The sequence below is a fragment of the Trachemys scripta genome, chromosome 8, assembly GCF_013100865.1.
Source record: "Trachemys scripta elegans isolate TJP31775 chromosome 8, CAS_Tse_1.0, whole genome shotgun sequence".
Classification (NCBI taxonomy): Eukaryota; Metazoa; Chordata; order Testudines; family Emydidae; genus Trachemys; species Trachemys scripta.
In genome coordinates this window covers 6,634,576-6,704,712 of record NC_048305.1, presented here as the reverse complement: position 1 = coordinate 6,704,712, position 70,137 = coordinate 6,634,576, and the positions used below count along the sequence as shown (strand labels likewise).

At 52.4% G+C, this 70,137-nt stretch overlaps 3 protein-coding genes across 6 annotated transcripts in view; 2 read left to right on the top strand and 1 right to left on the bottom strand.

Moving 5' to 3' along the window:
• Nucleotides 1-11,593, top strand: part of CDX1 (caudal type homeobox 1) — a 29,438-nt gene extending 17,845 nt beyond the window's left edge. Inside the window, exons 2-3 of the mRNA XM_034780483.1 lie at nt 6,401-6,546; nt 7,588-11,593. Of these exons, the coding sequence (XP_034636374.1) occupies nt 6,401-6,546; nt 7,588-7,791 (350 nt within the window). The 3' untranslated portion in view covers nt 7,792-11,593. The remainder of the gene's footprint in view (nt 1-6,400; nt 6,547-7,587) is intronic.
• Nucleotides 11,594-22,128: 10,535 nt separating this feature from the next.
• SLC6A7 (solute carrier family 6 member 7) lies at nt 22,129-55,205 on the top strand. 3 transcript variants are annotated; one of them, XM_034780020.1, is made up of 15 exons: nt 22,129-22,812; nt 24,535-24,735; nt 33,506-33,689; nt 35,398-35,529; nt 37,372-37,606; nt 39,310-39,448; nt 39,991-40,125; nt 41,061-41,164; nt 41,924-42,048; nt 44,113-44,225; nt 44,317-44,448; nt 45,019-45,118; nt 45,656-45,756; nt 48,026-48,193; nt 52,112-55,205. In XM_034780020.1, exons 2-15 carry the CDS (start codon nt 24,703-24,705, stop codon nt 52,319-52,321), a joined length of 1,911 nt encoding a protein of 636 aa, XP_034635911.1. In that variant the 5' UTR covers nt 22,129-22,812; nt 24,535-24,702; the 3' UTR covers nt 52,322-55,205. The 3 variants fall into 3 exon arrangements, with proteins under 3 accessions (XP_034635911.1, XP_034635910.1, XP_034635912.1); XM_034780019.1 differs by having other exon boundaries at nt 22,129-24,735; XM_034780021.1 differs by lacking the exon at nt 33,506-33,689 and having other exon boundaries at nt 22,129-24,735.
• A 14,640-nt stretch (nt 55,206-69,845) lies between these two features.
• CAMK2A (calcium/calmodulin dependent protein kinase II alpha) overlaps nt 69,846-70,137 on the bottom strand; it is a 73,038-nt gene continuing 72,746 nt past the window's right edge. For both annotated transcript variants that reach the window (XM_034778366.1, XM_034778367.1), the window contains one exon: nt 69,846-70,137. This exon is cut by the window's right edge and continues 2,078 nt beyond it. The gene's annotated coding sequence lies outside the window, so the exon portion shown is untranslated.

Here is a 70,137-nt window from a genome sequence, read left to right as displayed (position 1 = left end):
ATGCTCCCACATGCCCACATGTGTACCTCTGAACACACACTGACACAGGGATGAGCAACCATTGCTGAGTGCACAAACACACGCTCGGCCTGTTAGTCGAGGACACGCACTTCAATGGCCTTCTCAGCAGAGGCCTAGAGAGAGGACACAAAAGCCTCGGTGAGGGGTACAGTGATGGAAATCCTGCTTCCACTTGAAAAGGAGAGCGACCGCTTTTGTAGTTGGGGGTCCTCAGGTCACGTCCCAGCAGGATCAGCTGTCTCCCAGCACATGCGCCCATACGCAGGCACATCCCCGGGTTCACACATGCGCTCACACAGATGCACGTATTGACACACGCTTACACTCATGCCTTTGGCTTGGTGGCGAACTGGAAGCAGGAAGTAAACTGGCCTGGGCTTGGTTACTCATTAGAAAAGCAGCTGCTTTTTGCCTGGACGCTCATACGCCACCTGTTGTGGTGGCTGCCGTTTCCCCCTCTTATCGCCAGTGGGCTGATCCCTCGTAAATCACTCGGCGGGGTGGCCCTGCCCTCAACATCTCTCCTGAGGACTCTTCCCTCTGGGGTCATGTGCCATAGGGCAAGGCAAGCCCCAGGGCCGCCGCCCTCCGATGACGCTCACCCTTGTTTCCTCCTCTTTCCATGAAAGAACCCGTTTAAAAAAATCCCCGTCTAATTGAGATGGGGAAGGTATGGAAGAGACACACCTGAGGCCTCCCGGAATGAGAGGACAAACCAGCTGGGTAGGGCTGAAGGGGGGCATCGCGGCTTCCACTCCAGCGGTTCCTTCTCTGGTGTACTCTGCAGAGACCTCGGGCCCTCCCCTCCCAAACCCTCCATGGGGCGGCAAAGGAAGCAGGAGAGGCTGAAAGGGGCAACTCGGTGGCTGGAACCTGCTGAGCAAAGCATTCCAAGTGCACAGGGAGACTCGACTGGGGCGAGGGGCTTAGCTTCATGCTCCCACTGTCAAACACGGGTACAAACAACACCAAGCCTCGGGAAGGTGAGGTGGTGTAATAACACCCAGCCCCACCCTTACTAGGAAGAGCCTTTCCATTGCCATTTGGTGCCTTCCACCTGAGGGTGAGGCCTACAGCACACAATGCCCAGGCTTCTGTTAACAAATTAAAAAAGGACAGAATCACCCGCACTCCTATTTTTTTATCCTCAGAAATGGGCTTGCTTATCCTTTAGGGGAAAGTTTTGAGGGAGGGACCAGTTAATATTTTATCTGCCTGGGTTTGCTGGCCAGGCATCGGCTGCAAGGCACTCAGATACACAGTGATGGGCATAAGGTCCCACTTTCTTCCTTTGTAGTGTGTACGTCCTCCTCTGGGCCCTGCTCCCCCTCTGCTTTCTTCTTTAGGTGGGTTACCCTCCTGCGCGCAAGGAGCTGACCGATGGCCAGAAAAGGCCAAGTGCCAGTCCTGAAGCATTTATGACATGGAGACATTTGAAATTCCCAAACTGATGCAAAATGAGCACCTCACAGTGGAACCTTTTCAGTCCCTTGCCACTGGCTTTGCATTTTGCTCACTGAGTCCGTGGGATTGTCCCTGCCCTCTGCGTGCAAATCTGGCACCTTTTTCACGACTGCTTCCATTGCTGCTGCTGCTAATTCGCCAGCTTCGGGCCAGGTTAAATTCCCTTTGGCCAAAAGGAATTTGGCCAATTCTTCTTTGGTTGCTGGTATTAATAATAAGAGAAATCAGTCTGTCCCACAGCAGATCTCTAGGACATTTCCACGTGAGCAATGGATGTTGACCTTTTTGACCGGCGTTCAGATACCACGGTGTTGGGCATAGTAAATAGACTTGCAGCCAAGCAGGCTGTATGTTTGTATTTCTAGCTCTCCGAAGATGGTGTTGCAGACTGGGCAAATACCAGGCCCCCAAAGGGTCAGGGGACAGTGGGCACAGGGACGTGAGGAGCAGGGCCTGAGTAGTGCCGTGGAAAGGCTCCAGAAGCAATTCAAGCTTCTCCTCCACTATCCGCCAATGGGGCCCAGTCTTCTCCTGGAGGAACCCCTCCTGGGTGAGTGGACAGGCCCGTCTCCATGCCCGTGAGAATACCACGCTGCCCATGCTTCGTGGTGGCGTTGATACCTGTCCACCAGGCACCATTTATTTCACCTAGGGCAGCTCTGCAACATTTGGGACACCTAGAATTGTCTGACAATATAACAATATGTTATCGTCAGGCTGAGGATCCCGAGCTGCAAGTGGCTCTTTAATGTGTCTCCTGCAGCTGTTTGCAGCACATGATATGAAAACACCAGGTCATTTATTAGCCAATCTCAGTTATTAACCAATCAGGATGCTTCTACTGTGTTATACTAAACATTTCCCCTGGCATACTGCTTACATGTGAATCGATAGGACTCTAGGAAACGGAACAGTGAATTCACACGACTGTGGCTCTTTGGGGTAACGTTGAGCGCTAATTTAGCTCCTGAATCACTCTGAGGATCCCTGCTCTAGAGCAAGGCAACGTTAGTGTCTTGGGCTAGATGTGAGCCAGAGAACTTGAAGTGAAAGGCTTTGTATCCCGTTACCTGCTCTGTAGGAATGGATGTTGGTATCCAGGCCTGGACTTTCCACAGCAGTGGTATACACAGCATCGTACGTAGCTCCCAGATTCCTTTTCACTATGCCAGTCTTACCAAGCGTAACCGATGGCCATCACCATAGAGGGATGGAGTCAACAAGCCATACAAGAATCTTCCAGTATCAGAAGAAAGGGACATTTGTTTTATTAAAGAAGGATAAAGACAAACAAAACTAAAGCAAATAACTCCCCTCTTTAGAGATTCCAGTGAGCTTCTCACATCCCTTATCATGCCCTTTTCCCCCTGGCCAGGTCCCCTGTCCCAGGACGGGATGCTAGAAAGCACTACATTTTCTTTATGCCACTCACAGATGTGCAGAGGGAATCTTCAGAAGGGCAGTATCTGCTTTGTGCCATGCAAGGGTGTCCTCCTGATTAAACTGATCCAAGGAAAGTATCTGGTAGCTGTTTGTGGGGAACTGGTTGTGCTGATTTATGTAATCTATTGCTGACACTTTTCTTAGTTTGGAATGGCTTCATGTTTCCTTTCACTGCTACAGTGTTACACTGACACTCCAACAACATATTTAATACACTCACATGCTTTTCCAAATTAAAAAAGAGGGAGGTGACAATATACTGTCCTCTGAATGGAAAAGGCTTTCCATGCTTTGGCCCCACCAGTCACCATGCAGCATGAGCTGTCTCGAACATAGACCTGCCCTCTCTTACTCCAGATTTATACCAGTGCAACTAAGCAGATTTTGGCCCATCGCCTTCTTGAATTTTGGAAATCTCTTTGTTATTGCTGTGTCAAGCTCTGGAGAACCTCTGTAGGTCAAAAATTACATGGCCAAACCCTGTTTTCAGTGACACTGATGTAAATCCGGAGCAATTCAATTGAATTTCATTGAGCTGCTCTGCATTTGCACCCACTGTTCCCTGGTACAGCTCCAGTCTCTTTGGCAAAAGTTTAGGAAAAGACAGGCATCTGCATCTGTTGTCCTGTGTTTTCCAAGCAGACAAATGGACTGATTCCCAGGCAGGAGGATGTTGAATATGCAGCTGAAAACACCATCATGGCCCGCCTGCCATTTTGGAACAGAATTTATTGATTTCTGGATATGAAACAAATTTTCATGGCTGTGTTTGTTGCCTTCCCTCTTGGGTATTTGGTAGTGAAAATCACGACATTCTTACTAGTAAACTTGATGATGTGGGTATATCCAGTTCTTCCTTAAAACGTCTTGAAAGAAAGGACCTCTGGCCACTAATCCAGGGATGTAAGAAGTGAGATGGTGGGACCATCAAAGGCCTATGTTGTATCTGTTTGCTGTATTTCTGACTCACTGCTTGTCTGTACACAAGGACGCAGTTGTGCGTGACTCATTTGTCTTCAGGCAGCCCCGTGGTATTGCGGAGCTGAATGTTCGGCTGCAGTTAGACTTCTGTTTGGTAGCAATGTGGATTGCTCAGCAGACATTTGTATTTAATGCTAACCAAGCCAATAGGCTACATTTTGGACCCTTAGAATTGTCGGACAAAACCTTTGTGGATCAGCAAAATGGATGACCGACCTCTGGTCTTTGACACATACATCCCATTATCCTGTTGTGTGGTTACAGTTAGGTCTTACTTTGCAAAATCCCACAGGATCTCCTAGACAGAGCCCTCTCTCTTACTGTATATTTTCGTTAACCCTTTATCTTTTGGTTTGCATATTATCCCTAAATATTTGTCCCACACTGAATGAGCTAATGCAGGAGACCCGTGTATCATCTTTTACTTTTATTTTTCCATTTAGGAGAAAATAGTTATACAGAGGGATTAAATTACTTATGGCTGGGGCTGAAAAGCAATGTGTGGGGTCCAGTTGTGGAGTTTGGGGTCTGGGGGCTCCATCCCTGCTTTGTCTTTTATTATTAATCATCATCATCATCATTTCTAGTATATAGACTCTAGATATTTTAGACATCATTCTATTACTGCCTAGCAGCCATCTCTAAAGAAAATCAATTTTCACGTAACATGCTTACCATGTGATGGATCCGAAGAACAGATCAGTTTCCTTTCCAGTGTTATATGTGAAATGTATCGACACATTCACATCAAATCCGCTGCTTACAAAGAGCCCTATTGAACTCCTGATTGAAACCAAGGGGCCCAACGGAGTAACAGAAAAAAATGTTTGTGAACAAATGCAGAGATTCACAACAAATATCCCCAAAGAACAGATTTAACTCACTCAACGAACAAACAAGTATCTTGCCCTACGCTTTGTCTAACTAAACACTGGTCAAAGGTAGACAGCTAAGCTGCACCTGCAAAATATGCCCTTGCATCTGCTTTGTGCACAAAACCCACATCTGCAGCCACAACTTAGGGGCTGACCTTTGAAAAAGCGGCACTGCCCTGTCCCAACGGCAGTGACACGCGTGTGTTCATAGCATATTTCACTATTCCTTCGGGGCCATGGTGAGCAATTCAGGGCTTCCTTCCATACTTAGGTACACTGCCTGCTGGGGTCACTCGCTAGAAGTCCCGGGTAGGTATCCAGGAACAGAGCTTGAACCTTAGGTTTCTTTGCCTGCAGATGCAGGAGTGGCCCTAGCCCTTTTGCCAGCCAGGATGGAAAACGTTTTCGCCCCCGCCTCAGCAGTGGAGGGGGAAAAATCAAACAAACCCACTCCGACTGGCCAAGCAATGGGGCAAAACCAGGTCGGCCAATGCAGCAGAGAAAGGGGGGAAAGTCAAGGGGCACAGGAACATGTTGCCCCTGGAAGTTGTCACCCAGAAACCACCCTGCTCGCCCACCCCTCGAACTGGCCCTGAACCGCTGGCCGTACACTCATTGGGGCTACTGCTGTGACATAGCTGCTGTTCCCATCTGCAACGCTGCTGCTATTCCCTGGGGAAAATCTTTAGCTCTGCTGGTATCTTTTCTTTTCTTTCCCTGTTATTAGTTCTTGAGCGGGTTGCAGAAGTGCCCGGAGGCCCAACCAAATGCAGGGCCCCATTGTGCAGGGCGCTGTACAGACACATAGCGAGAAACAGCCCTGGCCCTGAAGCTCTTACCATCTCTGTAGACAAGACTGACAAAGGGTGGGAGGGGAAACCCAGGCCTGGAGCGGGGAAAGATGACTTGCCCAAGGGCACACAGCAGGTCAGTGGAAGAGAGAACAGAGTGCGGGTCTCCTGATTCCCAGTCTACTGCCCCTTCCCCTAGACTCCTCTACGCTTTCCCTCCCCGGCTTCTAGCGTATGCATCTTAAAACGATCAAACCTGACATTCTTCCAATAGCTTGGGTTTGGAGTTTTATGGCCAAGGGACTTTGGTTTCCTCTGCATTCTCAGGCTTCATTTAAAGCCAGTTCATTCTACATTTCCTAGCCAGTGTCCATCGTTGCCTTCCAACACCTGCCTCTGGCGCTCTGTCTCTCTCTGGTGCCATAACGTTTGTCTCGTCTCTTCCTCGGGTGCAATTAGATACAGCACAGCTTCCTCCTCAGTCTACGGTGTCATTTCTCTCTTGGCCGCCCCAGCCAGCTCTCTTCTTCCAGCGACGGCTTGCCAGCGGGTAGGAGTCTGTGGGGCTCTCTGGTGGAATGACTTGGGCAATTGCTGGGCAGAGTATTTCAGCATCCCTTCCGAAAGGGCTTGATGTCTCCCCTACCCTCTGGTTATCAGGGTATTGCAGTGGTACCAAACGATCCAGGCCATGGCATTGTGGCTAGCCGGCAGGTCATTGGGAACTACGCCGGGGGTAATGCCCTCACACGCATCCCTTGCCATCTGGAACTCCGAGTCCCCACAACAGTCACTGGACATGGTCCTCTCTGCTGTCTCCACTAGGCAAGACCAGAACAAAAGACAAGTACCGGGTGGTGTATACGGACCACCAGCGCCTGGAGCTGGAGAAGGAGTTCCACTACAGCCGCTACATCACCATCCGGCGGAAAGCGGAGCTGGCGGCAACGCTCGGGCTCACCGAACGGCAGGTCAGTGCTGAACTAGTCACGACTCAGTGGGCTGGGCTGGACCCCGAGCGGGGGTATTCTCCCTCTTGCCCCATCAGCAACAGTCAATGGGAGGAGGATGGGTAACAATCCAACCACTGCCAGTGGCAAAGGGCTCCTCCAGCCAGCCCCATCCCTGGCAGCTGAGACGGGGCGGAAGCGGACAGGCGGGGAGACGTGGTGCCTGCGTTGTCCCGGGGTATGTCCCGTGAGGCAGGCAGCCTTGGATATTCGGCTAACTGCACCCATTGAAGTCAGCAGTAAAACTCCCGAGTGCACAGTTCGGCCAATGCGGAGAGCTTTTGAAACCCCCCCACACACTCCTAGGGTGACCCTATAAAACAGCAGAGGGAGCTGGGAAAGCTGTAGGGGAAATGAGAAAGCTACGGAGGAGACGGGAAACGAGGTTAGGAATCTGGGGCGCTCTGAGGGGGTGGGCGGCTCGTGTTCGGGCACAGGCCCAAAGCGGCAAGGTGGCTCATAAAACGAAGACTTCCCCGCCAACCCCCACACCACGGCTCCTTGTTCCTTCCGACCTAGGGTGACCATACGTCCCACTTTGGCTGGGACAATCCCTTTGTTAAGCCCTGTCCTGGCCGTCCCAACTTTTTGTCAAAAAAGCGGGGTGTGGAGGAGCGTGCCGGGGGGAGGTGGGGTGGAGAGTGGCGATGCCAGCCCCACATGGGGTGGGAGGGAGGGGCTCAGGCTAGCCCTGCGCAGTGTCCCATATGGTCACCCCTGGCGCCCCCTGTAGCAAAGTCGCTCCATCCTGTGTGTGCCCGAGGGACAATAGTGAAGACAGAAAAACTAACCCGGCCCAGGACTGACTCCTTTCACTGACTCCCTCCAACCCTCCCGTCCCCATTACCTCACGCTCTTTCCCTCCCAAATGCTCACTCCTCCTCTGTCCCTGGCCTCACTCACTGCCATATTTCATACTGCCTGCTTCTCTCCTGCTGCTCCTTTCCCTGTTTCTCTCCCCCCTCCCCATGCCTGTCCGTCTCTCTCATCTCGTCTCCACAGGTGAAAATCTGGTTCCAGAACCGGAGAGCCAAGGAGAGGAAGGTGAACAAGAAGAAGATGCAGCAGCAGACGCAACCCACAAGCACCACCACTCCCACCCCGCCGGCCGTTGGCACCCCGGGTCCCATCGGCGGCATCTGCAGCAGCACCACCAACCTGGTCTCCTCTTCCCCAATGACTATCAAAGAAGAATTCATGCCTTAAGACCAGCAGATAGCAAGACACAGCTAGATGTGCCGTGCAGCGGAGTGGAAGCAGGTGGGGAGCTCTGGAGGCTTCACAAAGACATGATGCTGTAAGGGCTGAGCCTACGAAGCCACTTCCTCTCTATCTGGAGGATATTTTTGATGGCAGATGACCCCTCTGTGGCGGTGTCATGGACTCAGTTCTATGTATAAAAACAATAGGTTAGTTACTGTTACTCTGTGGTAGGAAAGAAACACTGATCGGGCCTCAAATATTTATAATCAAATGCAAGAGGGGGCATTTGGGGGATGGGAGGAGACAATGGGGCCTAGGAAATGTCAGTGGCAGGAGGGGAATAGGTTGGGCTCCTGGCTGCAGGTTCAGGAGACTGGTCAGGAATGACTTCCCCTCGGCACATCAGGCGGAATGGGGCTATTCAAACAAGACTGGACTAAACACTAGATCAATGAACTGCCTGAAACAAGCTTCTGAATCAGTCTCCGGCATCCCCCACATCCATCCAGGGGCAGAAGGGAGAGAAGCAGTTGAAGCCGTTCTGTAGGGGTGAGGAGCACACAGGAGACAGGACTGAAGAGATTAACCAGGAGAAGACACTCAGCTGGTGCCTGGTGGGGGAACAGAAGTGGGGAGGCAACATGGGGACAAGCTAGGAAGTTTCTCTGGAGCAAGTGCGTTTTTGTAAGCCTGAGGCATCAAAGTGGGAGGTGGAGTAAGCACCGTTCCAGGAAAGGTGGTTGTTTTAAACTGGGTGAATTTGGTCCTCCTTTAAACAACAGGCTCTTAGTACTGGGCTAGGAGCGGGAACTCCACTAACATACCTTTGTCCTCATCTGTAGCACCCACTGTTGTAGTCCCAGGCTCCCTACACACAGCTCTGCCAATGCTATTCCAGTCCTGCATGTCTTCTGAACAGCTGACAACTGGGTTCAGGTGCATAGGGATTGATTGGTAAAGTGGCCAAACGTCCAGCAGGAGCTAGGCCGAGACCACCCGCCCACCTTCGGCCACATTTATTTTATTGGGCTCCAAGCCAAAGGCTGAAGCGGGTTCCAGAGATGACAGTTCAGCTCCTAAACCCACTAGGCAACAGAGTCATCCCGCCCTTCCACGGCGCCTCAAGAATAATTCTCCATATGGAATGCGAATGGCAAGAAATAACCTGGGTTTGGGGTAAGCCAGAGAGGAAGGGTGACTGCAGGTACTGCCAGAGCTAGCTCATTCTTGACTTAAGAGGTCTTTAAATGCTGAGAGATTTCCGCATCTGGTCTGCAGATGTGTCCTTCCGTAGGAGCAGTCTGAACGGTAAGGAGAACAAGCTGCGCATAAGAGTATTTGTAGCGGTGTTGGGGTTTAATATCTGCATAACCTATTGAGGCTGGCGGGGAGGAGGGGATCTGAGATTCGTGTGACCAAGCAAATTCAGAATGGGGTTATTACAAAGGTGGTGCAAGGCTGGGATTGACCATCCTGGCCAGGTGTGGTGCAATGACACTCTCCACAATACTCTGTGAGTTTCCTGCTGGTCATGCTGGTTCCATTGGGCTCCTCTTATTGCCCATATTGGTCCTAGTCGCAGAGCATGTCCTACTGGAGGCTTCAGGAGCTACCGGTAGTTCTTCTACTGCAGCGTGTGACACGAGCCAATAAGTGGAGGAGGATAAAAGTGCAAGGGAAGGAGTGTTTGAAGTTAGAGCATCTCCCTTGGTACAGCGCGCAGAACTGAGAATTGAACTGGTCAGTGACAATGAAATCAGCTATTGCAGCATCGAGTTTGTACGTGACCAGCCTGGTGACCAAGGTGGGATTTCACCCCATGGATGTGCGGGGAGAGCACACACAGTGGCATCTGCAGGTGTGGAGAAATGCAGGCTCCATGAAGATGCTGTAAAGGTTGTGGTTTTCCAAAGAGAGTGAGCATGGTTGTTTCCCATTTCTCCGCCTCAGGGGAGTCCTGCACACCTCAGAGCCCTCTGGGTTTTCCTCCATTGTTCTCCTCACCACCACCACCCTCGTCCTCTTCTTGCTACAAAGCCCCTTGCACCTGTCACTCATCTACACTGTGTTCCAGATGCCTGGGAGCCTGTGGTTAATAAACATGGCAAAGGTCCAGACCCCAGTGCCCTGGCAGAGCAATCTGGGCGTACAGCTGGCATAACCAGCCTCAGGAAGCTCACCCAGCGCAGGGAGAATTCTCAGGTGTGTACAGCTGGCATCGTGAGTTCTACACCACCTCCGCGCCCAGGTGCCCTCATAGGTGCATGGCTAGGATGGCCCTTCTTTCCCCTGAGCCACTATTGTCACGCTGGCCCCTGGAGGCCATTGGCAGTCACCGTAACTTACATTAGCCCTTAGGACGCGCGAAGGGCTTATCTACATGATGCCAGAGTCCGCACACGGGGGTGGGTGGGTGTGAATTGTAGAGCGCTCTTAACGCGCTGAGCTCTAACTGCTCCATGGAGACCCCGCTGGCGTGAACGCAAAGGTCCCTTGGTCACATGAACGTAGTCCTGTTTGAAACGGGACTACATCAGTGTGAACTAGGTCCCATTTTCATGCCACAGGGTCTGCGTGGGACAGCTGGAGGGCAACACGTTTGAGCGCTCTACGGTTCACGCCCCTGTAGTCTGGACTGTGGCACCGTGTAGAGAAACCCTGCTACGTCAGGGGACAGTTACTGCACCCAGCTGCCATATGTAGGGGAGCACTGTGTCCCCCACCCTGAGCTTTGCTGGGCACTCCTTAATTATAGCCCGGGCTCTGGCCTCAGTACCAAGATAAGAACTAGCAGCTTGCTTGAGCATCTCCAGCTCTGCCGCCACAGCAGTGAATAGGAACCCTCTGCAGATGTCCTGTCCTGCCACACATCGGGCCTTGTATAAAACCTGGGATGGCCTTTTCTGGGTCTGTCTCTTGGGTTGGTGCAGAGTTCCGGCCTGGAGTTCAGTGGGGATCATAACAAGCCGTTGCAATCTCTGTCTGAGGACTGGATGAGGTCCACTTTGTATCTCCCCCAGCATCACTCAGCCCATCGGTTGCTGGGGATTGCAGGTGAATACCCCAATGGTACTGCCAGAACCTTCCAGCCCAGAGAGCAAGAGATCCAATGGGGGAAGGAAACTGAGGTCTCAGTGATGACACAGAGGGTCGTGGATTGTTCTCTGGGCCAGCCCTGCTCCTGCGGCCAACCTCTGGTGCAGTTTTAGCTCCCTCCCATCCCACGCCACGTGAGCACTGCCCCCTGGATACCCCTGCCTGCTGCTGTCAGGGGTCAAGATGTTGATGTTAATATTGGTTCAGGGCTTCGGCTCAGGTTTTTGTATATAAGGTGGAATCCTTTTTTAAAAAACAGCTTTAAAAATAAAAATGCGCAAGAACCCGGCCCACCGTGAATTTGTTGCTAGCCAGTTCCCGCCCCTATGGTCTCAGTTAGTATCCAGCACAGGCTTGGAGGAAGCTCCGTACCAGATTCATGTGACGTGAGCTAAACTAATGACAGTTTTCCAGGTAGCAAAGCAAGATGCTGCCATCCCCGCTTTCCTCCCGGCTGCCGGCAGGAAGCAGACCATCTCAGCACAGCTCCTGGCCAGCCGGCTGTCAGATTTGGGCAGGCACCTCATCACGCTGGGTTTGGTGGAGGCTGGGAAAAAGGCAACGCTCCCAGCCAAGTTAATCCCCCCAATCACCTGGCTGCCGACGCCGAGATCGATGGCTGGGGGGCCGCTCTTGTGTCTGGTGCTGTCTGCGCAGGGCCCTTTGTCCCCCTGGTTGACTCATTTTGAAGTGTCTGTGTCACATTAATAAAGGGTTCTATGGTGTTTAGTGTGATCGTTTTCCGGGCCTTAACACCAGGGGTACATGTGAAGTGTGCCACGCCCGCAGCCCATGTGGGCAAATTGCCTGTGCCTGGTGCCTCTGGCCCATACAGGCACTTCCCTGGTGCCCAGTGCCCCTGGCCCATATGGACACATCAGTGCCTGTTGCCCCTAGCACATCCGGGCACAAGTTGGGTGCAGTGCACAGGGATTTCGTTCCTCTCAGCCCTAGCAAGAATGAGATGGCTCCATCAGTGGGCTGGGACTGTCATGCAGCTAGTGTTCTGGCTCCCAGTTCCCAGGCCAGTTTGCTGTGCCTGGGGGAACCTCCCTGAAGGCTGTAATCTTGTAACAGCGGGGGCAGCGGGGGCGAGGGGAAAGAACAAAGAACAAGGCCACCAGCCACCCCTAAACGTGGCAGCCTCTGATAGGTGTCGCCTCACTTCTAATCTCCGTTTATGGTGGTTAACAGGCCGAATACCCTCCCCAGTCAGGAACAACAAACAAAGAGAGAAGATGCAAGATAGCGCATGGAGCAGCTGGCACCGGTGCCCTGCAGCGTGGAGAAGGGATGGCGAAGGGGAACAGGGACGGATGGGCAGGGTCTGGCTCTGGGAGCACATCCTGGTCCTGCTTCCATTCCCTGTCTCGCCCTTCCTCTGTGGTCACACTGCCCCCTCCTCCCACCCACCCAGCTTGCTAGCACCAGAGAGCTTCTGGGGTAACCTGAGCGGGGAGGGGAGAGGTGCTAGTGTGAGGAGGAGTGGATGGTTACAAGTCATTTTGGATCCATATTAACCCAGGGCCTTGCAGCCAGGTGGCCCTGGAGAGGGCGATCCTGACTGAGGCATGCTGGGATGGAGCTGTCTGTAGGATTCAGCAAAGTTAGGGCAAGGCCGAGCGCCTTTGAAAACCCCTTTCTAGCCATTGCCCGCGCCTGGACTCCTCTCCAGTATTAATCAGCAGTGTGTTTGATTGTTCGTTCAGCCCACGTGCTGAGCAGGGCCCACACGAAACACAGCGCCCTCCCCCGGAGGCATGGAGAGAGATGGGAACACCTACATGGTGTGGGGAAGCCGCTTTGCAGTGAAGGTGGGTCTGGCAGCTGGGGTCGGGGGAAGCATGGGGGATGTTAGAGGGAGCTTACTACTGGCCTAGTGCCTGGATGGGGCTGGAGGTGCAGAGATGTGGTAGTGAGGTGACAAGGCAGAATGCAGGGAGCAGGAGAGGTGAAGGGGGAGAGGTGGGCAGAGCTCCGGAGGGGCATGATGAAGTTAGTATAGAACAGAGGGAGTCAATGCAGTATAGGGAGGGGGACATGACCAGAGTGGTGGAAGCAGAATAGCATCACAGCTATTCATAGACTCAGATTCCATGGCCAGATGGGACCCCTGTGACCATCTAGTCTGACCTCCGGCTTCACACGGGCCCGAATAAATCCCTGGTTGGACGAGCGCAGATCTTTCAGAAAACCAGCCCATCTTGATGTAAAATGTTCAGCGATGGAGAATCCACTGCCCCCCTCGGTAAATCGTTCCAATGGTTCATTACCCCCTGCTAAAAATGTGCACCATATTTCTAGCCTGAATTTGTCTAGCTTCAATTTCCAGCCAGAAAATATTTGTCTCCCTCATTTAACAGCAAGAGAAGTGAGACGCGGAGACTAAGGGCTGTCTACATGGGGAATGCACAAGGAAGTTGGTGTGAAAGAGCTAGGGGGTAAATTTAAAGTGCAATAGCTATTCTGCACTCCGGCCTCGTGTGGACACTCTTATTCTGTGCTAAAGCAGATTAACCTAATCCCCACAAAGGGGCACTAGCGTGGAATAGCTATTCCGCACTAGCTGCGTGGGGCTTTCAACCCATGTCGCTGAGCCCTCAGTGACGTACCCAAGATCCCACAGGGGGTCTGTGACAGAGCCGGGAAATGAACCCTCGCTCACAAGCTCCAGTCTAGCACCTTAACCACTGGACCATCCTTGCACACCTGAGGAGGGACTGGGTGAGCTGGGTAAAGGAGATGGGAGCTTCTGAGCACCTGAGCTAAGATCTGCTCTAGAGGGTATCTGCCAGTAACGAGATTCTGGGTTAGCTCTGAAGGTCTCATAGGAAGGGAGGGCTTGGGAAGGGACAGTCGTGCAGGGACATATTCCCCAGAGCTCCCTGTACCTGGAGCATCTCAAGGAGCTGTCTCTCCTCTCAACCAGCAGGACAAGAGCAGGGAAAAGTTAAGAGAAGGGGGAATCACACCGAGGTTTGGGTGGGGGTGGGAGGGTGAGTTACACAAATAGAGAATTCAGCAAAGCAGCAAAGTTCCTTCCAGGCAGCCCAGGCTTGCCGCTGAATGTTGGTGCTGTGCATTGCCTGGGTTATTAACGTACCAGGTTAGCTGTGAGAGCTGGTGGGGAGAGCAAGGCCTCTGCCTCTCCCTCACTGGCACACACCAGTCAGTGGCTGGAACAGGGCTTTCCATCACTCCCCGTTGGCACCTCTGCCCTCATCCTACCATGGGCATGGAGATAGCAGGCTAATCACGCTGTGTGTGTGTGACAGACAGGTGTGAAGGCTGTGTGTGCGAGCGTTGGTGTGTGTGTGGGGGGAGGAAGGGCATTGGGCTGGAAGGGGAGTGGGCGCTGTCTGTGTGGGCAAAGGGAACAGTGATGCAGCTATTGGGGAGGAGCCGTGGTACTGCAGGAAGGAGAGGTGACACATCTCGGACAGCTAGGGGTGGAGGAACGGGTCTGGGAAGGGATGGCCCTGGGGGAGGGAGAGAAGACGCGTTTGCAGTTGTTCCTGCACTATGTTGTCGGGATGAAATTCCACCTGATACTCGTATCAGGTGCCTGACTGTTTGCATAGCAGGGTAAAAGTCCATGGAGCTGCAGGCTGTGCCCTCGGGTTCCTGCTGGCCGTGTGTGTGTGCAGGGAACAGGCAGCTTCGGGAAGTGGCAATAAATGTGCCCCCTCCCCCAGAACACACCTCGCCCTGGGTGATGAAATGCATCCGTCCAGGTCCCTGTTCATCCCAGCACTGGAGCAGGACAGGACAGAGACTGGGCTGCTGGCACTTACAGGGTGGCTCTGAGGAAGGCCGAGGAGCATGACCACACTATGTGTGTGTTGTGTGTTCGTGTGTGTTGCATGTGTGTGTATATAGCTCAGCACCTTACATGTCAGGATTTTCGATGCTCCTAGAGGCATTCAGCACCATTTCCTTGATCTCATGCTATCCCGGTAAATCATTATGTGGAGACACCTTCTTTACAAAGTAAAACCATACAATATAATTAGCCCAACACGCAGCAAACCTGCCAACATGCTCCAAACAGGTACATTACCAAACAGTGACTAACTGGTGCCCTGAGACATCTGCCTCCTTTCTTACATCTTGCAAAGCGGAGACTGAATTGGGACATCCCTGTCCCGAGATCAGGGACTCTCTCTGCTAGCTTGCAGGACGGCTGGGGCATGGTAGCAGAGCAGCTAGACCAGTTTGCTCAGGACGGTGCAGTTTATAAGTTTTCTGGGACAGAGACGCTGAAAGGCCAAATTCTCTGCTGGTACAAATGACCCCAGCGTCTGTCACATCAATGGAATTTTGCCTGTTCACACCAGCAGAGAACTGATATTTGCTCTTCAGACCTGGCTGCAAAGCACCAATCACGTAAATAATAATAGCCCCCGCTTGCCCGGGGTCCGAGTCAGCTGGGATCAGTAGACTGGGCCCAGAACAGAGGCTGGGATGTTTTCCCTACTCCCCTCCCAATCCACAGCCCCGTTACTGACCCGAAGGGCCAGGTCCCCAGTTATGATGATTTACATCCTGAAGTTAATTCCTCCAGAGCAAGGCTTAATTTGTAAGGAAAGAGGTGCCGGGGCTCAAGCAATTTTTTTACTCTCATAACTGACACAGCAAGCCCACAGGTGCTGGGGCTCTGAACTGCCAAGCCTAGAAGTTAAGCACTGCCCCAAAGGAAGAAAGTGGAGGAAGAAGAGGAGCATTCTCCTTCACCCACTCACAGCACTCAGCTGGTCACCGGAGAGACAGACGTGTTTTCTTGGCCATAAATGGCCTGGTCTGTGCACCCAGGCCAGTTCAGTTCCCACATAAAGCTACGGTGAGTCTGACCAAAGGCAAAGCTTGTCAGGAAAATCTGTGGCAAAACTGTGAAATGTTTCTCTATGGTTGCTGGGATTGCCACCCCCAGCTGGGCCAATGTTTTCAACAGCTCAGCCCAGCCTTGCTCTCAAAGCTACGGCCTTTGGCACCAGCTCAGCAGGAAACACACGAGGAAGCAGCTCTCTCCATGCGCCGTCACAACGGCCAAAATCGGCAGCCGTGCTCTCGCTTACACTCCCGAGCGGTGAACATTTGGAAACTGGGGCATACAGCTAAGAAACTGAAACCTTAGGTTTTATGTGACTGGGTGACCTTGGGCAAGTAGCCCTGCTTTGTACCTCAGTTTCTCCATCTGTAAAATGGGGGTACTGATGCTTCCCTCCTTTGTACGGCACTTTGAGGTCTATGGATGAACAGAGGTTGGTATTATTATTACTATTATTAGGTGTGCTGCACCTTCCAGAGCCTAAGATCTCTCCCTGTGGGCAGTGTTTAGCAGCCATTTTGTTCTCAGAGTGGCTGCGGCCTGTTATAGAGACCCCTACACCGTGCTCTCTCAGAGATTCTACTTTGGTTCCTTCTTTATTCTTTACTCTCATTTCTGAATGAAAGTATTTGTTTTTCTCTTTGCAGGAAGACACATCAGGGCAATACTTTTACAGAAGAGGGCCCCCAATGCTCAAACTGAGCCCAGGTCTGTTGACCTTCAACAAAGTTCATTTGGCTACTCGGGCCTTTGCCCACGTGGGTGGTTCGGCCAGGGCATACTTCTGCTGATGGTGGAGTCCAATCTCTTTACATTTAGGGCTTGTCTACATGGGGAAATTGACCAGAAACTATACCGGTGTGATTATATTGCTTTCAAAATAACAAACTAAACCAGAATAAAGATCCTCTTATTCCAGAATAAGCTTGTTCCCATGTGGCGCTATACCAGTATAACTGTAGTGTATAATTATATTGGTGTAGTTCTGCTGGTGAAATTCCTCCCTGAAAACAAGCCCTTAGTTTGATGTCAGTTCAGTTAAATGTTGCATTGTTTTTAATCAGTTAGGCATATGCCCTGGCGACATTGTGCTGGGGCAGTTTTAATAACCAGACACCCACCTCTTCTCTTTAATGCTGTTGTGTGTTTTAGGTGGATCCCTGGGGAAAAAGTCAAAAGGTTGATTGAGCTCAAACAGAGGCAAAATGTAAACAAAGCATCAGTGCACGGAACGGAAAGGGTGGAGCGGTGCCAATGCCCGATATGAAACGTCCGACTCCTTCTGGAGTCCCAGGTGGGCACAGTGACAAACTGCCTTGCAGCTGGGGTGCAGGGCGTTACTGCACCGATGTTCCCCACGGGCCTTGGCTCCAATTCCTGGGTAAAACGTGCTTGCAGCCCTCATCCCTGTCAACTACAGACTCGTCCCCATTGCAAGATGCCCGTGTGCCATAGCCTCTGCTCGAGTGAGCCTGTGAGTGGGACTAGCGGGGGATGCTGCAGGACAGATGGGCAGGGGAAGCTGCACAGCGGCTGGCTACACTAGCCAGCTCATTCGGCCCCTCACTTTCACCAGCGATATGTGCCACCCCCGACGCTGTCCAGGCTTGTCTTAACAGCATTCAAATTGCGATCCCCGATCTGCTCAGATTCTCCTCTTGAATGAGCCCAAACCGGCAGGAGTGGCAGATTCCCTCCCACTGTCAGGGCGGGGCTGGTTCTGCAGAACATGTACACGGGTCTGCACCAAAGTGAATTTGCATCGGTCTCACCCATACCCATTTTGGACCACATTCTCTGCTGGAGCAAACGGCCCCAACTCCATTGACATCACTAGTTCCATCCACTGCCCATGGTAGGTACTTTGTTTTCACTGTCCATGAACATTCGTGCAATTGGCTTTCACTGGCACAAATGTTCCAGGGCAGCTCAAAGTTGCACACGCAAACGACGAGGCACAGGGTAAGCCAGGAGTGAGACCTCTGAAAATGGGCGCTTCGGGCTAAAAGACAAAAGGTCTGACAAAAATCCAAAGGCTGGGAGTTGAAGCTAGAGAAATTCAGACTGGAAATAAGGTGCAAAATTGAAAGACTGAGGGTAATTGATCACTGGAACAACGTACCAATGGCTGGGGTGGAGTCTCCAGCACTGGAAATTTTCAATCACGATTGGATGTATTTTCTAAAAGATCTGCTGGGGTTCAAACAGCAATTAATTCAGGGACGTTCTGTGTATGAGGTCAGACTAGATGATCAGAGTGGTCCCTTTTGGATTTATAATCTATGTGGTTGCACACTCAGCCAATCAGGGAACAGAAACAATACCATGTGACTTCCCTGACCACTTATAACCTACCAATGTAGCTCAAAAAGTGAATATCTGCAAAGAGCTGGAGTTCATGAGCCATCCACAGAGTTAACAAAATTTGTGTATGTGGGGGGCGGCGGGGGGAATCACTGAATATTTCCAAATAGGGAATACATCTGACACACATGGGATCTGGCATTCTGTTTGTTCTAGTGGTAGGGTAAGAGGAGAACTTCACCGGATACACTTTTCACTCAGCTCCACCCACTCGCACTGGGAAATTCAGATCATAAAACTTAGATTCCAAGTGGCAAGTTGTGCAAACTTTGAGGCACTGCACCATCCTTTTGCTCTTGCAGCTATTTCTCTTTATGTGTAGGCTCCTTTTCCTTTTAGGGGTAGATTTTCAGAATGGCTTAAAGGGATTTAGGAGCACAAATCCCACTGGAAATCCATGGGATTTGCTCCTAAATCCCCGGGCACTTTGAAAATCTAGCTCTCTATTTTTTAATCTAATACCTTCCCAACATACACAAATTCTACACTCCTTGTTCATCCTCAGACCTAAGCACGCGATTCCCTCTTGTTGGAGGGTTCAGGAGAAGGCTCGCACGCTCGCACACTCGCAAGCCTGAGCTGGATAGAGTAATTCAAATACCGCCCCCCCCCCCCATGTCACCAGGGGCCTACCCAGCTGTTATCCGCTGTAAAGCACAAAACAAGTCCACCCTGTGAAAAGTTTTATCCAAATGTCAGACCGCAGAGAGAGGCAAAGGGGCTGGAACAGTTTGTACAGTGGGGGGGCTGAAAGCCATTGAACCAAACTGTAAACCCTGCATATGATGGAAACCACTTCAAGTCAGGGGGTGCTGCTGCCCCCTAGTTCCAGCCCCTATGGAGAGAGGCTGATGTCCTGAGTATAGTTCACTGGCTTCATGCACTTCCATGAGAGAGCAGGAATGCCAACCCAGGCACCCCGTACTGCGCATCAGAGGGCTGGCTGCCAAGCTGTAGACGGCAGGGGGTTGCACTGAACAAATATTTTGTCACATACACTTACTGCTACAGGCATGGGTGATCTACGGGAGCCTCGTTAGCATCGGGGACGATGCAGCCTCCAGAGAAACAGTCAAGAAAGGGAACACCTCCGTTTGGCCTCTTTGCGCTCATCAGCTCAGAAACCAACTGTGGCACTGTAGCCGGGTGGCATCGAGCTGTCCTTGTCCACTGGCGGTGGCTTCCATGTCTTTAACCTGCTCACTAGGCCAACATCCCTCTACACTGTCCCTGTAGCCACAGATCCCTGCTGTCTTGGGTTGCGAGTGCCAAGGAGGTGTGAGAGCTCCTGGAAGTGCAGACACCTGCTTCTGTCTGCATGAGGCCCTTCCCAAAACTGAATCCCAGCTCTGGGGGCACCACCAGCCCCAGGGACTATTTCCTTCTCTAGGAGCTGCTCCCTCTTTCCCTAAGGAGTGCCTGTAGCTGCTTCCCCTCCATAGGAGCCCATCTGTGGCCCAGGTTAGAGCAGGGGACTGGGCATCAGGACGCTAAGATCCCATTCCTGATTTGGCCACTGACTTGCTGTCAATTCACGGCTCCGTGCCTCAGTTTCCCCACCGGTAAGATTGGGCTAATTTCAGAAATGTAGGGCTCGAAGGGATCTCAAGAGGTCATTTAATCCACACACACACACCCCATGCTGAGGCTGAATTAAGTATACCTAGAGTCCTAGACCAACCCACTGCCTGGGGTGTTGTGTGGCTTAGCTAATGGGTGTTCATAACTCACACTGAGATCTTCGGATGCTGTGTGCAAAGTATTATAGCCATAATGATCCTGACTGGAACCTTTGGGCATTATTGCAAGACCAATGCTTCTGCCACCTGAGGACAGATGCTGCTGCAGCCGGCTATGGACTGAGTTGCTCTCACGCACAGACATGGAGTGTTAGATTGCAGGAGGCGGATGTCGTGGCTTCAGCGGCTCTTGAGGACGTTCCCATTGGATTGGCAGCCACTGCAGCATGGCTGCCAGGCCCTGTATTGGACAGATAATGTTTGACGAGCGGGTGGAGGGCGGGGGGGGGGGGACTATCCTGGAATCTTTACCCATGTCTGTGAAGCCGCCATGCTCTGATGGTCCTGCCCCCTCATGCCCAGAGCTCTGACAGAGATGCTCAGTGATATTCAGGTGCTCGAGTCAATTCCCACAAGGGCTGGCGCATTGTAGGGATTTCTCAGCCATTCAATCTATGATGTCCTGCCCTGTAACACGCCCCCTACCGTGGAGCTGGGGAAGGGCAGAGGGCACATGGAGAACCCAGCTCCGGGGGCAGGGGAGGGAGGGCAGAGAACAAAGGCCAGATTTCATTAGCTTCAGGGACATGGCACTTACCTGCCTCTTACAGGGCAAACCAGGACAGCTATTCTGGAGAGCGGGAGATGGTGCACTGGAGATGGTTCTGGTGGCCATCAGGGAGGCTGAGCCAGAGAAGAGGACCGACTTCTTCCTCTCCCCAGTCAAGCAAATGTCCTCCTCAGCCCCCTGTGGATTTGACTCAACATGACGGGAGGAAAACAGGAACATCCTTTGGTTTCAGGGACACCTGGTCCCATGAAGTAACCAGCAGGGATTTCCGAGTACCTGGGAATGTGAATTGTGCTTTGCCTGTGGCCAATGACAGCCCAAGCAGCCTCCCCCGGCATCTGCTCCCCCCTGGCTGAAGAGATGCATGGATTAGAAGAGAGCAACCGGAGGTGGAAACCCAACAGCCCTCTACCCCCTGGCTTAGTCCCTGCTTCACTCTCTACCAGACCTCTTGTCCCAGTACTGCACAGGGGTCTCTGCCAAGGCTTGACTGGCAGTTACCTACTTCCTGTCCTCTCCTAGCCCCTTCACAGCCAATTGCTTCATTTAAGCAGGGCTGGCAGGGGGAATCGTGCCCTCTGGCTTGGCCAGAACATCGTGTGCCTGTTACCAGACAGTCAGGACTTTAGGGAGCTGCAGACTCCACTGATCTCCTGAGCACGGATCAGCACAAAAGGGAAATGCCACTCGGGGGCCCAGCCCAAAGGCCCTTCCCCTGGGGACCCAGGGTTGCTGTGCAGCCATGGGTGCAGGTGGGATAAGACACCAGGGGATAAGATGGGATAGGGGAAGATACCAGCACGGTTATAATTCACCGGGACACCCCATAACTGTAGGGTCTTACTGGTAACTCAGCCATTGGCTCACCCTGCCCACTGTTACAATGGCCACCCCGGGCTCCCGCTCAGCACTGGGGGGGGCATTATTCCCCAGTCTCAACAAGTCCTTCCAGATGCACCCCCCCAATCCCTCAAATCTGCAGCCGGTCTGATGAATGCCCCAGAGACGTCTAGGTTGAAAAAGTCTCTGCCCATTCCTCCTGCTGGGCTCCTACCAACCGGCAGAGCAAGCCCTGATGCAAGGGAGCGCCGTCCAGTCCCTTACTGGGCGGATTCCTGCCTCTCACCTCAAAGCAGACATAAGAGCGGGTCCCCTCCCAATGCACAACAGTTCCCTGCACTGTCCAGCACTTCGCCCGCTTGGGAGTGAAATGGCCCAAGCAAGGGGCCGACGTCCTAAAATATCCCCATGTCCCAGCGCTTCCCCGGAGATCGTACGGCTCGGCCTGGTCCAGCTCGCTGCCAGCAGGTCCCCCCTGAGCACCAGCCTACATCGCTGCAGGTCACCCGAACTATCCTCCTTCGTGCCAGCCTAAACAATCCCTCTCCTTCCCTGGCTTTGTGCCGATGGGTCAGTCAGGAACCCCATGGGTCTAGTCCCTCCTGCCCCTGACAGCCCACACCTCGAGAGAGCGGCTCCCCCTCTTAAAATCAACCCTTCCCGCCCAGGGAATTATTTCCATTGTTCCCATACTGCAAGAATCGTCTCAACTGTTGCTGAGCTCCACCAGCAGGGGGAGCAGGGACACCAGGTTTGGGCCTTGTGCAGGGACCCCTGTAGGAGTGGCAGCTGCCAACTCCCCTGGGCAGAGCGGGGCTGGAAACCAGCTCCCCCCCACCCCAGAGGAGGGCTAAGGGGAGGAGGAGAAGAGAAGGGAGGAAAAAAAGACAGGAGGGGAGAGAGAGAGAGAGAAGGGAGCCAAGAGGGGAGACAATGACTCGGTGGAGAGAGGGGAAAGGGAGAGAGAAAAATCCCAGACCTCATTTGATCAGTCGGATTTTACAGGGCAAGGGGAGGGGTGGGCAGGATTGCTGTGTCCAGACCAGCTGATTTATCCCTCCCCCGCCCCCACCCCTCAAAGAGCCGATGACCCAGAGGAATCTCTCCCCGGAGGATGGGGACTGCAGGAAAAGAGAAATATTTTCCGTAGCCCTTCCATGGTAGGGGGAGTCTGGTTGGCTTAGGGGTATGAGGGTCCCTTTGCCCCCCGGGTGGGGAACGGTGTCTGGGACTCATTTCAACCCAGGTCTAGCAAACCCCATTTCTAATCTGCTGTGACTGGTCAGTGTGGACGGGCTCTGCATCACGGTTCTGTGCGCTAGCACAGTTCTGGTGAAGAGCCCAACTGCCCTGCCGCACCATTCAGAGCTTCTAGGATGGATTCTCTGGGGGCTGCCTCTGCTTGGGTCATTCTCATGCCCCAGCCTGGGGATGGAGGGGTGTCGCCTGTGCCCCTGGGGCGGATCTTTCCAAGACATCCCAGCGCTGTCCCTCTGCGTCTCACTGCAGCCTCGGTTTGTGCTGGGGTCTCAGGCTGGAACGCAGAGTTGGGGAGGTTAAAGATTTTCTTGCTCTGGAAGCAGGAGGTAAGTGCTCGGCTCCCGGTGACCTATGTGCATGCACGCTGGGATTCTGTGCAATTGGGGAATTGCCACCACAGTATGATGCCAGGGCCCAGAGTCCTGCCTCAGGAAGTCACAGCACCAGCCCATTAGCTTAGCAGGTGTTCAGCTGTGGGTCCAGGGACAGCTGACGATTTATCCAACCCTTGCTGGTGGTTCCTGGAGAGCTGGCTAATCGCGTGGGAGGAAGGATGGGCTCGTGGTTAAGGCGCTGGGCTGGAACTCAGGAGATCTGAGGTCTGTTCCTAGCACTGAATCAGACCTCTTCTGGGACCTTGGGCAAATCAGTTAACCACTTTGTGCCTCAGTTTCCCCAGAATAAGGGTGTAATAATACTTCCTCACCTGGCGTGGGTGCTCTGAGGATTAGTTCATTAGCATACGTGAGATGCTCAGATTCCAGGGATGAGCACCAGAGACAAGCCAATAAGTAAATGAAGCATGTTCTCCTTATTTCCAGCTGCTAATGGTCCCTCAGTTCCTTTTGCAGGTTGGCAGTTGGTGTAGTTATCCCAGGGACGTGGCAGGAGGGGAGAGGTCTGGGAGCCCATCTCTCTAGTAAGAGGGGCTTTGCGCTGTGAGAATGTTTAAGAGCCCATGTCCTAGCGCCTGCAGCACGACACTGTTCCCTGGAGCTCTGGCTCCCGCAGGCGAGAGCTCCCGTGGCAACGTCTCTCTGGGAGGAGGGAAATAAATATGGGCAGGAAGGAACCGGGAGGCGCAGTGTGACAGGTCTGGTTTTCTGTCCTGGGCCTGTGTGCCGGTTGGCAGCTCTACACCTGGAAAGAGAGGGACTCCCCTCACACATTCCCCTCTCCGGCCGGTGAATCTGCTCTTGCTCCCAGACAGACACACTACCCCTGTTATACGTTGCTGGGCTGTCGCGCAGTCTAGGGAGGCTGCTAGGGGCACTCGCACTGTTTAGAGCTGTGCTTCGGGGTTCCCTGTCTCAGAGCCCATCTCTTACGGGATGTTCGGAGAACCCCGGGGTGCCTTCTGCATGGGCTATCGCAGGGCCTGCTTAAAGAAGGGCCCAGTCAGCGCTGGTGGGGTGAACCCCATGGGTCTAGTCCCTCTGGATATCTAGGCAGATTCTTACTGGCTTGATCCCATTGTATCGGCTGATACGTTCAACCCTTACCTGCAGCACACCCTGTTATTCAAGTCCTGCAGCACTTCAGCCCTGTCTTACTGCTCATGCACCTCAAACCTCACCTGTGACATGGCCTGCTGCTCCAATCCGGGCCGCTCCCAGGCATTGGTAGCCAGCATTGGCAAATTGCCAGCCGGATCCTGGACCAGGATAAATATCCAGTAGGGATCACACTGAGATCCAGCACACTCATTCCACATGTGCTGCAGCCCTGGTCTCCGCTTGATTCCCACCCAATGAGCATTCCCTCACGGGGTCACTGAGGATCTCCAGTCCCTGAGCCACCGGGGTTGTCCTCATTGGAACTCGTTGCTTTCCCGAAGTAGGACTCAGCCCACAGACCCCGCACATGGCAGAAACCCTTTTGATTGATAGCCCATCTGCAACCTGCTGGGATCCATCCTCTTCCCACTTGCTGCTCCCCACCCAGCGATTTCCAACTCAGAGCAAGCCCGTGTGCCAGCCCTGCTGGTTGCACCCTCTCTCATTCTGTCTCATTCCAGACAGGGTTAACATCTCCTCTGTCTGTGCCAGGAACACCCAGCTGAGGAGGAGAGAGCCGGAGAGCGAGAAGTGGGATTCTTCCTTTTCTTTTTCGGATTCTCCTTGCCTCCCTCCCCATCGCCGTAGAGACGGTCTCCGGGGCGAGCGAAGGTGTCAGCGTGCGGAGAGGCAGGGGAAGCATAGCAACCGGACTTCAGGATGAAGAAGGTCCAGGAGCACCATCTCCGGGAGGTAGGAAGCAGCAATTTGTAACCGCAGAATGAGATGCCAAGGAAGGAGAGGAGGGGGGAAGCTGCGGGGCTGACCAGCATGGGGGTGCCTTTTTAATGCAAACCAGGCAAGTCAAGGGGACTAATGTACAGCCTCACAATCCTCCATCTCCTCTCTCCCTGGGGTAGGGGGGTTGTTTCGTGTACTTATTAACAGTCATTCATTGCAAATGGGAAGAGGGGAGTTTTCTGATCCTGGGAGCCGAAGCTGGCTCCGTAGCAGATTAAGCAGGTGGGTGGCTGGCATTTCGTAACGAGCTCTTCTCGCTCTCTTTAATTAGCAAGTTCAGTAAACATCGACGCCCGGCGCTGCGCAGCTAATTGGCTGGTCCCGCGTTCGCCCGCCAGCCTCGCTGTCGAGATGCTTTTCCGAGCGAGCAGGTGTTTCCGTCGGGATGATTCATGTTGTGTCTGGGCGGGCGGGGGTGGGCGCTCAGGTGGAACACGCTGTTCCTCGAGGTGTTGTGTGGTTTGCACGCCTGGCATCATACCCACGGTGGCACAGGTGCAGCGGATGTGGGGCGGGCGCAGGTGCTCTGGGGAGGGAGTAGGGCCTGAGCTATCTTTTGGGAGCCGCGGGTGCTCAACGTTTGTTGGGATCAGCGGACTGGCCAGCGGACAGGAAGCAGTTTGATCCTCCCCAGAACCCGTCTCTTCTCTCTCTGGTTCCTTTGGCTCCTCCCGCTTCTCTTGGCCCCTCCCCTTGCTTCTACCCTTTGTGGCTTCTCCACTTTGGGCAGAAAAAGTAACGGACCCCTGTAAAACTGCAGCTCTCTGAAGGTTCCCAAGAGCTCCTGCACTCAGGGGGATGGAGCGCTCTGGGGGGAATGACCAGGCCTCTCCCCTGCCTAAGGGAGCTCTAAACTGCTTGGAGGAGTTTCCATCCTGTCCCTTGGGGCTGCTGGCTAGGAAGGGTGTGTGGGGAGGTTCTGTCCGTTGTGAGGTGGCAGGGAATGTATTTAAAAGAAATGTATTGGTGTATCAGGGATAGGAGGGCACAAGGAGGGTGGGGTGGATGCGGGCACATGGCACTGGTCCTCTCCCTGGCATGTCCTGACCAGCTCCCCTGCACTTGGCCCCGGTGCCTCAGTTTCCAGCAGCTGGACTTCTTGCTGATAAAGAGACTCCCCTCCCCCACCAAGGCTAGTTCTTGGGACTGGAGTTCCCCTCCCAGACAGGGTCAGGGCCACAAAAGGGCACAAATGTTCCATTTGCCCCAGATGAGAGTCTGGCATCTGAGGTGAAATGTCCCCCCCGGTAGGAAAGGGAAACGTACACTCACAGCCCTTTGCCACATTCCTGTCAGGTTCAGCAGCTCCCTTGCCTGTGCCCTGAAGCCTCACGGACAGCCAGCTGCAGCCTTATCTCCCTGCGGCCCCTTCTCTCTGCCCACACGAGCTCTCACGCTCTGGTTTTAGTGGAAGTTGCTGCGGCCTCTGGACCGTAGAGAGCGTTTCAGCCAGTCTGCAGGTTTCTTTGCCATTCCCAGGTTGTGCGGGGAACATCTGGAGACTTGAAGGGAAACCTGTGGGATTCTTTAAATGAATCCAAGTAACAAGACACAGAGAATGCTGAGGGGCTCTTTACAGAATAGTTTCAAATAAAGTGGGCATTTTCTTACCCCGTCTCATCTTTCAAATCCCCCCTCAGCTCGCGTGGCCCCTTACCGAGGCACCCCCTTTCTGAGAGACCTTCCAATCCCCCAGAAACCTCCCTTTTCCCCTCAGATCTCCTCTCTTCCCCTGCCTCCCGGGGGGACCAAACAACGGAGCGAATGTGACTGGGGCACTCTCCCACCCATCCCTCCCTTTGCTCCCAGACAGGACAGAGCCCTAATGCCTAGCTACACTGGGTTTCACGCAGGGAGTTTCCTTCACATAAGGTGGGAGTTCAGAGGGCCCTGAGGGGGTCTGTCATCCCCTGGGCGCTGGGCATTCAGCTCCCTCTCCGGCCCCTTTGAAACTCAAAGCCTAGGAGCCTACTATTAAACCTCTGCTTTCTGTCTCTCCTCCTGACCCTCTTCCCCTTGATTCTGGGTTCTCTCTCTTTTCTCCACCACTCTGTTTCTTCTCTGGCACATGTCGTGCTTTTCTGTCTGCACCAAGCCCTTCTCTCTACCATGGCTCCCTGCTCCCCGATCTCCTGCCAGACCCCCAACGCTCATTTGAAAGAGAAGAGTGCGCTTCATTAAGAAGTGTGGGCTGGGGCTCATCCTGCTAGCGTAGCACTCGCCGTAGTGCCTGTCTGAGCATATCACAAAACGTGTTACAAGTGTCGGGCGCGCCCGCTCTACTTCTCCCTTCTCTCATTTGGGTGCTCACGCCGCCCGACTCCTCCTGCTAGACTGAATCCCAACTTGGTCTTGACCACATATTCTGTAGTTCTTAAAAGCCCAAGCAGCCTGATGGCTGAAACGAAAAAGTGGGACATTTCGAGTACCATGAAAGAAGTTCCTAAGACGCCGGGACAGGTTATGAAAAACCAGGACTGCCCTAGTAAAACCAAGACATATGCTTGCTCTACCAGCCTCGGCTGCTTTGGCCCTGTCACTCGCTGCGCTTGTGGAAGGCTTGCTTATTGTTCAATATATAGAATTATTTCTTCAGTGATTTTGTCTCAAATAATGACCGTTCAATCTACTGAAAATTAAATTCCTCCTCTCTGTAAATGAATGAGGTACAAACACTCTCTTGCCACACCCCTTTCTCTATTTACACATACTACCGTTACTGTTCCATCCCACAGGTGCCATTTACAGCCTTGTAGGTAGGTTCTCACACTGGGCTCTGTCAACCACCGATGGTCTGCAGTGACCTAGCTAAGAACATAAGAACGGCCCGACTGGGTCAAACCAATGGTCCGTCTTGCCCAGTATCCTGTCCTCTGACAGTGGCCAGTGCCAGGTGCTTCAGAGGGAATGAACAGAACAAGGCAGTTCTCGAGTGATCCATTCCTGGTTGTCCACTCCCAGCCTCTGACAATCAGAGGTTTAGGAATACCCAGAGCACAGTGTTGAGTCCCTGACCATTTCGGCTAATAGCCCTTGATGGACCGATCCTCCATGAGCTAGTCACACGGTTCAGGCTCCTCTTTATTTCTAGCTGCCAGTCCACATTAAAAGACAGCTAGACAGTCATTCAGGTGTTACTGTCCTGTAGCTACCAAAGGGACATTGTAGGATTGGGAATGGGATGGGAGATGGGGATGCCCTGTAGTGAATGGGAGGGGAGGGGTTTAGGAGATCAGCTCACTATTGAAATGTAGGCCACACCATGAAAAGGTTTGAGAACTCCTGCTCTAATCTGTAATTGAGCCTGGCTTCATAGATTCCCAGTGATCTTCTAGTCTGACCTCCTGCCACAGGTTTTCCCTGGAATAATCCGTGTAGTATATATCTGTTTAGAGAGCTAAAGTAAAATCACCCCTTACCCATGATTCTCTGCCCATTGTAAGTCTCTGCCTAGTTCACTTTTCCCCTTACGCTACCCAGCGCAATGTAGGATGTTTTTCTACGTTTCCCCCACCTCCCTCTGATGTTTCAGTGCAGGGTCCAGCTTATGTTGGGCTCTTCCCTCTCACGCTTTGGATGACAAAGTGACTGCCAGATCCATTACAAGTTCATATAGGCAGGTTTTTCCTACCCCTTCCAAAGTCTCTGTATGAGCCATCACTGCGGCTGATAGAGATCCATTTTAACTTTGACTCAGGGACACATTTAGTTCCTGAAATACCAGCTCAAACGGAAACATATGTCTCCAGGATCGCTTTCCCCATTATTCATGCTGTTTTGCTATAGAATGTTTTGGGCCCCATCCTGGCAAAACTCTCCTGGAACTCAATGGCAGGGGGATAACCGGATCAGGCCTTTTAACCTTTCCACAATCCCTTGTGTTCGGTGTCACCTAGAACCTTTGAACACTTGTTATTATCTCTTAAATCAAGTTTCCTCCAAGGAGCCCAGTACAATTGCTGGGAGGTTTTACATTGTGTTGGCTTTGGGGTCACATCTTGGATAGTTCAAGAGTTTTTCCCTCTGATTTTGATCCAGTTTCCACCCATGAGTTGTGGTTTAAGTCTTTTCCCAAAATGGCTGGAAGCTGAGGTGGAACAGAAAACAAGACATCTCTCCCTCTCGATGGATTTTATACCTGATTTTCCTTAACAGTGTTTCCATAAAGGTCTGAGTTGGGTTTTGCTGGTGATGGGCCCAAAATTTCCAGCCAGAGCTGGGGATTGGGTTTGCCCCGTTATAGAGTCATGGGATTGGGGTGGGTCCCAGGAAGTTCAGAGAGGGCTGGGATGTGGGGTTCGGTCTAGTCCCGACCCCTCTCTTATGCTCAAGTCTTGTTTTAAAGCCTCCCGGGGGCATTGCCAGTCAGTGTCCATTCGGCTTGTGTTTCACAGCCCACGTGCGAGGCTGCTGCGCTCCATCCAGCACAAGAGCGAATGGAGGCTGCACAAGCTGTGAGGAAGGCTAAGCTGCTGGCATAGCCCTCTGCACAGAGCAGAAAGAAGTCTAGAGCCCCTCTGCGTGCCTTACTCACAGGTGCCAGGGTAAGAAAGAGGCTGGGTCTGGGCAGAGAATGGGCATTTCTGAGGCAAGAGAGTCTTAATCATCAATGCAGCATGTCCACATGGTTCTTAGCTACAGGTGTCTTCGTTAGGGCTTGATTCAGTGCCCATATATCAATGGGAGCCCCGCCATTGATTTCAGTGGCTTTGGGGCAAACCCTCTGGCTTCACTCCTTCTGTGAGGCTGGCGTCATTTGGCAGCAGTGCTCTCTGTGGTGCAGGATCCCGGCCTCCTCAGGGCTCCTTTGGGCCATGCACTCATAGATGCAACATCACACCCCTGCGCTGTGCACCGTTGGGCCCTACAACTCATGAAAGGCCCTGTGTGAAGCAGGCCCAACGTTTGAGGAAGCCCAGCTTTCTCCGGACAGCGCAGATTTAGTGTCACTATTGAATTTCACTAACGGTGCCTAATATAAGTGTTGCCTCTGTTCCAACGAGGTACAATCTGCCCTGGATGGAGCTTCACAGGGTTATAGGGACTTGAACCCCTAGGTCCATTTGTCCTCCTTGACCTGGTGGCAGGTTGCTTTGTCCCCTGACGCCAGCTCTGCCAGGTGTCTGCATTCTTAGGCTTAGTTTTTTCTTATTGTTTTCTAATGCACTTCTTATTTGCAATAATTTGAGGGAATATCTTTCTCCCGCTCCCTGGCATTTCGTGTATGACAGTGGAGAGTTCATCTCCATCCCAGGTTGGTTGGAGTCACTGCTCACTGGCAGGGCCCAGCTATGCTTTGCTTTCCTCTGGCTTCCACTTCTGCTGTGCAGTCCCTGATTTTGGATTGGGCAAGAGTCAGGCTTGGCTTGGTGGCAGCTGTCGCATGAATGCCTTTGGCGACTATCTTGCAGAGGTGCTAGCGGATCACCTGCATGCCACGGAGGCTTTTGGTGGGAGTTCCAAGATCATTAGTGACCTAATGGAAAAGGTCAGCTTGAGGTGACACGCTCGTTTTGCTCCCTTTTCTTGCTTGAAGGCTTCCGTTTCGTGGGCTGTTTCTTTTAAAGTTATGTTTGATGATTGATCTATGGATTTAACAGGGTCAGACATGGCAGCACTCATTCCCATTTGAGGTTCAGCCCTGTGCGCCAGATTGAGTCCAAAGCTTGTTAAAAACCGACACAGCAGACAGATCCCTTGTCCAGTTACTAGTCCTCACATTTGTGAACGTGCTCTCTGGTGGCAAGGATGTGGCTAGGGATGAGGGGGGTTGGTTCTCAGTGAGGAATCCAGCTTGACCCCTCCTGGCTGACTTTGTTAGTGGTCAAATCTTTCATTAAGGAGGTTACAGAATATTTTGCTGGTGTTACAGCAAACCCAGGTGCCTCTGCGAGTGAAAGTCACCACTGCTTGTGTGTATTGGGGTAATTAGTCCCTGACCATACCTCAGGGAAGCCTGTGAACCGGAGGGCTAAGTTAAACAGCTTCAGAAAGGCTTCCTTGCTGTGTTCAAGCCACTCCTCTGATGTACTAACAGGGCTGCACGATATCCTGAGTTTGAATTTCTGGAGGTTTTCATATAGCCCTTGTATTGTTATAGGGGCCTCCAGCAGAGACTGGTAGGTTTTTAATGGTGTCTTCAATGATCATCGCGTTTTTCTTTTAGTGATACTATTTTGGTCTCAGTCTAGATTCTTCAGGCTGGATTTTGTGTTGAGACTTTGGAAGAGTTCTATCCAACCTGCTGGACGCTGCTGTTTTGTATTAGGTTGCTATTTTTTTCCAAGTTTGCCAGAAGACAATGTTGTATATGTGTATAGGGGGAGGCAGGGGTGTGTGTGTGTGCATAGAATATCAGGGTTGGAAGGGACCTCAGGAGGTATCTAGTCCAACCCCCTGCTCAAAGCAGGACCACCAGACAGATTTTTGCCCCAGATCCCTAAATGGCCCCCTCAAGGGTTGAACTCACAACCCTGGGTTTAGCAGGCCAATGCTCAAACCACTGAGCTATCCCTCCCCCTCATGTTGCAGGCAAGTGTGGATGTGTGTGCATGATATGTGCCCGTGTGTAAGTATGTCTGTATGTGTGCATGTATGTACATGTTAGGCAGGTGTGAGGCATATAGGAGTATAACCATCTGGGCAAACCCACCCGTACCAGGCAGGTCTGTGTTTAATGATCAGGTTGGCTACATCACACACGCTTTCTCCATTTGAACGACTCCTCGTCTCCATGGAAACTGAGCAGCAGGAACTTCGCAGCTGTAGCTTAGCCACTGAGCTAGAGGAAAGAGCAGCTGCAAGAGAGGGCGAGAAAAGGAAGAGAGGGCGGCGGGGCAGGCGGGGGGGGCTTCATCAGCATTTCACCTGCTGGAAGTGCCGGGCGGGTTTGGCGAGGTCAGGGGCAGGGGCAGCACTGTGCTTTCCAGCCACCTTTTATTTGCTGGTCTGTTTTTTTTTCTGGGGTGCAGACCAAAAGGGGTTCTAACCTGCAGATGGGTCTTCTGCCATCTCCATCCCTGTGCAGAAAACAGGTGGGTTCTAAACTATAGACCAGGTGCCCCCTGCAGATTCTCCCCAGGTGCCAGCTGTTCATACAGATGTTTCCCAAACCCTTATGGGGTCTTTCTTGTAAGAGCCTAGTACACATGTTGGAGGGGCTAGAACTAGGAGGTCAAGTGATCCCATTGACCCGCGTGTCTTCTATTGGCCAGTGAGTTTGTCTGTGGTCCCATTACCCCTGTCGCCTTACTTGACTCCGCTGACTCGTTGCCATCACAGCACTGGTCAGCGCATGAGACACGCTGCAGCTTGGGGGCTTAGACTATTCAGCATGCAGCTAAGCAGAGGCTGAGAGCCCCTCGTTCGGTCACTGGGCTTTGGTCTGTGGTGCCTGCGGGTGGCAGAGAGCCCTTGCTGGGGGATATACCAGTACAGGGATCTCATGCAATGGTGTGTCAGGGAGGTTGGGTCATTTGGTTGCATGACTTCAGATAAAATAAGGACCAGCCATAAGCTTCTAGCCCAGTGGTTTTCAACCTGTGGTCCACAGACCCCTGGGGGCCTGCAGACTTTGTCTAAGATTGCCAAAGGGGGCGGCACCTCCATTTGAATTTTTTTAAAAGTCTGCCAGTGAAAAAAGGTTGAAAACCACTGTTCTAGCCACTCCCCCAAGTAAGGCTCTGCCTTCTTTTTGGCTACGGAAAGCGGGTCTCACCAGGAAGGGTTGGATGGCTCATTGCAAAGCCAAATATCCAGCCAGACTTTCAGATCAAAGGACGTGAGCTCCGGCTAAACAGCCAGACATCTGGGGGCGTATCCAAATCTAGCTGTGTTTTAAGATTTGCCCCACAATCCTGCTGAGCGGCGGCATAGCTTTGAGATCCTGGGGGAAAAGGAAAGGGTTAATGTCCTGCCATGTGATAGCAGCATGCACTCTGCCGGTCAGGGGTCAGATTCTGTGAGCCTGGAAGGGATCTGAGGCACCAGGCACATGGTTATCACTGAAGCACTGTACTTCAAGCCAACAGGAATGCCCAAAGCGTGGGAAATAAATACAGCACTTTTAGCATGGAGCGTGCCACACAGCAAAAGGATATAAGCAGGGTCAACCCCAGTTTTCGCCAGCACGGCTCTGTGGGAATGTCACCCTCTGTGGCAACGCAGAGACCATTCTTCTCATTCTGTCCTCCTATGCTATGCAGGAGGTCAGACTAGATGTTCATCATTGTCCCTTCTGGCTTTAGCACCTCTGAATTTTCTGGTTGGGAAAAGCAGGCAGGATAGTGCTTGGGAGGTGGGTTCTGGCCACCCAAGGAGAGTCCCCCTGGCACGCCTTTGCTCGGCCAGGAGTGGGAAGAAATGCAGAAGGGATAGTATTGAACTGAAGTGACAGCCAAGGGTCTCCTGGAGTCACTCGTGTCATCCTGCTCTCTGGGAACTGACCATACGGTGGGCTCTAAGGGGACCCTTCCTCGGGATTAAAGTCTTGGTGACTCGACAGCATGAATTCTAACCCTGTTTCTCACACTTCTTCCCTTTTCACCTTCTCCCTTTCCACCACAAACCCTTTCTGTCGTTCTTCCCTCATTTCATCCTCTCTCCTGTCTTGACCCGCACGTTCTTCTCCCCTCGTTTATACATTCTCTCTTTCTCCTTCGTCCCTGGCCTACCTCTCTCCGACTCCCTTACCCTCCTCCCCCTTCTTCTCTTTCTCGGTCAGCCCATAATTCCAGACCTGCTGATGACCCCCAGCGACCAAGGAGATGGGGACCTGGAGATGGAGTACCCAGCAGAGAGAGGGAATTGGACCGGGAAGCTGGATTTCCTTCTCTCTTGTATTGGCTACTGTGTGGGGTTGGGGAATGTGTGGCGGTTTCCGTACAGAGCTTACACCAATGGGGGAGGTACATGCTCAATCATCTCCTCTTTAATGGGCTCAGTTGCACCACTTCCATCCCCTTCATGAGAGGGATTCATGTCGGAATAAAGCCTCACTTATGTCCCTTTCTCCCCTCCCCTCTCAGGGTTGGGAATAGGGTGACCAGATGTCCCGATTTTATAGGAACAGTCCCAATTTTTGGGTCTTTGTCTTATATAGGCTCCTATTATCCCCCACCCTCGTCCTGATTTTTCACATTCGCTGTCTGGTCACCCTAGTTGGGAATCTGCAGTTACTTGGAAATTCTTGGCTTTCAGATGGTTTCCCTGCATCTGCCTGGGTCTCTCTTCAGACTGGTCAGGAGAAACAGCCTAGGATTTATCTCAGTGGACTAGTCCACTTCTGTGAGGTGTGGTATCTCAGTACAGGAGTGGCTTACCAGGGACTGAGGATGATTTCATCTGATGATGTCCTAGAAGGATATCCAGTGCATGCTTGGGAACCCCCACCGTGTGTGTGACAATACAGCACCCCAAGGGGCCTGCTATTTGAAGACTTTAAAATGGGAACATGGATTGGGATTTGATAGTCTTAAACTCTATGAGTCCCTCCTGGTCTTTGGCACCACCTCTGTAGCCACCTCACGTTGCTGTTGGTCCATTCCAGACCTCTGTAGATCCTGGCAAACATTTCCTATGGGTATTCATCTCACTTACGGAATAAATTTGCATCATTTAGGCTTGCCCTTTGTGCAATCAGTCCCTGCAAATGTCTCAGTGAATAGCATGAATACGGGTGAAACCTCAAACATCATGCACTCTTCACAATGCAATAACTAACCAACAGTGCCAACTGCCAACTTGACTCCTGAAATTCAGGCTTTTGTCTGGTCACATGTGTCATCCATTCCAGGAACAGACACATCATCATATGGCCATCCCGCACAACACCACAAATCTTCACAGTAGAAGATTTGTATTTGCAAACAGCCTGCAGATGAAGAATTATTCCAGAGAGAGATTTGCTATTAATTTGGAATAGTAAATAAACTGGAGAATTTGACTGTCTGTTTGCAGAGAATTCAAGGGCAGGACATAAACCATTCCTGATGCATTATTTGCCCAGCTCTCATTGCCCCAGATTCCGAAAGCTAAGCAGAATCAGAGCTGGTCCTGGGGCACCACTAATACATTTCCTGGATGCTGCAGTAAGTGGTTATGATTCAGCAGGCAGCATGCCTCCCGCTGAGTCAGTATCCAGCTAGCCCGATGACATGACGCCGAGGGGTGCCTTGCTGTTGGAGGGGCCATCTTTGCAGAAGAGATGTAAAATGAAGGCCGTGACTGCTCGCTGTAACTTTTCACACTCGTGGGGTGCTAACCCTGGGGTCCTGACCATACTCCAGCAGATAATAATTACATTCTCCCTGCTGAAATTCCCCCAGTCGTTGAATCCTTGACCTAAGAACTGATGCTTACTCTCACTGGAACAGCATTATTCTGCAGAGAGGACTGTATTGCAGTGGGGGGGGGGGGGAGGGATCCCTACATATACAGGTCCTAGGCAATCCCAACCCCCACCGACTCTTTAACGTGAGTTGTGGGTACTCATCACCTTCCAGACTTGGGCTCTGGGCACTTTTTGGGTTTCAGGAGCTCTATAAAACTGTATTGATCTCCTGTCCCAGCACCAACTCTCCAGTCTCACCCTCCCTGCCTTTTTGTCTCCTACAGGAGCTTTCCTTGTTCCTTACTTCATCATGCTGGCAATATGTGGGATCCCCATCTTCTTCATGGAGCTCTCACTAGGCCAGTTCTCCAGCCTGGGGCCACTTGCCGTCTGGAAGATAAGCCCGCTCTTTAAAGGTACGTGACCAACCCCAATCCTGCCCTCCTCCTTCCTGCCTTCATAGCAGAGGGCTGGCGGTGAGACATGTTAGCATCGCCATCCTTTGATCTTTAAGGCAACTGTGAGAACTAAAAGCTAATTAGGGGAAGCTCGTCAGGCTTTTAGGTGGGCTAGCTGGCATCTATCTATCCAGGACCTCCAGCGCTCTGGTCCCACGTTACTTCCAGAAAGAAATGGGACTCTGTGTCAGTTTCATAAATTTTATTACAACTATTGCACAAAAAGAAATATCGAGAAGCCATCCCCACAGCTAAGCTGATGTTACAAATATTAAACTAACCTAAGAATAAAGCAATGCAGCCATCAAATCAAGGCCAAAGCAACACGTTCGTTTCAATATTGGATTGTAATTAAATCATCATTTAGTTAAACCATCGGATGAATGCAACAAGTAATCAACCCATATAAATCCTAAGGCCGCATCTAAGGAGCTGACTGTCCATTTCATTATAAAGCCCAACTAACGAGCTTCCCCAAAGTCAATCGAATCTATAACTTGGAGCTCTTTACATATTTTGACACTGAAACCAAATTATTATTTAATGATTAAACCCCAACCTCAGTGTAGGGTGACCAGATGCCCCGATTTTATAGGGACAGTCCCGAGTTTTGGGTCTTTTTCTTGTATAGGCTCCTATTATCCCCCATCCCGTCCCGATTTTTCATGTTTGCTGTCTGGTCAGTCTACCTCAGTGCCAGAAATCCTTCCTTCCATTTCAATTCTTGCATGGCCGTGCAGCTTGGTCCAGTCAGGTTCGAATTAGGCCATGCTCAGCTAATGTCAATTTAGAGAAAAGTCCTGTTTAAGCCAGCAATTTAAAAAATATTCACTGGTTGCCTACCACAGAGGCTGTACGCCTGTGACAGCCGCCCTCCACACCTTCAAATATCAGACATAGAGAACATACGATCACTTTTGAGAAGGCTGACAGGGCCTCGACTGGGTGAAAAGAACTTGCGATGACGTTAAGTCACCACTTTATGGAAAGTTTGACCCCAAATCCTATAAAAATAACGGATTGAAAAAACTCTAGGCAACAACTCAATGTCCATCCATCAGCAAAAGTAAAAATAAACACGAACATCTTATGATCAGATGCCATCATTCTTCATGCAAATAAGACAATCTGTGTATACAGGGACTGGGCCATAAAGCAAACACAGCTCTGAAAGTTTCATCTTGAAAGGGAAAAGTTACTTAAAAACCGCTGAAGATGAAACTCATTTAAGAAATAAAAATAATTAAAGTTTGGATAAGATCCGTACGTGCACATACGCTACTTTTCTCACCCAATGCAAACCCCCAATCCACTGCTAAGCTTTGGAAAGGGAGTTCTGACAAGGGTCTCTCTGGCTGACACTTGTCTACAGGACTCTAGAGGGCAGCTTCCCCCTTGCATAGATCTATCCCATTTCTGCTCCAGGGCCTGTGGCTTTCAAAGCGATCTCAGGAAGATGTGGCTGGAGCGGAGTTCTCAGCACTAGTCCTGAACCAGGAAAAGCCAGGAAAGCGATGAGCCTGTTAGAAGGTCCTTGATGTTCTCATGCAACATCCCCTCCTATGGTGGGTTATTGTTCCTTCCTGCACAGTCTGTCCTCGCAGCTCAGCTTTGACCTAGCTCACGGCTGTGGTTTAAGATTCATTTTAGATTCCTAACAGCTGGTCTGCTTGTACCAAGGCCTGGGCCCCTAGGATGCCAGTGGTAGCATTGGAGTAGCTAAGCAGCTCCTGGGAGAGATGACTGGGCGTTGTCTCTCTGCCGTCACACTGAGCTGTGTTTACATCTCCCCTCCCTTAGGTGTCGGGATGGGCACGATCCTGATTGTCTCTCTGGTGGCCATTTACTATAACATGATCATTGCTTACGTGCTCTTCTACCTCTTCGCATCCCTGACAAGCAACTTGCCCTGGGAGCACTGCGGCAACTGGTGGAACACCGACCTCTGCTTGGATCACCAGGTCATCAAGGCAGGGAATGCTGCCATCCCATTCAACATCACCAACACCGTCAGCCCGAGCGAGGAGTACTGGAAGTAAGGAGGCTAGCCAGAGACCGGGACAGAGCCGAGCGGGGGTCGGAGTGAGTGAGACTGGTATAAGAACCATGGCGATGGGTCTAAAACACACACGCTATGGCTTGATGGGCACCCACATTCTCCAAGTGCATGATGAGGCATGGGGCTGTTGTCATCAGCACTATTCAGCATAGAATCATAGAAGATCAGGGTTGGAAGGGACCTCAGGAGGTCATCTAGTCCAACCCCCTGCTCAAAGTGGGACTAATCCCCAACTAAATCATCCCAGCCAGGGCTTTGTCAAGCCGGGCCTTAAAAACCTCTAAGGATGGAGATTCCACCACCTCCCTAGGGAACCCATTCCAGTGCTTCACCACTCTCCTACCACCCACCACAGCCTGGACTGCGTCACTGCATTGAGACAGTGGTCGTATATGTTATATGCCAGCTTAGCACCTGGGATCATGGAGCTCTCTCATGGCTGGCTCCACTATCTAACAGTTTGCTATTTACTCACAGATACAGGAAGCTGTTGTTTAGGTGGTAGGGTGGGCATGTGGTTATGGCAAGAGGGGCCTGGGTTTGGTCCGGTCTGTGTGTAATCGGACTTTGTTACATGTGTATTTTTGATTCAGTGGAACCTGTTAGCCACCAATGGCCTGGGTATGTTGCTGGCTGTTCTAACAGGTGGCTGCATGGTCAGATGAGATTAACCACTTGCAGGGACTGAAGTTTCACTGGCCATTACATAGGATGGGTGACCCTGGTTAGTGGATGACCATTAGCGATGGTTCCACTGTCTATTTTAAACGCAGTCATTCTCTTTGTGTGTGTGTGCACGCGCGTGTGTGTGTGCGCCTCTCTCTCTCTGTTCTTTGACTCTTTAAGGCTGGAATTTGAATAGCTTTTGTGGCTGTACAAAACCCCTGGATGTCATTTTGCAATGTCCCCTTTCCACCCTTCCAGACACAGAGCACTTGGTAGCTAGTGAGGGTCCAAACACTTGGGTGACCATGCCATAGAAAATTCATGCCACCCCAAGTGCCCATTCTGGCAGGGGGCAGGTGTGGGAGAGACGTTCTCAGTTGCGAGGTCAAGAACTTCTGCGCTCTCTGGCCATGTTGGAGTCTCCCATGGTACGAAATGATCATGTGACCCAGCAGTAGGGTTAATTGACACGGGCTTGTGAGAATGGAACATGTAGCCTATGTAGACATAGCTCCATCAATGGCTATTAGCCAGGATGGGCAGGGATGGCGTCCCCAGCCTCTGTTTGCCAGAAGCTGGGAAGCAGCGACAGAACATGGATCACTTCATGATGACCTGTCCTGTTCATTCCCTCTGGGGCACCTGACATTGGCCACTGTCAGAAAACAGGATACTGGGCTAGCGGGACTGACTCAGTATGGCCGTTCTTATGTTCAAAATAGTTCATTTGTGGTGTCTGAGACAATTAAGCTAAAAACCAGCCTTTCCCTGGGGACCTCTCATTTCCTTAACGCGTGGTCAGGAATTCACTCCTCCCGCCCAGGAATCAAACCCTTGGCTCTCATTGTGCAAAGGGATTTTCAGTATCATTTTTATTGGCAGAGTCAAGGCTAGATCCAGGTTCTAAGATGCTGCAGCATAAAGTATGGGATCTCAGACAGGAGCTCTGATCCCTGGCACATTGCTGAAGGGAGGATGCTGCCTGTTTATTAATGGGTCTCCTTTTGCCCTAGTCGTTATGTTCTGCATATCCAAGGGAGCTCTGGGATCGGGGATCCTGGGAGAATCCGCTGGAATCTGTGCCTGTGTCTACTGCTCTCCTGGGTCATTGTGTACCTCTGTATCCTCAAGGGAGTCAAATCCTCCGGCAAGGTAAGACCAGGAGTCATTCTCCTCCTGCAGTCCTGTCTTTTGCTTCACGAGAATGAACCTGGCGAGGTTAAGTGGTCATTTTCCGTGATCTACAGTATTTGTGTGTGTGGGGGGGGGGGGCTGTGTATCTATATCTTGGAAATATCAATTAGAATAACTAGCTCTCTTGCTAAATATAATGGCTATCAATAGGCACAATTTGGAGAGGGTGGTAGTTTGCAGATCAAATGCCTGCCCAGTATTCAGGGCTAGAATGTAGTTAATTACACATCTCTGCTTTCGATGAAATTAGCATGGCCGTGTGCCACAGTAAATTGCATGGATACATCACAGTGACCCATCCAACGTTGTGTTGCCCCGATCATAAACCCACACAGCAATGAGGTGCAAGATAAAGCAGACTTTTAGTTGAACAGAGACACTCCCCAAAGGGAACACCTCTTCTGCAAGTGATTGCGGTGGGCAAAGATCCCCTGTGCGTCAGTGCGGTAAGAGAGGGTCTTGCTGAAGCTTCAACTCAGATCCATCTGCTCTTCCTGCAGGTTGTGTATTTCACTGCCACATTCCCTTACTTCATCCTGATCATGCTGCTTATTCGTGGCGTGACCCTGGAGGGGGCCTGGATAGGAATCAAGTTCTACCTCACACCCCAGTTTGATCACCTGCTGTCTTCCAAGGTGAGAAGGGGACAGGGCACTTTTAATATACAGTGGGGTTCAGTTACCTGGATCAGGCTGGGATCCAGTCTTTTGGCGGCTGCTTTCAAGTGAGGATGACAAGCAAAGCAGATCTGTGAAGCAGGGAAATCCCCAAATCTGACCTGCGCGTAAAAGAAAAGTTTCCATTGTATAAAGACGTTTAATGCCACAGTAGGGCAATCTGGTTATTAGTGGCTCTAATTAACACTCTTACGAGCCGACTGGCAGGCAAACAAGATGCAAAGTCATTTTCTGCCTAGGAAAGAAAGCCTAGGAAATCATTTCCAGCCTGATCCCAGCAATCAGGATCTCACCACACAGCATAAAGTAGGGCAAACACAGCAGCAGCATGAATAGCAACTGTTAGGAAGCCCAGACACCCTGCACTTTAAGAGAAGCCCAAGCATGCACGAACAAAGAGGCCAAATGCAGTTCTTCTCCACCATTTGCTTTTGGGTTGGAGGCCAGTGAAGAAGCCCATGGACTGATTCCCTTCTCCCTCCCTTACGGTGATGGCCCATTGGTGGAGCAGCCTAGGGTAATCAATAAGGACTGAATTCCCTCCTCCATGTGGGTACTTCCAGTTCCGATGGGGTCTCCATTTCAGAGCAGGTGGAGAAGTCCAAGCATGGACTCCAAACACCTTCCTAGGGTGGTTCCACCAGGTCAGGGCTGGAGTCCACTGGAGCATTTGATAGTTCTCTGTGAAGCAAGCCCATGGGAGCTGCAACCAACCAGGAGACCCATGTTGGTTGGAATCAGTGTTGGTGATGCAGACTTAGAGTGGAGATATGCTCGTTAAAAGGCGTCAGCATGTCCGTCTGGAGCAGAGGAAATCCTGCCCCAGAAAGCGCTGTCTTCTTGAGAATGGAGCTGAGATTTCCACTCCTTTCTTGCTTGTTTCTCCCTCTCAGGTGTGGATAGAGGCAGCTCTGCAGATCTTCTACTCCCTTGGGGTGGGCTTCGGGGGACTGCTCACTTTCGCGTCTTATAACACCTTCCACCAGAATATTTACAGGTGGGTTTCTAGTCTTCACACAGGAAATGGAGGCGAGCCTCAGGGTGACACTCACAGTGGGGTTCAAACTGGGTCCTTAGAGTTAGGTACAAACTCTCTTCCCAGAATGGAAGCTGCATATCATGGGGCACCAATGGGTAAGCACCAGCTCTCTCTTTAAAGGGAACAGACGGGTCAGGATAAGGTGGATAACAAGAAGGAAGCAGGCAAGAAACAAGCAGGAAGATAGGGACGCATGGAACCTAGTGGCAACCTGTGAGGAGAGACACCCACATCCCCATACACATGAGCAGAGCCAGGCATTGAGCGCTGCTTTCCCCAGCCTGGTTCTGGCCCCAGGCAGACGCTGAGGAACGGGTAGCCTTGTGGAGTGCTGAGAGGGGCGTTTCACCGCCGAGCTGAGCTGAGAGCCAGCTGAATTTACTGCCCCCCACCATTGATTTTCCCTGATATTAGTAATAAAAACCCAAAGCAGGCTGGGAAGTTGCCCAGTGTTGTCTCCACACTTTTAGTTTCTCTGTAAGTCCAGCTCACCACAGGCTCCTGAACGCAGACGCTGGCAAAGAGAATGTCCCCTCTCTAACTGGGGAACACGTCTCAGCTCGGAGCAGACGGCCAGCTTGTGCCCCCAAAGTGGGTCTTTCCCCAGTCAGCAGCTGCCACCTCTCTCTCCTCTGGAAACCATGTGAGCTCTCAGCAGTGCTGTCTCTTCGGGCTCTGATGGGGACACGTTCAGATCAACTGCTGTCTGTTCTGCAGGGATACATTTATCGTCACCCTGGGCAATGCCATCACCAGCATCCTGGCCGGGTTTGCCATCTTCTCCGTCCTGGGCTACATGTCGCAGGAGCTGGGCATCCCTGTTAACCAAGTGGCAAAAGCAGGTCAGACCGAAAAATAGTAATTCCTTCCTTCTTTTCTTGTTGTGTGAGCGGGTACGTGTGTGTGTGTGTGTGAATACAGGCATGTGTGTGGGGATGTATGTAGGCTGGGGTGTGTATGTAGAGGGGGCGGGTTTATAAGTGCTTTATAAGACTCAGGTGTGATCGTTGAAAACAATAATCACCATGAGACTTTGCACGGATAAAGAGCCATTCACTGGAGGAGCTCAAAGCACATCACAAAGGGGGGCGGTGTTACCCTCCATTGGTGGGTGGGGGAAATGGGAACATAGTGGGCCACGCAAGCTGGGCTGAGCAGACATTAGAACCCAGGTCTTCCTTCTCCCCATCCACGAGTCCAGCCTAAGCTCCCGCTGAGTTGCTATTTCCTGGAGATGGTTTGGGGATCAGAAGCAGCTGCCTTCATTACGTGCACAAATGGGCACTCCCCGGGGCAAAACGGGGAAGCGGGCGCCTAAGTGTCCAGCCGCGAATTCAGGATTTGGGAGCCTGAAATCAGCATTTAATGGTGGCTGTTTCCCGGTTGTTTTTCTTTCTCCCCCTCCCAGCACAGGCAGAAGGCCCCAGAGCAGTGCCTCTGGTGCAGTCATCAGGCCCTTATCCTTTCCCATGTGCAGGGAGCCATCGCTCCTTCCCTTGCAATGAGTCCGGGCTGCTGCCCAAGTGTCAGACGGTCTGGTAGGACGGTAACAAAGGGATCTAGGTTGATAAACCAGCCGGAGCCAACTCAGGGAGCCCCAGGGAGGAATCTGGGCTCAGGTGGGACATGCGTCTCCTTGGACACCTGTGAAACCAGAGGAGCCATACACTGAAACAAAACCACAGCAGGTGTCAGAGAACGCAAGGAACGCCCAGAGGAAGAGAAGGGCGGTTTGGTGGTGTGATACCAGCTCCTCATTCTGCCATGCAAGAGAGATGGCTTGGGAGCCCCTGGGACTCTCCTTGCCTAGCGTGGTGGGGACCAGGTCCTGCCCAGAGGCCACGGGTGGAGGAGGGGATGGTGTTACTTACAGAGGGGAGGCTCTGACACATGGAAGGATGAAGCAGGACACACAGAGCCTAAGCACGCAGCTGTGGGCATTAGCCTACCTCTCCAAAACCAGGCCAGAGCAAAGGCTGAATAAAGGGACAGAGAAAAGGCTGAATAAAGCCATACTGCTCCGTAAGCCAGCGCGGCCTGTTGTAGCAATGGCAGCTTGATACAGACGAGTGGGTTTGGGGAGAGTGGGGCATTCATCATGCTCAGCTGTCTCGTTCAGGGCCTTGGCGGGTCGATAACGAACTAGGCAGGGCAGAGAGTCGCGCTCTAGTGGCTTCTGGAGACTGTGATCCCTCAGCTTCCCTCTCAAAGGGCTAACGTCCATTTCCGCACTGGCCCCCTCCCAGCGGTTGGAGGCCTACGTTCTTGCAGTGAGTGGGGAGAACTGAGGTACTGGGGACCTCCTCCATCCGCAGCCCATGCTACTGCAATTCCTCCAGCTGGGAGCTCCCGCCAGCCAGTGCGTCCCTATAGGGCCTCCTACTGGGAGGCTGGTGAAGCCATGAGCAACTTAGCAGCACCCCCTTGTGTAGCCTCCCCTACAGTGCCCCCTCCTGGGGAGACGTTGCCACCACAGCCAGGGCATCCCCCAGGCTGCGGGGAACGTACAATTGTGTAGAAAACCTGGGCCGTGGGTGATAGGGGGAGACCTCCCAGGCAGGAGGGAGGGGACGAGGTGCCCGCTGTTGGGGGCTCTACTTGCCTGCCATGCACTAGGCGACACTCTTGCTGATCAAGAAAAGGCAATCGTTATCTTTTATCTAAAAAAAATAGCATTAAAAAGCCTGGATTCCTGCCCCTTCCCACGGTGCTGGCCCCTGCCTGCTTCTGCTCGATCCCATGCAGGGGAACACCTCCTGCCTGCTCTTGTAGGACACCTCTCCGTCCTGTCCCAGCGCTGCCATCCCCTGCCTGGGCTGGCACACTCCCTCCGCCTGCCCAGCGGTAACAGCTGTGCCTGATGTGGACAATCCCATTCACTGTCCCATCCTCTGCCTGTCCCCTAGGTCCCGGCTTGGCTTTCGTGGTGTACCCCCAGGCCATGACGATGCTTCCTCTTTCTCCACTCTGGTCTTTCCTTTTCTTCTTCATGCTGCTGACCCTGGGCCTGGACAGCCAGGTAAGGACACAACATGTCGACCCAAGTACTTTAACCCCCCCCCAGCACACAGCCCACTGGCTTAGGGTGGCTTGTTTTCCCTTATGTGCAGTTTGCCTTCATGGAGACCATTGTTACCGCAGTGACCGATGAGTTTCCTTATTACCTGCGGCCCAAGAAGGCTTTTTTCTCGGCCATCATCTGTATCGCCATGTACCTGATGGGGCTCATTCTCACGACAGAGGTAGGCAATCTGTCCCACGGGCCGGCTTGTCAGAGTCGACTTTGGCTGGCGTTTGAGTGCTCATTTAGTTGAGGATTTACATGGGGACGTTTGTCAGATCCATGATCATTTGTGACTATGACTGAGTGGGAGGGGGCTCGGGAAGAGAAATGGATGGAGTGTCCCACCAGATAGGGCCATGGGAGTGGAGAGGCTAGGTGATATCAGAGCAAAGTGAATCATTCGCAGGAAATAATTTATCCAATCAGCAGAGCCCATGTTTATTAACATTTCGCTGTGAGTGTTCCATACTTGAGATTCAAAATCCAAGCTGCAGTTGATCTAATATGCGGTGTGGCATTATTTCTGTCCCCTGATTGGACAAGCATGCAAACAGGATGGTTACACTGGCATTCGCTTCCCATGAATATTCAGGCCCCTAAAACTCAGCCTCCCAAATGTGACCAGGAAAGGGGCTCAAGAGAATTCATCCCGAAAGGCCAGGGAACAGGGGTGGGATCTTGTTGACCAGCTCTGGCGATAACGGCTCCTTCACTGAGGGTCTGGCTGCTTGTGATTCTCTCTCTCCAGGGCGGGATGTACTGGCTAGTCCTGCTGGATGACTACAGTGCTGGGTTTGGACTCATGGTGGTGGTGATTACAACCTGCCTGGTGGTGACACGTGTCTATGGTAAGGGGAACTGGCCTCCATGGACTCTCCTGAGCAGGGCATGTGGTGAAACATCTAGAGGTTCCTGCAAAAGCTTGTGAAGCAACAAGGACATGGAAGCGAGAGCTGGGGAGGAGAAACTCGTTGATTCAGTGGGTGTCTGAACTGGAGCAGGAGGTGTCGTTTCCATCTTGTGCAGATGAACCCCATGGCAGAGGGCTAGACACCTCAGCTCCAGGCTCTGCTGCTTCCCAGGTGTCGATGCGGCTGGATGCAAGTTCCAGATCAAGCCAGAGACATTTGTGTCACAATGGTAGCGGATAGCTAAGTTTAACCCCTTCCTTGCTCTCCTAGCAGAGCTGAGAAAGTCATATGAGACAGAAGGAGACAACCCAGCCGTTGTTCTGCTGGCTCTCTCGGCCCCCGTGGCTGACACAGCGCAATCCCTGAGCTCACACCACAGGTGGGGGCCTCTATGGAGCCAGGGGATTTGCCAAGAGACCCTGCAGCTAGAGTTGCTGGCTGATTTCTGATGCCATCTCCTCCTCCTTTCTCTAGGCATGAAGCGGTTCTGCCGGGATATTCACATGATGCTGGGCTTCCAACCAGGGCTGTACTTTAAAGCCTGCTGGATGTTCCTGTCCCCGGCAATGATGATGGTAACTGGTGTGACCCTGCTGACGTTTGCTGAGCTTCCCTTACACTGCCCTGCCCCATTGTCATGGTCTCAGCACCATTTGGATTAGTCCCGCTGGGACAAAATCTTTCCCAAGTCACCTGGCTCCCCCTCTCAGCCAGCAGCATGGAATGGTCCTTGCACCCTCGTATCAGCATGGGCCTCCAACCTGCATTGTCTTGGTGGGGTCTATGTAGCCCCTTCCCATTCCAGCCTGGGGAACCCAGGTTCCTGGGGGCAGCAGAGGAGGGAATCACTATGTTCTAGGGCTGGGCTTGGGTGTGAAACCTTCAGAGGATTTTGGATGCCGGCCTGCGATGGTCCTCGGGGTAGCTAGGTCTGGGAGTCACCTTGTTACCCCCCTGCTGCCAGCATGAGAGAGTCTTGCTTGTGCTTCACTGGGTGTCTGCTCCCTAACATCTCCAGCCTGTTAGCCATCCAGGCGCTCTGCTCTGGGCTGTGCCAGCCCTAGCTTTGCCTTGCAGGTTAACATTAGGTGCGCCCCAGCTCCCGAGCCCCTTTGAAGCGTTTCCCCATAGCGTTCAGCCCCTTCTTCACTGAACACTCCCAGAAACACCAGGTCTGCCATCCCCAAAGGAACAGTGTCCACACCAGCGTGTATGAGTCAACTCAGGCCCAGTACTTCGCTTCACACCACTGCACTGAGATACATTGATAGTGAAAACAGCAATGCATTTACTATCAAAGCGCCAAGATTCAAGTGATCGTGAGTCAGGAAACTGGAAACAAAATCATTGCCCGTTTTCTAGAGACTAACCTCAACTATCAGCTTAGCCTCCTGTCTAAGAAATGTTATCTCACCCAAAGCCTTTTGCAACATCTTCAGCCCAGCTAGGCTGTGATCCTGATTTCATGAATGTAATAGCACTGCCTGTTTACTTCCTAGGGGCAGGATAAAGGGGTGTCTTCTTTGACTTCTACTTACATCCCCAGAGTTTGTTGTCTATCCTCAGAGACAGGATAACCCTCGTGGCTTGTGTTTCCTGTGTGCTGCTCTTCTATTGACATCACACCTCTTCAATAATTTTGTATGTAAAGGGGCATCCATTGTGTTAGCTACAATGTTTCATTCACATCCAACAGAGATCAGACCTGCAGACATATCTCCACAACACACCAGTCAAGATCCATGGGTCCCCACATACATCATATGTTGTGATAGGCATATCTCATCCAGCCCATAAATGCCCCAGCAACTACGTAGGGGAAACCAGTCATTGCTATGCACTTGAATGAACTCACACAGGAAAATGATAAAAGACAAAACCACCATATTGCCTGTGGGTGAACACTTTTCACACAGCGATCACTCTCTCTCTGACCTCTCAGTCCTCATCCTCCAAAGAAAACTGCCCAACACTTCCAAAATACGAGCCTGGGAGCTTAAATTCACAACTCTGCTGGACACTACAAGTCATGGGCTGAAGAGAGACACTGGATTTGTGGTTTATTACAACAATCTGCAACCCACTAGTCACCTCCTCTTCCCTGATTTTTGTCCTGTGACTGCAGAGGTGTTAATGGGCCACTTCACCTTGAATGGGCCCTTAGAATATGTGCTAACTATTTATGCTAAACTCTGTTTGACTTAAGCAACAAAGAGTCCTGGGGCACCTTATAGACTAACAGTTGTATTGGAGCATAAGCTTTCGTGGGTCTGACGAAGTGGGTATTCACCCACGAGAGCTTATGCTCCAATACATCTGTTAGTCTATAAGGTGTCACAGGACTCTTTGTTGCTTTTTACAGATCCAGACTAACACGGCGACCCCTCTGTTTGACTTGTATTTAGTTGTGACACCCTGAGTACTTTCCCCAGACCTGAAGAAGAGCTCTGTGTAGCTTGAAAGCTTGTCTCTCTCACCAGTAGAAGTTGGTCCAATAAAAGATATTACCTCACCCACCTTGCCTAGCCAACAGAGGGACAGGTGAATAAACCCCTCGTCTGGCAAAAAACCTGGTTCTCCACCTCTGCTGTGATACAAACTAAGAACATATTGGCCATGTTGTGTGTACACATAACTCCTTGCATTGCATCTGTACATTCAGTTCACAAAGAGATTAGTGACCGGTGTGACCCTGGCTTCCATTTGAGAGACGTTGGTGAACCAGAATGTGCATCCCAGAATCAGGTCATTCCTGTAACCCCCTGGCCAGCTGGCACTGAGGGGTTCTTGGGTCACACAGCCCCAAGAAGGACTCATCCCTTTGACTCTCTCCCTGTGTTGCAGGCCCTGCTAGTGTACAATATAGTCAAGTACCAGCCCTCAGAGTATGGGAGTTATCGTTTCCCATACTGGGCCGAGGTCCTGGGCATCCTGATGGGGCTGTTCTCCTGCCTGATGATCCCCGCAGGGATGGTGGTCGCGGTGCTCAGAGAAGAAGGGACGCTGTGGGAGGTAAGTGGCAGATGGATGTGGGTGGCAGCCTGTAAAAAGGGAGGGGACTCTACCCCTCCAGGGCGTCTCTTCCCTTGGCTGCATTCCCCAGCTCTCCCCACTGCTAGATACTGTTTTTCTGTGTCATGAAATGTTGGTCTTTGGTTCCAGCTGAGTAAAAGACAACCCCCTTCCTGCTCATTTTGGAGTCTTCGTTCTAGCCATAGGTCAAAAGGGGGCCGGCTCCTGGAGCTGTCCCCAGGTGAGGGCTGAGAATTGAGCATCATATCAGAGTGGGCTACCTCACGGCCTGCCCAACATGCAGCTTTTCACTGCCGCCTGTCTAGGGCAATCCTTCCGCTCTCCAGGCTCACCGCGGCTGGGGCCGGGTCTGTTAGCTCCCCAGCAGCTCTGCATGGTCAGGAGTTGAGGGCCCCAGCATGCCTAGATTGTCTAACCTTTGCAGAATGGATTTAATGCATCTACCTCAGCAAGGGCAAAGGCCTCACCTCAGAAGCACGGGTTCTCATCCCACCCTCCCTGTCCACGAATCCCGGGAATTGGTGTAGAGGGCAGCATATTCCCGTGTATTTACAATGGTGTGTGGCACCCTCTAGTGGTTTGCAGGGGACATCACAAAGTCATGTGTATTTCAGATGCAGAACTGGAATGATAATCCAGAGAAACAGGCCCCGCCTCACTTCTTTGCCAGGCCGTATGGCAACACATCGTGATATCACCATTCGTGGCTCACACATGGATGGGGCCTGTGCACAGATTCCGAATGCAGCCCACGTGCAGGGAGGGGGCATGGATGCACCGGAGCGAGCCCCTATTTTGCATGTAGGCAGCGTATCTGGGGAGAGCTGTATGTGGGTTCCTGGTGCATGCTGCACAGCAGACAGCAGGCAACAGACCCGTGTGTGTTTTCACCTCCATAAGGGAAGTGCCCAGCAGCTCTAGGCGTGTTTTGTGACATTAATATCGTGGGCTAGGCAATTCAAACAGTGTAAATCAGTGGATTTGCCTAGGGTGACCAGACAGCAAGTGTAAAAAAGCGGGACTGGGGTGGGGGATAATAGGTGCCTATATAAGAAAAAGCCTCCAAAATCGGGACATCTGGTCACCCTAGATTTGCCTCAGGAAAGTGAAGTTCTGATGGCAGAAGCTACAGCCAGGTATAAAGAGGTGGTACAGATTTCCATATACAGCTCTCTCAAGCCTCTCTGTTCCCTGAGTTACAGAATCATAGAAACGTAGGGCTAGAAGGGACCTCAAGAGATCTAGTCCATCCCTCTGGGATGAGGCAGGGCCAAGTAAACCCAGATCATCCTTGACAAGCGTTGGTCCAGCCTGTCCTTAAAAACTTCTGATGGTGGAGATTCCACAACCTCCCTGGGTAACCTGTTCCAGGACTCCACTGTCCTCGTAACTAGAAAGTTTTTCCTAATATCTAACCTAAATCTCCCTTGCTGCAAACTAAGCCGGTTACTTATTGTTCTACCCTTGGTGGACATAAAGAACAATTGATCATTGTCCTCTACAGAGCAACCATTTATATATGTGAAGAGCGTTACATGCCCCCGCAGCCTTCTCTTCTCAAGATTAAACACCCTCAACTCTTTCAACCTTTCCTCATACATCAGGGTTTTCTAAACGTCTTATTTTTGTTGCTCTCCTCTGGACTCGCTCCAATTTTTCCACATCTTTTTTCAAGCGTGGTACCCAAAACTGGATGCAGTCTTACATAGGACACTGCTGTTAATACAGCCCTGAGGGACATTTGCCTTTTTTGCCACCGCATTATACAGTTGACGTATTCAATTTGTGACCCACCAGAAGCCCAGATCCTTTTCAGCAGCACTGCTGCCCAGCCAGCTAGTCCCCATGTTGGAGCTGTGCATTTGATTTTTCCTTCCTGAGTGAGGTACTTCGCCCTTGTCTTTATCGTCATATAGTGACGAACAACAAAAGGGGAAGAAACAGAAACAATAAATGCCTTTAACTCGGTCAGATGTGGGACTCCCCTACAACTGTCCAAATGCTGAGCCTTAATGGGTCCATGCTTAAGGCTCCGCAGTGTCAGACAATCATTACCCATTGTGGCTCACTGTTGCCCCCAAAGCAACCTCTATGGGCAACAACCGAGCACCTGTTCCTACCGAGGGCCATGGCTGTGTTTGGGATGGGCTCAGGTAGCCAGGTTTGGCAGTACCTGGGGTCAGTCTGAACAGCTGTTTCTGGCTGATGCTCTGAAGTTTCGGCTATTCCTGGGTACATTTTGCTGCATTCTCCTTCCCTGTTGACAGGAACTCCATTCATGTTGTAGATAACAACACCAAGCCATAGCAACGGCCTTTCTGACTCTGTTAACACACTCCAGAAGCCCACACCCTTCCTGCCTGCCCAGAAGCAGAGACGAGTGGCTCTGGGCGACAGACAAACACCCCCTAGGGAGTAGGATTAGAGCTCAGTTCACTTGTGCCCTGTGCCAGTGTGGAACCCAGCCAGGCTCTCAGAGACCCTGTTGCAAAGAGAGGCAGACCCCTGCTCCCCTGAGGTCAAATGACCAAGCTCACTCCCAAAATAGCACCATGTAAATATCCTGGGCAGGTCTGATTCCGTCAGTGAATTTCCTCATTCCCTGACGGGAGAAAAACACACAACTGAGAGCTCCAGTGGCAAAGCTACACCCGGATCCAGGCTTCTCTACAGCTTTGGCCACAAGGGAGGGATGAATCTGGGTTCTTGCTTTGGCCCAATCTCTAATACAGATTAATAAAATAAAAGGAAACTCCCTACCAGTCCCTACTTACTGCATCGCAGGGCCACAGCCCCTAGGACAAACCATAGCAAATACAGCCACTTAATTCAGCCCTTTCCCCACAGACCATAAACAGCTCCCCTAACTAGCTGGCTAGAACACTGCTGGGGTTTTATACTGAGCTGCCTTCCCATCATGCCGTGGGACAAGGCTATCCCCACCTCTCCACTCCTTAATGGAAGGGTGGTTCAGCCAATCCCTGCCCTCTGTGCCTGAGTGGCCCCTCCTCTTCTTGTGCAAGCAGAGGCTTCTGCTGGTGGCTTGCAGCTGTGAGCTGGTGATTACTCATGAAAGCAATGGCAGTTCTGGCAGGTGGGGGTGGTGATTTTCCTGCATTAGGCTGGTGTCCTATGAGCCCTGCTGCTCTCATCACACAGATGTGAGGATAATAGTGGGAAGCTGCTTCTCAGGGTGAAGCCCCTCCCCCTCCTTACACCCCCCCCAGCCAGTGCTGCCTCCCCCAAAGCCTTTCATCCTGCTGATTAGTCCTCAGGGGCATCAGGCCATGACCTGACAGGAAGAGCACAGACCCCTGAGCTGCCCAGCTGAGCAGCTCTTTGAGGGGCAGGTCTGGGGGGCGGGAGCTCCCTTCTGGCCACTGCTGCAGGACTTGGGCAGACAGGAGAGTGCCTTTACCCCTGAGAACCAACGAGCAGTGAGCAAAGTGTCCGATGGCATGATCCAAACACACAGCGGCCCCAGGCAGCAGAGACGGTCTGGTGCCCCATGTGATTACAGTGCCCCCCTGTGGGCTGGCTAGAGATGTCTGGTGCCCCGTGTGATTACAGCGCCCCCNCCCCCCCCGGGGGCTGGCTAGAGATGGTCTGGTGCCCCATGTGATTACAGCACCCCCCCTGTGGGCTGGCTAGAGATGGTCTGGTGCCCCATGTGATTACAGCACCCTCCCCAGGGGCTGGCTAGAGATGTCTGGTGCCCCCTGTGATTACAGACCCCGTTGGTTCTGATGCCCTGACAGTAGCTGTGGAGTGAGTCTAGCCCAAAGCAGTGGGTGGTGGGGCATTGTATGAAGAGCTCACCTGGTGATCTGTCACCATTGCTGAGCCTTAGTGGGTGATTCTCTAACATCCCTGTTCATCTCCTGATTCCACCCACAGAGAATCCAGCAAGCCAGCCGGCCAGCCATGGACTGGGGCCCTTCTCTGGAGGAGAACAGAACCGGCATGTACGTGGCTACCTTGGCTGGCAGCCAGTCCCCCAAACCCTTGATGGTCCACATGAGGAAATACGGGGGAATTACCAGCTACGAGAACACAGCCATCGAGGTGGACAGGGAGATCGAGGAGGAAGAGGAGTCCATGATGTGAGGAGGCCACGAACCCGGTGGGGAGCAGAGAATGGGGCACTGCACCCCTGAACTTGCACAGTTGCACTTAGGCACTTCGGGCCGGTTAACAGGCCTTTCTAAAGGCAGCTGCGAGTTGCTGACCTTCCAGCATCCCACGGGACGCCCTGGCCTCTCCAGGAGAACGCTGCTGAGAATTCCAGTGTTGCTGAGATTTTCGTTCAGTGTGGCAAGCTGTGTAATGAATGTGTGTGTTAGCTCTCCGGTGTCTGGGACCAGCTGCCCGGACCCTACCCTGCTCCAGGCCTGCCCCAGCCTGCCTGGGGGCCCTCCGCCCAGAGTTATGACTCACTGACCCCTGGGTAAAGACTGCGACACGCACCCCCTTTGCACTCCTTTTGCCCCGGCATCAGCGAGCAAGGCAGTGGAGAACAAGGCTAGTAGTTGTTGGTGTTGTTTGTGGTTGCTAATCCTGTTTAACTCCAATGACACACGGACACTGTGGAGAAAGGATGTCTTTGTTAACCTCGCCCTGTCAGTGGACGTGTGTGAGTGCCCGTGCGTCCCACCTCTGGGAAGGGAAGACCAGATTGGCCATTCTTGATAAATGAGCCTAGGGAAAAGAAAGCCCATGTTATAAAACAAACCAACCTGCCCCCTCCCAGGCCTTTCTGTGCACGGCAGAGAAAGGTCAAACCTGGCCCTGGGTCTGTGATAAATCAGTCCTTTGCAGGTTGCTCTTAAGAGGGGCCATTTGCACTCTGGGTGAGTTCAGAACCTCGGGGTGAGGCGATGTCAGGTAAACCCCGCCGTGGACTGCAGCTGGTGATGGGGCAGAGCCTCTGGCTGTGGCTGTCCCTCCCCTATTCCCGCCCAGGGTGGAGCAGAGTAGGGCCCAAGGGGGCGATGGCTAATCTCAGCAGTGCCCTCCAGTCGCACGCCCTGGGAGCAGAGTGCAGGCCCGGGGGGGCCCACTTGTCGTGATCGCCGTGTGTTTTCCATGCGTTTGCAATGCGACGGGATCGGCCCACTCGCCCCTGAGCGAAGGAGGCAGCAGGACCAGCCAGGCGCTCTCCGGCATTGCTGCAGTGCTTGTGCTGGGCTGACTACCCCGTGAATTATGAATGAGGAGCTATTGGAAGTGTTACTAAAATAACTTCACAGAAAGGAATGGAAAAAACCTCTCTGCATGGGATCTTTGCGAGATCCCTCTCGCTGGGCACAGAGACCCCCATGCTGAGGGGCTGCCTCCGCTCCAGAGTCTTCTCCAGGCAGGGCCAGAAATCCAGTCCCACTTCTTCTCCTCCAGTACCAGAGTCCACTCAAGGTGGGCACAGATCACCTCCCCTTGTAGTCCTGGTTATTGACGTTTTTTGGGGGGTGCCCCTTATCTCACATGGCAATAGGAAAACCCTGGCCTGGCAATCAGTGCTTGCATGACATGGAGTATAGCTCCAGGAATGTCCTGACTTGTCAAAGTCTCCAGGAAGTCCTCTCCCCATATGGCCTCTTACAATTCCTAAAGTAGGGTGCCCAGATAGCAAGTGTGAAAAATCGGGACGGGGTGGGGGGAATAGGCGCCTATATAAAACAAAGCCCCGAATATCAGGACTGTCCATATAAAATCAAGTCTTCTGCTCACCCTATGCTACACGCAGCTCTCCACACCTTCCTCCCTCAGCAGTCTGAGGGTATGGCTACCCTGTGCGCTGTGAGTGCATCTACACAGCAAAAATCAATCCATCAATCTGTGGCAGCGAGTCTCAGAGCTCGATCAACTGACTTGGGCTTGCGGGGCTCAAAAGAGCAGTGCAGACATTCAGACTCCGGCTGAAACCCGGGATATGAGACCCTCCCCTGTTGCCAGGTTTCACAGCCCGGGTTCCAGCCCAAGCCCGAGCATCTACACTGCTATGTTTAGCCCACAGCGTGAACCCTGCATCAATTGACCTAGGCTCTTTGCTGTGTAGACGTAATCTACGCCTGGGCTCTGAATCAGGTTTGAGCCCAAGTCCCACTTCTGTCCACATACAAATCAGTCTGTCCTGGGGCCTGGGACCCTGCTAGGGGAGTGGGTCAGAGCCTGCGATCTGCTGTGACGTGGGTCCAAGCCCTGGCAATTTGCAGTGTGGCTGCAGGTCAAGCCGCAGACCCGAGTCAGAAGGTCTGCGTAGCGCAGCGTGGAAGCGTTTGCACGGCTGAGAGACCCGCGTCCAGCAGCTGTGACCCCAGGTTTTCAATGCAGTGTGGTGGCTCAAGGGCAAGCTCACAGGTCCACAGTGCAGTGCGGGGATGTCTGCACTTCAAGCTGGGGGTGCAATCCCATGTTAGCGCAATCAGAGGCAGTGCGCTAAAAACTGCAGGGTAGCTGCAGTGGCGCGAGCAGCGGGATGGGGTAGCTGCCCCCCCCATATGTGCTGAGGGTCTCCCACTGGATTGTACGTGAGGCTGTTAGGCCTTCCCACTGCTGTGGCTACGCTGCTACTGTTAGCGCAGTAGCGTGAGCAGAGCTGGCGTGGGTACGTCTCTCTTCGCCCAGCGTAGCCACAGCCTCAGGGTTGGAGGCCAGGGCATCAGTGGCTCCTGGCGGCATGATTCCGTGTCCTGTGATTTCCAGTTTTGCCAGCCTGCCCCGCAGGGTCCTGGCAGCCGGTGTGTGTTTGTGCGTCGGTGCGTCAGCAGCTCAGCTCCTGCCGGTGCTGTTGTGCCTGGAGGGTGCAGGGCACCCTCTCTGAAGGAGCAGCATTTCAATACCTAAGCTGCCCCCGTGGTGGTTTGTAGTGTATCCCGTGTTCGCCTACTGTGACGTGTGTTCTCGAGTGTGCGTGTGTCATCGATGTAACATTGCAAACAAATGAAGATTCACCCTTCGGTGAGTGCTGTTTTCACTGCACCCTGGGCTTGAAATGGGCTGGTTACTGACGGCTCCCCAACTCGCTCGCTCTTGCATTAGTAAAGCCCCAGTTGTGTAGTGGCTAGACGCCACCTTGGGGGGGGGGAGAGAAGGGTTATTTCCACTTCGAGCTGAGCCGTGTTTCAGACACAGCATTGAAGGACCAAAACTTCTCCCTTAACCTGAGCTCAAACCAACCTGAACACAGGTTCCAAACCTACTGGTTCATTCCTAGAGGTCACTGAGCCCAATGCATCATCTCCCATAACCACCCAGAGAGCTGCTCCATGGAGGCCCTTGGGCCATTGTTTTTCATATTCATGATCCTCTGCACAGCAAGCTTCTGAGCGGGTACGTCTACACAGGGATAAAAAACCACGACTGGCCCGGCTCAGCTGACGGGCTCGTGGGACCTTGGGCTGCAGGGCTGAAAAATCACTGTGTAGATGTTCAGACTTGGGCTGGAGCCTAAGCTCTGGGACCCTACAAGGGTACAGAGTCCCAGAGCTGGGGTTTCAACACGAGGCCAAATGTCTACACAGAAATTTGTAGCCCTGCCTCCCAAGCCCCGTGAGCCGGAGTCAGCTGACCCAGACCTTTTATGGGTCTTTTATGCCTGTGTAGACGTACCCAGGGAGACCAGAAGCAGACACACCAACGTACCACCAGAAAGGCTGTGCTTGGGGGTCCTTCCAGCTGATTTCCAAGGCTGTATTCGAGATGGAGCAGAGCCAAATCCTGGCTCCAAACACCTCTGAACCCAGGGCTGAATTTTGAAATTGGCCCTTTATCATTACAGTGGGCTCAGCCAAGCCCCAGGTCCCAACAACCTCCACGTGGGCTTAAAGTCTCTGTCTGGACCTGGATTTGACGGTTTGAGCCTGTCTCCAGTGCCAATAGCTCCGCTCCATGTGTGTATCCAAATCGAACCTCCCCACTTCCTGAGGGCTATTGCATCCCCTGGAGTCCAGGGCAATCTGGACTGGGTTTTGAAGGGCGGCGTGTTCCCGAGGTCTATCCTGGACTGGATTGGGTTTGAGTGTAGATGGCTTTCATGGGCAAACCAAGTTTTGTGGTACCGCGTGCTGAGTGCTAAATGCAATCGTTAGCACTGGTGGCGTTACGAGAGTCACCATGTTGCAGGCAGCTACTCCCTCCCGCTGTACATGCAATGGCCGTGCTGACCAAAGCCCTGCAGACTTTCCCACCTGGGACCTTTGCCTCGAGGAAGATAAATACACAAGAAACAGCCCCTGCAATCCAGGAAAAGGCAGCACCTGCGAGAGAGGCAATTCAATAGGGATGGGACAAGGAGGCAAAGCTATGGCTGAGGAGCTGGTCTAGAAAGGGAAAGTGCTCTCGGAGCGGCTGTGCCATCTTTTGCCCACGCATGACAGCCAGCTCCCAGCATGCCAACAGAGAGTCCTGTGAGCCAAGGAGCAGGCTGGTGGCCCTTGCTCAGGTAGGCCGGGCCTGCCTGGCAGTCCTGTCTCATCTCAGTTCCTTTCTGCGCTGAAGACTGGGAAGAGACAGGCCACCCACCTGTGCGCTGCCCAAGGACAGCATGTAACTGACCCCTGCACCTCCTGGGGTCCTTTCTGCATCTCCCACATGCCGCTCCCTTCCTCAGTGCCACAGCAAACGTGTATTGGTGTGGGTGCGCCCGCAGGGGGACGGGACAATGAGTGTAAATACGATTATGATGAAATAAAGCTCTTGCCTCCCTCTGGAGTCCCAGGTATCCCAGCACCTGCGGCTGGCAGCCATCGAGCCCCAGCGGCTGGGAGCGAGACATTCCCGTGCTGGCCGGCTGCTCGTCCTGCATGTGCGCACGAGGCTGGGTTAATGGTGGGCACTAGAGAGAGACGCAGCTATTCCCCCACTCGGAGCTCTGGTTTTCCCCTTTATGGCAGGTGCCTAATGGAGGTGACGCTGCTAATTGCTGCCCCTGTTGATAGGCCAGCTCAGCTCAGTGCCCAGGGAACGGCTCTAATGCCTCTCGCTGTCCTGTCTGACAGCTCCCTCCTCCTCCCCGAGGGAATGTGGAACGCCACACTGAGGACAGCTGGGAACCTCCAGAGCACCCCGACGTCCCGAGTCCCTTCTCCGCCCCTCCGGCAACAGTCAGCGCCCGGTGCCCAGAGCGAGCGACTCGGAGGAGGGTGGCTCTGTGTCGGGGCCGCCCTGCCCCACTTGCCACTGGGTCACCATTTGCTTTCCTCGTGCGTCGAGCCTTCCGCACTCATTTCACTTTCACAATCCTCCTCCCCGCTCCCAGAGACGGAGGGGCCCCAGCAGTGAGGGTCTTCCCTTCGCCTCCCTGCCTGATCCCGGCCCGGCTGCTGCAGCTCAGACCCCGAGCCGGAGAGGGGCAGCGTTGGGTGCCTGCACAGAGCCCTGAGCTAGCTAGCTAGGCTTTGGTCAGACACAAGCTATGGGGCTAACTGGGTGAAATGCTATCCCCTGGATATACAGGAAGTCAGACTACATGAGCTCATTCTTATTATTTGGGTTACCATAGGACCTAAGAGCCCCAGTCACCGACCAGGACCCCGTCGTGCTAGGCGCTGTACAACACGGAACAAAAAGACAGGCCCTGTCCTGAGGCGCTGGCAATCTAGGCATAAGCTTGGTCCTTTCTGGCCTTAAACTCTAGAAATCTATGAATTTCCACTGAGCTGACTGGGATTTGAGGGGGGTTCAGTCCCGCCCAGGATCAGGTCCCCAGCATGCAACTCCCAGCCCTGGAGACTAAAACAGCTTTAGCTCGGCTGTGGCTATGGTTGGTATTTCTCCCATTTCCTCTCCATTCAGACAGCCGGTACCCCTCGCTGCCTATGCTCTGCCCCAACAACACCGCGACTGTGACTGTTCCCCTGGCCTCCCTTTGCATGGGGCAGCTGGAGAGCCAGGCTGCATTCGCACGGATTGCTTCATGGCACACGGCAATCTGCAGCATCTCGGGCAAAGGAAATGGATGCTTCCTAGCCGGCTGCACGTGTGACACAGTTGCTGGCAACCTGGCCTGGCAATGCGTGGATTCTGGGCTCCGGCCCAAGGCAGTGCAGTAACAGAGGGCGCTGCCCCACTAGAGATGCTGTTCTTCCAAAGATTTGCTTAGCTTGGCAGCTCTCTGGGGCAGGGCCCATTGTTTTGTTCTGGGTTTGTATGGTCCCTAGTGCACCGGGGCCCTGGTCTGTGTCTGGGGCTGCTGCATGCTATGCAACTGAAACAAGCGGGGATAAGATAACATGACACTGAAATAAGAATTAAATCATCTCCTTTCTGCGTTGCTGGACCTCCCGGAGGTAACTACAAACACGAGCACTGTCCCGTCTGCGCTGAGGCACACCCTGGTGTTCGTGTCAGTCGTCCCAAGGCTGTAGGTGAGCTGTCGCTGTGCACACCGGGGCTGCTGCCTGGATAGTCACTGCCCGGCCAGCGCCTGCCTCTGACATGGTCTGGGATCCCTACAGCGTGACCCCTGCCTCATGGCCGGCTGGAGGACAACATCTGCTTGAAATCACAGGCTCCAGGCACCGGTGGGAGCTGCACCAGGGACAAACCTGCCGGCTGGCCTGTTGGAAGAGGGCTGTGAACACTGAGGGCAGGGCCGGCTCCAGGGTTTTGGCCGCCCCAAGCAGCCAAAAAAAAAAAAAAAAAGCCGCAATCACGATCTGTGGCAGCAATTCGGCAGGAGGTCCTTTGCTCCGAGCGGGAGTGAGGGACCGTCCGCCAAATTGATGTCGAATACCTGGACGTGCTGCCCCTCTCCGGAGCGGCTGCCCCAAGCACCTGCTTCCCAGGCTGGTGCCTGGAGCCGGCCCTGGCTGAGGGGAAGGGGCCCGAGGAATAACACCCTCAGATGGCCGTGGCCTACTTAGCGTTTTACGTTGAGGGGGGAGCGGTGCAGAGATTTCACCTGCTTTCACCTACTCCGCTCTAGGGGGCACTGAATTCTGGGCTGTGGGGCGTGGTCTCCCCAAAGAGAGAGCGTCCCCCTGCCTTGTGCCCTGGAAGAGGGACGGATGCCTATGTTTTGTGCATGAGCAACCCCCTCCTTTACGGTCTCTCCCTTCCCCCTGCCCGGGGGCGCTCCAGCACCAGCGGAGTTAATCATTAGCGGCCCACCATAAAGGGATGGGTTATGGAACCTTCCGTGTCTGGCAGGGCCTACGAAGGGGGGTGCAATAAAGATTTACGGCTGCAGCCAACGACGTGCTCTGACCTTGACACTGTTTACCCAAAAGGAGGCGTCAGAGTGCAGCTTTATGGCCCCGGCCCCCCGCCATTGGGCGAGGGTGAGGGTGTCCGGGAGTGGATTGGGTCGAGGAGAAAGAGACCGAGAGCTGATTGGCGAACAGCGAGGGAACTAAGTAACGGGGCGAGTGCTGATTGGCCGGGGGAGTTGGCGGTTAGGGCAGCGAAGAAGGGAGTTGAACCGATTGGCTGGGTAGCTGGGGTGTGTTCGCTGGTAGAACCAGTGCAGCGAGCTCGGGGAAGGCTGGGGTGGGGGGTGCAGGGCAGGCTGTGGGTCACGCCATGGGAGCCGCCTGGCCGATCAGTGACAATACACTGGTGAGGTGGCTTGGTGAGTGACTCCCTCTTGCCAGCGGAGACAGACTCACACTGCTCATTCCCACCCACGACCAGCCACACCCATTGTCCTATCCCCTCTCAGGTGAGGTTCCTCAGGGATGGATCCGTCCCCACCCCCATCTCTCCACTGGCCCTTCTCCACCACCAGAGGAGGCCTGCCACGAGAACAGGGGGAAGACAAGGTTCGGGTGAACTGTGGGGAGCTGTCCAGGCTGGGGTGGGCGAATCAGAAGGAGCTGAGGAGAAGGCTTGCCGCTGGCTGACTTCCGTGGTTGGTGTGGTTTGATTCCCATGGGAATAGGGTGGAGATACCCCGGCTTGAGCAAACACTTCCCCCTTGCAAAGGAAGAGGCGATAAAACATTTACCCAGAGCCAGCCTCACATGTCAGTTAAATATACATCACTGTTCCTCTGGAGGCGTGGAGGAGAGAAAGCAAATACCACCCATGGCTCACACCCTCATGCCATTTATAGCTCCCGTTGCCCAGGCTTTGGTGTGACTCTGAGATTGTTTCACACTCGCACGTGGCTACCTGCGCACCATTAACACGGGGAGCTGGACACCCAATTCGAGACCTGGGGTCCAATTCGCATAGACAGCTTTGAACATCTCAGCCCCCAAACCCACCTGACTGCAGCACCTCTGAAAATCCAGCCCCAAATGTCTCCAATTGGGCACCCATAACCAGAGGCACCCAAAATTACAGGCCACTTTTGAACATTCTGCCCCTCAGTGACTCAGGAATAGAGCCCAGGTCTCTGTGTCCTGATGCCCAGCCTCATCCTTCCCACCTAACACAAACAGGCCAGCACCCTCTCACTGCTCTCCTTTCAGCCGGGAGGTCCTATTCCCTAAGGGGCAGCACACCAAGAATGGTCTAGCTCCAAGTCTCACACACAGGCACTCCCTTATCTCTGTTTGACTACCGATTATAGAAGGAGGCAGCCATCAGGAACTAGTGGAGGAGCCAGAGCAAGGGAAGGAGCTCTGGCAGGTACAGACAACTGGGTAGAGTGGAGGATCCAAGCCCAAACTGAGGAACTTGTGGACGTCCAACCTGATACGCTTTAAAGGGATCTGAGTTTCAGGAAGTGCTGAGCACCCGGAAAGTGTCTCAAGTCGGGCACCCAAGATCATGAGTCTGTTTTGACAAGCTTGCCCAGTCTCTTTGGGAAAGCTCCTCTAGGTGAATTTGCATTGGGGGACTCACCTGGGGACGCTAGTTGTGCATTGCAGACTTGGTGGTGAGAACAAGCCGCTGAAGTCAAGTTCTGTATTTCGCACAGCTGTGAATTTGGAACATTTGGGTCTGAGTTTGGGCTGCAGCTGGTGCCGTTTTTAAACGTGCCATTTTTTTCAGGTGCAGTGACGTGTAGGTGAAAACAGCAGCGTGATGCTAACGAGCGATCTGCTTTGCCACGAGCCAAAAGGCAGACAGAATTACTGGTGGGAGCAAAACTGACCCTGGACTAGCAGAGGTAGGGAACAATCCAGGGTAGGAAGACAATTCAATGAGCCGGCACGTTTGTTTTTACTTGTCAATTAGGAAAGAAGCTGAGTTGGTTCTTGTTGCAAGGCAGAAAGCGAATCGGGACCCAGCACACCAGAATTACAGACCATTGCACTGGGCTCTGCTCTTTATTTCTAGCAGCCCGCGTAAGGCCCGAGTCCCGGGGAACTGGTTCATTCACATGCAGTTTTCAAAGTGCAGAACGAGCCCTGTCAAGGTCCGTGACACGTGGCAAGTTCTGATCCAGTTTGTTGTCCTGATTGAAGTGCAAGAAAAAGAAAACTCTTGATTTGATGGCATTTGAAAAGCAAAGTGGCCTGTGATTGCAGCTCTCCTGAGTTGGAGGCTCCTATTCACAACAGCAGCTTTGGACTCCGTGGGAGCACAGGCTTAAATCCTGGTGGGGCTGGCCCAGCCCTCTGTCCTTGTGAGGCGCACACAGTGGGATTGGACAGTTAACTGGGTGTGGGTCTCTCAGGTGAGGCCTCTCTTCTGCTCTTTCTGGGTATTAAAAATCCCTTGGGAATTTCCTTAAGAATAGGGCTTTGCCCCTGTGTCCTGAGCTGGGCCAAATTTTAACCCCCACTCTCCGTTTGCAACCCACTCTGCGCCGGTCAGCTACCACGCTGTACTCCAGAGGTGGCTGCATTTCAGTGGTGCCATGTGTAGTTGATCAAATGCTTTAGGATATTATTAATTACTATTATTTCTGATCCTGGCCAGTAACCTCTGCACAGCAGGATTCTGGGGTAACTTCTCCCCAGACTGCAAGGCCTCTGGCTCTGTACAGGGGCAGGACTGCAAACACCACAGGGTAGGAACTCATTTTCTCCCCAGGAGCCCTTCCCAGCCCTATTGCAAACAGGCTGGTCTGGAGTGTGTAGACAAAGCCAGCCCTGCTGCTGTCATTCCCCCATGAGACAGGAAATGAGAACCTCTTGGCTAAGCATCCTCACACTCTGGATAAAGAGGCCAAGCAAAATTAAATCCAAACCATGCATCTGTGGGAGACCAGAGCTTCCGATGGCTCCAGCCGGCAGCTGCGGAGCCCCGAGGTGATGGAAGGTGGGCGAAGGTCTGTGTCCCATGGAAGATAAGTTCACTTTCAACGGAGGAGCTGATGGAGGGACGTCTCAGTGAGATCCTGAGCCAGTCAGCCCATTTCATGGGGTATCCAAAGGTATCAGGCCTGTCCTGATGAGCTCCTGTCCCAAAAGCCCTATTGAGAAACATTCCCTCAGTTCCTTATCTTCACACGCTTTACCTGTGTGAACTCAGCAGCTGTGCAGATAGTGGTCTTTCATCTCCCTCTGGTGGACAGACTGTGGTATTGCAAGCGCGGGCTTTGAGGATCCATAATATAAGGAAGATGGCATGGTGTCACTGCCATTGTGACTGCACATGGCCTCCTGGTCCCAGGGGTGCTGGACCTAGGGGTGCTGGGGGTTCAGCAGCTCCCCTGGCTGGAAGTGGTGTCCATCAGATGCAGGGTTTACAGTTTGGTTCAATGGCTCTCAGCCCCCCGCTATTGTTCCAATGCCACTGTCTGGTCCTGTCTTGGATCCCTCTCACCGGTTCAAATCTCCTGCTCGGGGGACCTGCAGTCATTCCCGCAGAGGGATTTGAATTGCTGCTCCTGCAGCTTTTCCTGGCTGTGACGTTATATTATAGCACACTGCATCACACCCTACTCCCTGCTCTGCGAGATGGACCACCCCGAGATACGCACCTATGGCCTGGTCCTCACCCTTGCCTAAGGGCAGCATGTGGTGCATACAGAGGAGCCCCCGCCCCCAGGGCAAACTCCAGGCCCCTCATGTTGGATTGCAGACATGATAGGCAGGACCCTGGCCGTCAGACTCTGCTCGGTTGCCTTGGGCAGGGCAGTCAAAGGCCAAGGAACTTACACAGAATCTCCCAGCAGCTAAAACACCCGGTGCATCACTGGGGTCCCGCTGGCCACCAGAGCTCAAATTCTTGTTAAAATCTTTTGTAGCAGCCAGAAATCCCTTAGCCTCATCTGCGCTGAGGCTGCCAGCTCTCATGTGGGCACCCAGTGGCTAAGGACGGAAGTTCTGCCAGCTCCTAATGACTTTCTGTCGCTACCGATCAGGGGCAGATTTGCTCTAATGACCTAGATGTTGGAGGCTCCCTAGCTCATTCTGGAAATCCTGAGCCATCTACTCCTCCTAGGGAATGTGTCAAGAAAAACTACCACGCCCTCCCACCAAGTGTTTTCTGCAAATGCAGGAGCAGCTCCAGCAGAGGTGTGTGAGGAGGAGGAGCAGCAGGAGGGATGCAGCCCCAGCTGTAGGCATTCACAGAGGAAGCAGTAGGGGCACTGGGGCTGTAGTAAGGACACGGCCGCTCCAGCAGGCATACAGTTGGGAAGTCTCTTGCAGGGAAATCAATCTGGTGGAGCCCAACATCGGCTGGAGGTTTGTGTGCATCTGCCCTGCATAGCCCTTGTACCTCTTGGAAGGCCAAAGATGTTTGACAGGGTCTCTTTGAGGGACACAACTTACCATCAGTTTTTATCTTTAAAGCCCTACTTTGTGATGCCTGCTTATCAGATCAGGAGTGCATTACCTTGCTGACACTGGAAAATACAGTGAAACCTGCCTTAGCCATCCCACCTCCTCTAGGCAACCCCCGGTCTAAAGTGATGACTTTAAAGTAGTCCCCAGGTTTATCAATACACCCAGCCCATGAAGACCAGCTCCGCTAGGGGACTGATTTTTCTTGGCTTGATGGATGGTGGCATAAGACAGAGTTGACTTAAAGGGACACCATCAGCATGAGCGTTGCATTTCACTCCGAAAATTTTGTCCCTGTTAGTTATGACTAGCACCTAAGGAGACTATTGCTGAAAGAAATGAGTGTGTGGGGGGGAGGGAGAACAGGGAATGTGTCTCTATCCTTCAGCTGGTTTACTTTGCACATAGTCAGTTTCAATATTTCTCTCTATGCTACAGGGATGGGCACAGTACAAAACCTGAGATGGAGGCGCTTAACGGGAAAAACTGACCAAAGCCCTGATTCAGCAAAGCACTTAAATTAAATTAATGGAGATATCCTATCTCCTAGAACTGGAAGGGACCTTGAAAGGTCATCAAGTCCAGCCCCCTGCCTTCACTAGCAGGACCAAGTACTGATTTTGCCCCAGATCCCTAAGTGGCCTCTGCAAGGATTGAACTCACAACCCTGGGTTTAGCAGGCCAATACTCAAACCACTGAGCTATCCCTCCCCCCAAACTTTAACTTAAAAGGGAGCATTCACTTAAATGCTTTGCTGAATCGGGGCCTCGCCGAAAAAGAGATCTTTGTCAATATCACCAGGGAGAAGAAAAACCCTTTGGAAGGATTTTATTTTAGGAGGAAATAATCACAGCCAGTGGTGTTTAAAGGGAGGGAAATATATAAAAAAAAGAGTCAATCTCACATAAATAACTACAGTGCAGCAGATCGCCTCTCTTTCATTTACAATCCGGAAGAAGAAATAAAAAAAAGGAGAGCAAGTCACACTTAAGCTTTGGGCCAGGCACTTCCTTTTTGTTCTCTGCTTGTACAGCACCTGGCGCAGTGTTTTTCAAATGCGGCCACTGTGGCTGCGTGCGGCCACCAGGGAAAGTAGTGCCCCCTCCCTTCCTTGTTGCTCCTGGATGCACCACCTCGGTGTGGGTTGCTGAGGCCATGAGCAGGGTTTGGGCCCTGGAGTCAGCTGGGGCACAACGCAGTAGGAGCAGGCAGTGGGCGAGTTCCCCACCTTCCCAGAGGTGGTGGGGCTCAGCCTTTGGGCTTCAGCGCTGGGGTGGTGGGGCAGGAGGCTCTGTCCTTGGGGCTTTGAGTTCTGGCTGTGCGGCAGCAGGCCCTAGGCTCCAGCCACACGGCTTTGGGCTCTGTCCCTGGGCCCTGTTCTCCGGCCACAGGGCTTCAGGCTCCAGTCCCCCACTGCCTCCCCCGGCCACCCACCCCCATCTCCCCTGGCCTCCACTGTCTCCCCAACCCTTCCTTCAGGGTTTAATTTGTTCCCAGGCTTGCTAGGGGTAAGTCTGCTGTGAAACGTGATACTGGCATGTTTGTTAATGTCACATTTCCCAACAGACTTGCTAGCTAGCAATAAATAAATGACAATGATTTGGACGTATCTATGTGCATGTTTATTTGGTTTTCCTAAAGCTAATTAAGTCTTTTAGGGAAAAGGGTGAGTTGGTGGCCACACTCTGAGGCCACCAAAAGATTTATCCTGAGACCCTCTAGGATAATGGGGACTTTGTCCATGAATGAGACTCCAAGGGGTCTGGTAATCCAAATAATAAAGATTCCATCTCTCTCCCCTCTAACCTCAATCCCCGTCTCGACCCTCTGGACCCCCTGAAACAGACAGACAAAGTGGCAGCTCGTCTGAGTCACTGCAGGAGAAATCATCACTTTCCATGCTCAGAAGTTTGTAGCTATTTATTGCACTTGAAACACCAAGAATAAAACTGACAATTCCCCTCCCCCGCACCCCAAATCCCCCAAAAATATAGCATAAAATTTGAGCAGTGATCATTCTGTTCACAGCCACAGGTTCCAAAAAACGGTAACAAAGAATCCAACACGGACATGCCGCTTTACAGATCGGATTCACTTACAAAAGATACCACAAGGCTTAGAGTCCAACCACACTGAGTTACAATCAGGAGAGGACACACCGCAGCCTCTCGCTGGGGTTTTCATTTCTTACATTAAAAAGCTCCTTATTTTTTTTTTTATTATTTTGTTTTTTGCAGTCGTGTGAAATAAATATTTCCATAGAGATTTCCTGTATGTATATATCTATATATATATCTATGTATATCTCATTATATTTTTTAAACCACTGTTAACATTTTCCCTGCTTGTTCCAAAAATGTTACAAAAGCCCTAAAATTGTGCAACAGTTAGAAAAAAGTAACAACAATCCAAAAGAAACAAGTCAATAAACAACACCCCGCTTCCCTGGAACCCCCGCCCTCCCTCACTGGTGTCACGGTTACAAAAAGGGTGGATGGTTCACAGCCGTGCGAGAATTGAGGAGAAGGAAGGCAGCTCAGACGAGGGAGGAGAGCCAGGTGGGTTGTGGCCACCTGGGTCCCCTACGGCACTGAATGGGAGTGGGGACAGACAGCAGGTCCTTCGTTCCAGGCTCCATCCATGGCAAGGAAGGTGGTTTGGTTACACTTTATATTAAGGTTCCCTGTATCAATAGACTATGAAGTGTTAAAAGATGTTTTAATACAGGGTTCATCAATTGTGGAATCCAACCGGTAGCTTTTAAGCATCTATAACCTCTTCTGAGGAAGTGCCTACAACCTTCTGTGGCATCTGTTGCTCGTGTCTGTGATGCTTATGCTGGCTGCGGTCATTTGCTAACTCTCTATAAACAGTGTGTAAATACGTGACCACGTATTCTTTGCACTTCACCACTGCTGTTGTGTCTGTGAAGGGTTAATTGGGGCTCACACCAAGCGTGCTTACCTTCTGGGGATCCTGGCAAATCTCTTCCCCCGATCCCCAGCCCGGCAATCTGGGGGTGGATCCAAAGCTACTGGAATGTAGGCATATACCTCCAAAGAACTTCCTGAAAACCCAGCTTAGCCTGCCCAAGGGAATATGACCCCAACATGGCCATAAACACCAACAGATGTGTTTCTCTGGGCTAGAAACAAGGGTTAATCATGCTCCTGGGATGTCCGCAGGAGCGAACTGCATGGTCTTCTGAATCTCTGCTGTCCTCAGAGGAAAGCTACTCCTGGGGCACATGACAACATCAGGATTGTCTTAAAGACACAATATCACCATCCTCCACAGACCCTGTGGTCATGGTGCCCCACTGCAAACATCAGATATGGCGTTACCTCTATCTTCAACACCTGATCAATGGGAATTTGCATCAGCTGGACTGCCACAGTGCCACTGCAGAGCCATCCTGGAAACACCAGGATGGGCCGCCAGCCTACGCCTGCTGCTTGCTGACCTGTCCAGTTCCCTAGTGAAGCTACACTAGGCGATGGCCATGGTGGGTTTGGAGCCAGGGACCGGTTCTTTGCTCATCATACTGGGCAGAGTGATTGTCTTCTGCTGTAGAAAAGAGAGCCTGAAATGTCCTCCCAACAACCCACAGGGTAAATTACCAGCGAGGTGACTTTTTAACCATGGAGGTCCCCATAGAGCACAGAGCCTTCATACACGAGGCACAAGACGCACAGGGGTTTAATGCAGGCCATTTTCTTTCAGTGACATGGCAAGCTGCAAACCTAAGCTGCTCCGAAGACATCAGAAGACGTGCTAACATTAGTGCTGCTTATGGACAGGCAGGTTTACGCTGGACTGTGACATGATACCGTCACTGCATTGCACTTGTGTCTGAAATTGATGGGATGCTGTAGTGTTACAGCCTGCAGGACAGGGCTCAGGGGATCGGGTGTTTTCCACCCTTCAGAGCAGAGCTATCCATAGACGGGCGGCAATAAGGGAGGGAAGGGGCTAAAGTCGCCCGTCTCTTTCCAGCCTGAGGGTTGATGCAACAGCCAGGACATGAGAGATGCTGCTGCTGACAGCTTTCCGATGCTCAGAAGGGAATTGCCACCACCACCTCCTCCAGCCTACAAAGCAGAAACCACAGCAGCAAATGCTCTCACCGCAGCTGTTGCTTGTGGTCTCCTGTGACAGATGGGGAAGTAGGAGGGTGACTGAGTGTGGCTTGGCCCCGAGGACTGGGCTACCGCGGGGAGAGACGGTGCCCTTTGTTCTGGAAGCCAAAGAAGAGCCAGTCTACTGTGATGGAGGGTGCTTTGTCTCAGAGGAATTGGAGAGTTTGGGGAAGACCATGGAATCCAGGAGCCGACCGGGGATAAAGGAATTTTGATACGGCTGCGAAAGGAAGGCTGCAGCTTAGAACTGGGTCAATGTTTACTCAAAGACCTGCACGGAGACCGGTGCGAGGTGTCCGGGGCCAAGCTGGGGATGGAGACCAGGGCACCACAATCCGTTTGTGGGAGCAGAGCCCTAAAGTGCGGGTGCTAAAAGCAGACGTGGTAGGCAGGATGGGAAAGGCTGGACGCCTCTTCCTTGTCAGGATTCTCCTTTCCTGGAAGACGAAAAAGACCCAAAGCCCCAGCCTCTGCAGGGGACCGGCTTTACTTGGAAATGCTCAGGTGGCTTATTATTATTATGAAGAAAGTCTCGTGGGTGTTGTATGCCATCCAGCCAGCCCATGATAGAGGATGCGCCTTCCCCTGAGAAAGAGGTCCATGGGGAAACAGTCCAAAGAGGGACCACTCACTTCTAAGGAGTCAGGCCATCACCATGCTGGAAGCAAAGCCAAACTGGGTGCAGAAATGGGTGGCGCCTAGGTGGGTGTGGCTGTTCGGCCCTAGCAGCAGAGGTGAGTGTTACCATGGCACCCAATCAGCTTCATCCCTTCAAAGGAGGCTCTCCTATAGCGAAAGGAGAACATTTCTGCACAAAGGTGAACGTTCTTCTGCGCTCCTCTCCATGGTCTCAAAGGTATTTGTGTTCTAAGCCCGGCCTCCAGCACCCCCCTTCCCCTAGGGTGACCACAGAGCAAAGGTGAAAAATCAGGACACTTTTTGGGGGAGAGGGGATGGGTATAGTTGCGTATATACGACAAAGCCCCTAATATCAGGCGGTCTGGTCACCCTACCTCCCCCCGTCTGTCCAGTCCAGCTGCTCTTTACGGTCAGAACTCATCACGGGTGCAGTTCCACCATCAGTCGCAAAGGTAGAAGCTCTATGTGCAGGCCGGACTCAAACTACAGCCACCACGGGCGGAGTTACACTCGGGGGGCCGATTATGATGCTGGAACTCGACAGCACAGCCGCAGCCTTAATGGCTGATCCTGCAATTAAATCACGATCCGGCCAGCGCCCTGGGAATGTTCACAACATCCAAAATACTGCCGCTGCCCAGACGGCAGGGTGATTAATAGGTGGATGAGACACCTCATCGGAGTTGGCTTCACGGTAGGTTCTAGAGGAGCACAGTAAGCTGTGAAAAAGCCAACGCCCTCATTTAGACACAAATAGCTTTGGCACTAAGCAAACACAGGAAGAAAAAAACACTGTGAAAAAGCAACCCTAAAAGGCTGATCCTCTCTCCCCAGCATGAGAGTGCCTGTTTAAGAGAAGATTCTGGGCCAGATTCTCAGCCGGCGTGAGTCAGTGTCGCCCCCTTGTAAATCAGTATAGGTCCATTGAGTTTCATGGACCGACACTGATTTCCACCAGCAAAGAACCTGGCTGATACGTCCCTAAAAAGGCACACTCAACGCCCATTCACACAATGAGCTCACGATGGGGTCAGTGGAATCTCATAGAACATGCCTCCTAAAGCTTGTTAAATGCCCCGGCTGCTTGGATTTCTTCCCCTCACGTCCAACGCGAAAATATTTTCGCACTTCGCAAACATGGCTGTGTTTCAGCAGGCGGTCGGCCTGCTTTGATGGTGAGCTAAGCACTTGAAAACCACGGAAAAGGCAAAATACACCATTCAGAATTTACATTGAGAATACACTGTTGTTTTTTTTGTCCAAAACAAGCATTTTTGTTTGTTTGTTTCTAAATACACGCACCGTCTATAAAGTTAAACGTCATGCAAATGAAGAAAGTGCAGTTAGAAAGTCCCCGAGCAGCGCAAGTGCACTGCAGTAACTTCACATCAAAGAGTAAAGAAGTTGCAGTTGGAAAAAAGAGAACAGGAAATGGAAGGATTATCAAAAAATAACCAGATCACGCCTCTCATACCTCTACCAAAAATAGACGTTTTTCCAGCCCCTCCCGATGTCATG

Bases quoted from the DNA above. Each gene is read 5' to 3' on its own strand.
- SLC6A7 (XM_034780020.1), top strand. From the start codon at position 24,703: ATGAAGAAGGTCCAGGAGCACCATCTCCGGGAG. The intron at 24,736-33,505 runs GTAGGAAGCAGC...TTTCTCGGTCAG, and splicing joins AGGAGCACCATCTCCGGGAG to CCCATAATTCCAGACCTGCT. The intron at 33,690-35,397 runs GTACATGCTCAA...TGTCTCCTACAG, and splicing joins AGCTTACACCAATGGGGGAG to GAGCTTTCCTTGTTCCTTAC.